At 40.6% G+C, this 72,089-nt stretch overlaps 3 protein-coding genes and 1 non-coding gene across 4 annotated transcripts; 2 read left to right on the forward strand and 2 right to left on the reverse strand.

Moving 5' to 3' along the window:
- The first annotated feature begins 902 nt into the window (after positions 1-902).
- Positions 903-2,532, forward strand: LOC142537580 (uncharacterized). The gene is made up of 3 exons (XM_075643086.1): positions 903-1,149; positions 1,221-1,585; positions 2,119-2,532. The coding sequence occupies exons 1-3, from the start codon at positions 903-905 to the stop codon at positions 2,530-2,532; spliced, it is 1,026 nt and encodes a 341-aa protein (XP_075499201.1).
- A 12,653-nt stretch (positions 2,533-15,185) lies between these two features.
- Positions 15,186-15,291, reverse strand: LOC142538115 (small nucleolar RNA R71). Its single transcript, XR_012818655.1, has one exon. It is a non-coding gene; the product is annotated as a small nucleolar RNA R71 (small nucleolar RNA).
- Positions 15,292-37,438: 22,147 nt separating this feature from the next.
- On the forward strand, positions 37,439-39,276 carry LOC142531241 (large ribosomal subunit protein uL4c). The gene is made up of 2 exons (XM_075637338.1): positions 37,439-38,330; positions 39,081-39,276. Exons 1-2 carry the CDS (start codon positions 37,514-37,516, stop codon positions 39,083-39,085), a joined length of 822 nt encoding a protein of 273 aa, XP_075493453.1. The 5' UTR covers positions 37,439-37,513; the 3' UTR covers positions 39,086-39,276.
- A 762-nt stretch (positions 39,277-40,038) lies between these two features.
- LOC142531250 (ATP-dependent zinc metalloprotease FTSH 9, chloroplastic-like) lies at positions 40,039-48,154 on the reverse strand. Its single transcript, XM_075637347.1, has 13 exons — positions 47,289-48,154; positions 45,809-45,874; positions 45,597-45,731; positions 45,410-45,475; positions 44,845-45,030; positions 44,660-44,746; positions 44,462-44,575; positions 43,327-43,451; positions 43,130-43,238; positions 42,751-42,876; positions 41,668-41,991; positions 41,447-41,570; positions 40,039-40,619 (listed from the first exon to the last, which is right to left on the reverse strand). The coding sequence occupies exons 1-13, from the start codon at positions 48,129-48,131 to the stop codon at positions 40,492-40,494; spliced, it is 2,433 nt and encodes an 810-aa protein (XP_075493462.1). The 5' UTR covers positions 48,132-48,154; the 3' UTR covers positions 40,039-40,491.
- Between the last annotated feature and the right edge of the window lie 23,935 nt (positions 48,155-72,089).

Below are 72,089 nucleotides of genomic sequence, written 5' to 3' on the forward strand. Positions count from 1 at the left end.
TTTTCTCTGAACCTTTAGTTCTTCTTTTCTAAATGTTGAAGGGAAAGGCAACTTTCATATATATATCATGCATGTCAAGGGCAAATGGCTCATCCTAAGTGCAACACGTCTCGCGCATATGCGTGACCCTCCTCGGCGGTCGCGCATATGCGCGAGACACTATGTCTCGGCGCGTCCTCATCACGGAATCTCGCGCATATGCGCCGAGCGAGTGTCTCGGTGCGTCCTCATCACGGAATCTCGCGCATATGCGCGCCCTCGCTCGGCGCATATGCGCGAGGTTCTTCACAACTCTCTGTCATTCTCGCGCACATGCACGGGGCCAGGTCGCGCATATGCGCGAAGTTCTCTGCCTGCCTCGCCCATATGCGCCCCTTCCGATCGCACATATGCAGCGAGGGGTCCAGTGCTCGCACATAATTTAGGCTTCTCCGGTCCGATCCTTTCCGTCTATAATCACATCTCAATTATCAACAAATCATATCAGATTACAATAATCAAATCTCGGTCATTACATAGCTAGATTTGAAAATATGGCCATGTTACACTGTTACACTAATCGAATCAAGTGTAAGAGGTTCTTAACAACGTTGGTGGATTCCGCTCAGAGATGGTTTGAGGGATTGGCTCCCCAAAGTATCCATTCCTTCAAGGACTTCCAGAAGGTGTTTTCACACCATTTCAGCAGCAGTAAGAAGTACAAAAAGACTGATTTTATTATTTTTGAAGTCAAACAGAGCCCGGAGGAGAGTCCGACGAGTGAGCCTGGGAGAAAGAGAGAGCCCAAGCCTGAGAGAAAGAAGAATTCACCCCCGGCTATGGGGGTAATCAAAATGATTTCTCGAGGATCCACTGATGGTGACTCTAACCGGGCGAAGAAATCCAAGAGTAGGAGGGATTGAATGGAAGTAAAGGGGATGAGGAGGAATGAGGAGGTAATCAGTTTTGGTCCGGAGGATTTGAAGGGAGTAAATCTGCCCCATAATGATGCCCTAGTCATCCAAGCCCGGGTGGCCAACTATGATTTCATGAGGGTCTTTATTGACTCGGGCAGTTCTGTGAATGTAATCTTTAAAGAGGCTCTCGTACAGATGGACTTGCAGGGTTATCATTTGGAAGCTGTGGAGACTGCACTATTTGGCTTTGCTGGTCATGTGGTTTATCCGGAAGGGGAGATTGTCTTGCCACTGACTTTGGTCTCCCAAGATCTTAAAAAACAGTGCTGACCTCTTTCACTGTGGTGGACTCCCCATCATCATATAACATCATTCTGGGGAGGCTGGCTATGAACAAGCTGAGGGCCGTGGCATCTACCTACCACCAAAAGATCAAGTTTCCTGTGGGAGCCCGTGCAAGAGATGTCCGGGGAGATCAGCCTTCTTCGAGGAAACGCTACGTGGAAGCAGTCCGGACTGATCAAAGTAAAGCCCGAAGGGAGGGAAAGAAAGCAAGGGTTGATAAAGTAGGAGGAGGAGTAATGGAAAAGGGGGAGGTACATTTTGTGGTTGAGGTAGAGCAGGAGGTTGTAGAAGTCGGACCAGGCCAGCAAATCCGGGTGGCTGGGGACCTCAGTGCATCCACCTGGGTTAGTTTTATTAATTGTTTAAAAGCTAATATGCATGCTTTTGCATGGTCCTAGCAGGAACTGATAGGGATCTCACCCCTGATATCTGAACATCATTTAAACATTCTCCCGAGATCTCACCCGGTGAAGCAAAAGAAAAGACACTTTGGTCCGGAGAAGGACAAAGTTATTGATGAACAACTGAAAAGAAAGATCTGCTGAAGGCCGGCCACATTCGGGAAATTCAATTTCCTTCATGGCTGTGGAATGTGGTGTTGGTGCCTAAGTCCACGGGGAAGTGGAGGATGTGCGTGGACTTCCGTGATCTCAACAAAGCTTGTCCCAAAGACCATTATCCCCTGCCCAGGATTGACCAACTGGTGGATTCCACCTCGGGCTTCGAACTGCTGAGTTTTATGGATGCTTACCAGGGGTATCATCAAATCCCCCTGGCCAAGAATGATCAAGATAAAGCCAGCTTCATCACCTCGGGAGGTACATTTTGTTATGTTGTAATGCCTTTCGGGTTGAAGAATGCAGGGGCCACTTACTAGCGTCTCATGAACAAAGTCTTTGAGAAGCAATTGAACCGGAGTGTGGAGGTATATGTAGACGATATTTTGGGCAAGTCTAAAGAGGTCACAGACTTCATTACTGATTTGGAGGAAACCTTTGCCACTCTGATGCATTATGGAATCAAGCTCAACCCTGCCAAATGCATCTTTGGTGTAAAGAGTGGCAAGTTCTTGGGTTTCATAGCGACAGCCCGGGGGATTGAGGAAAATCAGGAGAAAGTCAAATATGTATTATGCATGTCATCTCCCCGATCTGTCAAAGAAGTACAGAATCTGACCGGGAGGATTGCTTCTCTTTCTCGATTTATATCCCGGTCAGCACACAGAAGTTATCCTTTCTTTCAAGTCCTAAGGAAGGCCCAACAATTCGGGTGGGATGAGAAGTGTGAATAGGCCTTCCAGGATTTGAATATCCATCTTGCGGAGCTTCCTGTATTGGTAAAGCCGGAGCCCGGGGAGAAACTGTTTGTTTATCTATCAACTACGGAGTATGCTGTCAGCTCATTCCTGATAAAAAAGAAGGCTCTGATCAAAAGCCTGTCTAATATGTCAGCCATACTCTCAGAGGCCTCGAGCTTCGATACAGTGATGTAGAAAAGATTGCTTTTTCCTTGATCATGACCGCTCGGAAGCTGCGACCTTAATTTCTGTCGCATCAAATTGTTGTTCTCACCAATAGTCCTCTTGGGAGAATTATGACTCACTTAGAAGTGTCCGGGCGGATGATCAAGTGGACTGTGGAATTGGGCGAGTATGACATTGAATATAAGCCCCGGGTTGCCACCAAAGCACAGGCCTTGTCAGATTTTTTATACGAGGTGGTTCAACCCGACGAAGAGGAAGTATGGAGAGTTTTTGTTGATGGGGCGTCTAGCCTTGCTGGGTGTGGAGTAGGGGTCGTGATAATATCCTCCCCGGGAGAAAAGATTAAATTGGTCCTAAGGATTGATTCCCGGGTAACTAATAATGAGGCCGAGTATGAAGCCGTCCTTGCTGGTATCCGAGCTGCCCGGGAGATTGGAGCATCCCGGATTATTCTATACACTGATTCACAGCTAATCACTCAGCAGATTAAGGGTTCTTATGAGGCTAAAGATGACAGAATGCACAAATATCTACAGCTCATCAAGGCCCAATCAGAAGTCTTTGTGGATTGGAGTATTGAACAAATAACCGGGTAGAGAATAACGAGGCAGACGCTCTGGCAAAGATGGCTGCTTCTTTATCAGAGGCCAGTACCCGGGAAGAGCTACATGTTACTCGGCTAGTCCTTTCCGCAGAGGAAGAAGTATTGCCAGTGCCCGAGAACTCCTGGATGACGCCCCTGATCAAGTTCATTGTGAACAATGAATTACCCGAGGACAAAGCCCGAGCTCAAAAGATTAAGAGACAAGCTCCCAGGTTTGTTCTCTTAAATAATGTCTTGTACAGGAGATCATTCCAGGGACCTCTATTAAAATGCTTATCTGGGGGAGAAGTGGAGAATGTCCTCCGAGAAATTCATGAAGGGTGCTGTGCTGAGCATCTCGGAGGAATATATTTGGCCCGGAAGACAATGCTTGCCGGATTCTGGTGGCCAACTCTTAGCCAAAATTCTGCTCGAGTGTTCCAGGCTTGTGATGGTTGTCAACATCATTCAAATTTTCAACATAATCCGACCACTCTTATGAAGCCTATTTAGGCATCTTGCCCCTTTGATTAGTGGGTCCCCTTCCCTATTTCCCGGGCTCAAAAGAAGTTCTTGCTAGTGACTGTGGATTATTTCTCCAAGTGGGTAGAAGCTGAGCCTTTGGCCAAGATCACAGAGCATGAAGTTTTGAAATTTCTGTGGAAGAACATAGTATGCTGGTTTGGGGTACCCAGAAGGTTGATCTCAGTTAATGGGAGACAGTTTCAGGGCAAAGAGATTACATCCTGGTGCCGGAAAATGAAGATCACTTAGTCTTTCACCTATTGTGCCTATCCTCAAGCTAATGGCCAAACTGAGGTTGTGAACAAAATTATCGTACAAGCATTGAAAACCAGGCTGCAAGGCAAAGGAAAGGACTGGGTGGAAGAATTACCCAGTGTTCTTTGGGCCTACAGAACTACTCCCCGAGCACCTACTCAAGAAACTCCCTTCAACTTGGTATACGATTCTGAAGCAGTCCTTCCAGTTGAAATAGGACAAACTTCTTCTCGGGTAGAATCTTACCCGGATAACAATGATCAAAGCCGAGCCATTGAATTGGACTTTGTGGAAAAAAGAGAGATCGAGCGTTGATTCGAATGGAAGCATACCGGAGCCGGGTTATGAAATCTTATAACAATAAGGTCCGAATCCGAGATTTCCAAGTGGGAGATCTGGTCATTAAGAAAGTCAATCCAGCTGGGGATGTTGGTAAGCTGGAATCTCGGTGGGAATGACCTTAAAAAATCGCTCGGAGGGTCAATTAGGAATCTTTTTATCTAGAGGATGCCCAAGGACGTTCTCTCAAAAGGCCTTGGAATGTATTTAATTTAAAGACGTATTATGCTTGACAGATGTAATTATTTGAAGGAAGATATAATGAAATGATCTATTTTCTCAGAGAAAAGTGTTATATATTGTTTCTTATAACTTAACCCGGGAGGTACTAAGCCCCGGTTAGTCAAAAAGCCCAGGGTACTACACCCTGGCTTGGGGCAACATATCTCGACCATTCCCAAGTCCCAGGACATGCTCCCCGGCCCAAGGCTCCGTACCTTGGTTCTTAAAAAGCCCAAGGCACTACACCATGGCTCGGGGCAACACACCTCGACCATTCTCAAGTCCCGGGACATGCTCCCCGGCCCAAGGCTCAGTACCTTGGTTCATAAAAATCCCAGGGCACTACACCCTGACTCGGGACAACACACCTCGACCATTCCCAAGTCCCGGGACATGCTCCCCAGCCCAAGGCTCCAAACCTTGGTTCTTAAAAAGCCCACGGCACTACACACTGGCTCGGGCCAACACACCTCGACCATTCCCAAGTCTCGGGACATGCTCCCCGGCTCAAGTCTCCGTACCTTGGTTCTTAAAAAGTCCAGGGCACTACACCCTGGCTTGGGGCACCACACCTCGACCATCCCCAAGTCCCGGGACATGCTCCCCGGCCCAAGGCTCCGTACCTTGGTTCTGAAAAAGCCTAGGGCACTACACCCTGGCTCGAGTCAACACATCTCGACCATTCCCAAGTCCCGGGACATGCTCCCCGGCACAAGGCTCCGTACCTTGGTTCTTAAAAAGCCCAGGGCACTACACCCTGGCTCGGGGCAACACACCTTGACCATTCCAAAGTCCTTGGACATGCTCCCCGACCCAAGGCTCCGTACCTTGGTTCTTAAAAAGCCCAAGGCACTACACCCTGGCTCGGCCCAACAAACCTCAACCAATCTCAAGTCCCAGGACATGCTCTCCAGTCCAAGGCTCCGTACCTTGGTTCTTAAAAGTCCAGGGCACTACACCCTGGCTTGGGGCACCACACCTCGACCATTCCCAAGTCCTGGGACATGCTTCCCGGCCCAAGGCTCCGTACCTTGTTATTCATGCGAAACAAGTTTGTATCATAAGGATCTTTACTCGAGAGCATGTTTACTTATCTTGATGGCATATTAAAAATCCCGGTCAGTTCTAAACACTTGGAAAATTTTTTGATTTGGTGTATTCGAGCAGTTATATTAATCAAGTTTCTTGAATGACTTATCATGGTATTATTATAAAGAAACAATGAAAGGAAAAAGAAATTTTTCATTAATAAAGGCCCGAAGGCAATACTTAAAAGAAAGAAGCAAAGAAAAAAGACAATCCTAGTCTATATCTACAGGATCGAACCCTGGCTGTTCCTCTCGGGCCTCTTCCTTCTCCTCCTCACCCTCCTTGGGAAGCGACGCAATGGCACATCTGAAGTCCGGGAAATCTTCCTCATCCTCGGGTATGAGCCCAGGCTTCTTCAAATTGTTCCCGGCACTTCTCAAAACCGGTCTGGAAAAGGGGATAGGCCCGGTCTTCAACGGCCTTCTTGAATTCGGGAGATTGAAGGAAAGAGGCATGTCACTTGTCTTTATTGTACTCAGCCAGGGCCAGGGCGCTCTCGGCTTTCTCGGCCTGAAATAATTGTACCTCTACCTGCTCGGAAAGAGAATGATTCCTCGATTCCGAGACAGACAGGGTACCTCGCAAATTTTCCCCCCGAACAAGGCCTTCATTGATGTCATCTTGGGCCTTGTTCAGGGCCGAGCGCAAGCTGGCCACTTCTTCCTCGTAAGTGGCTCGAGCCCGGGACAATTCCTCTTGAAGTTTTGACTGAGTATCTTGGAATTGTCGGGCTCGATTAGTGGAAATGGTGGCAGCCGCAGCAACCTCCTTGAAGGCCGAGATCATCAGTTGAGCAGTCTGTTCAAAAGATAGTTAGTAAAATATAAATAATAATCGAGCAAAAAAGAAAAGCAGAAAAGTTTACCGCCAAGAGCTTGTTTGATCCTTCGAAAATTTTGGCGTCAGGCCGGAAGCTCTTCAAATGAACCTCCTCGTCAGGAGTAAGGATCTGTTTGAAGATCTTGAGCCCTGTTGCCGAGGATCCCTCTTCAAAAATGTTGACTCGGGGAGGATGCTCGGGGAGGAGGGGTTGTTGGTTGGATTGTTGAGAAGGAGGGGTGGTTGATGGAGTTGCCTGAGACGAGCCCTGCCCCCCCTCTTGGTTACCCTCGACCAAGATCAGCTCCGGGCTTATGACAGACTTTCTCTTCCTCTGGGTGAGAGGGACGTGATCTTCAGAATCCTCCCGGGATTCATCTCGGGTCTCCTCCTCCTGTTGAGCCTCGACCCGAGTCAATTCAACTTGCCGGGCCGCTTCCTCGGCCTTTTTCTTCTGCTGGCCGCGACTTTTCGGGCGGCCAGCTTCTTATCCTTTGCTGCCTTCTCCTCCGCCCGTTTCTTAGCAAAAGCCTCCTGCATTTTGTCTGCGTAGAAAAAGTAACAGATGAGTATAAAATTACAAGTGTAAGCAAAATAAGTACAAGACACGGAAAAGGAAGTTACAGGGTTGAGTGCCTGAGCCAGCTACTTCATCGATCACCCGATCTACCGGATCTTCAGCCCGGGCACTCAACCGATAGGTAACCAGGTTCTCTTGGGCAATGAAGGTAGAGAAGGAGTATTTTTTATCTTCCACCAAAGTCTGGCTTTGGTTGTAAAACTCCTCGAATTTATAAGCCCGGGGAAGGGCAGGTTGTTGGGGAAGAGAAGTGATGAAGCCGGTTTGACAGGAAAGAGGGGCTGGGAGTTGAATGAAAAAGTATCTTCCTTTCCACCCCTTCTGGGAAGAAGGGATGTCATCAAGGAACCGGACATTAAGTCGGGCAGAAAGGGAAAAGGCATAGTCACCTAATATACAAACAAAATAGTAATGAAGGATGAGGGATTTAATTGCAAGATTGTGCATTTTAAAAAGAACATAGACCGAAGCCATTACACGGAAAGAACTAGGGTGGAATTGGTTGATAGGCACACCAAAGAGCTTAGCGACCTCGATGTAAAAAAAGGGATGGGGAACCGGATACCAATTCTAACCTGATCCCAGAAGATGGTTGTATAGCCTGGGGGAGGTTGATCAGCCCTATCAGAGGGGCCGGGTATGAGGATAGAGTAGGTAGAAGTAATAGCCCCTAAAGTTCGGAGTTTCTCGTCTGCCCCCGAGCACAAACTGCTGCTCATTGAGGTAAACCAAGGAACCCCCGAGGCCTCGGTAGAAAGAGGGTCAAAAGCCCGGGCTTTGCCCTTACCCTTGTCTTTTTTCAGGACTCGGGAAGTTCCCGAAGAAGAAGTTTTGGAAGAGGAAAGATTGGTTTGGTGGGCCGCTGGTTTTTTGGAGGTTTGGGTAGGGAGGCGACGGCGAGGGGGAGATGGGGAGGAATCGGAGCGCATCGCGTTGGACTCTTCACTAGGAGAGCCTCGCGCATTCGCTCTAGAGGTTGAAGAAGTAAAATTAGACATAGTTCGAGGGAGAAAACTTACGAGTTTTTGGAGGAAAAGTCGATTTGAAGTTGCAGACGGTGGGAGATTGTCGGAGTCAAGGAATTTGCACGTCGGAGAGCTGAGAGGAAAATTTGCTAGAGCTTCCGCAAGTTTTTGAATTTGAAAGTGATTTTTGAAAAATAAGTAGGCTACGATATATAGGGGAGGGAATCAATCTCCACCGTTGATCTAAATCAAATCGGACGATCAGGATTAATCTAGGAAGTTGTGCAGACAGGTGAAAGGACGTGCACGGATATCGAGGAGACAGGTTCATTATTATCTCGGGGTGCGAAACGATTTTTTGGCGGTATAAATGCTAAAGCACGCGTCATAATGACAACCTTTTGACTGCCCGAGAATACTAAATGACAAAATATTCAAAGCCCGGGAGACATGAGGCCTTGACACATTATTCAAGTCCGGGAGACATGAGGCCCTGGCATATTATCTTAATCCTGGGTGGTATCAGACCCCGATATCTCGTCCCATCTAGGAGATATTTGAAGCCCCCGATGCTCTTACACGTTCTTAATTATTTTCCTGTGAAAGAATAAGTATAATTAGTCGGGACAGCGAGCAAGACTCTAGCCCGTCTATTTTAGGGATGGGTGGTGATACCCCCATAAAGATCCGGGTCATCATTAATCCGGCTTATTACTTGGATAGCCCAGATCAGAGCCAATATGCCGAGCACTTTCCTCAAGACCCGGGCAATTCTTCTCTTCTCGGGTGATCACCTAATAGCCCAGGCCCTCAGACAAAGACCCGGGCATCTTACCAACCGGACCACCTCGAGAATTGCACCACACTCGAGTGTGATTGATACAGGAGGTCTAATCTGTCAGAGCAACTTGGGCTTGGAGTATTTTAGAAGTCATCAGAAGCTATAGTATGGGCAGCCAACTTGCCATACTTAGTAGGTGGCATGAGAATCGAGGTACCTACTCCATTTTTTACTATAAATAGCAGTTATACTTCTCATTTAAACGATTCTGAATTTTTGAACTCTCAAGCACTCACATATACTCTCTCATATATTTGATTGTGCTTATCTTCAACCTGCTGACTTAAGCATTGGAGTGGCTATGTCGGACACTCCTCCGACGCCCATTCACGAGTTACTTTCTTGTTTGCAGGTGTTAATTCAAGCCATTAACTTCATTAAAATTCCTAAACAAAAAATTATTGATTTGATCCGGTGGTGCCCCTTACCCGGCTCATCCATTTCAGCGAGATCACATTAATATAGAAGATGTTTTAACGATGAGATCAAGAAAACAAAATTGGTTCAAAAATTATTTTTTTGAGAGCAAGGATGGCCGATTGAAGATTTTGGAGACTTTCTCCTTATTTCTTTCTACCCAAGTTTCGGTGTAAGGCCCGAAATTTTATCATTTTAATCCGAGATTATTTAATTTATGAATTTTGTAATGATGAATTAGATTCCACTGTTTTTGTAATTAATTAGGATTGAAATGGAATTAAAAAGAGTTGGGAGGGCCAAATTGCAAATAGTGAAGACTTCAGGGTCTAAAGTGCAATTATGGGATTTGAGGACACTTGTCACACCATGCATGAGAGATATATATAAATTGTAAATTCCCTTCATTTCCACCAGAGACAAGACCGAGAATTCAGAGCAAAGTTTCCTCAATTTATTCGTACCATAAGTTGTGATTTTGGCAAATCCGTTTATCTGATTTTCGATCTGGACACAATACCGTGCTCCTCTTGTTGAGAACTTTATAGATATGTAAGTTTCATTCATTTGCAACATGATTTGAAATTTATGTATTGGAGGAATTGTGATTTGATTATCATTATGTGTTTTGGTGATATCAGTAATCGTATATTCGAAGTCAGATCGAAGAATAGATTGTTTATGCAATTGTTATGATTTTTCAGAATTGATATGATTGAGATATATAGATTTGAGATTATGATCTGTTATTGTTGAGATTGTGAGTTATATGGATATCTTTTATGAGTTGTGGTATTATATCTGTGATGTTGTAATTGACGGGGTTGTCGAGATTGTACTGTTATGCCGTCAAAACATCAGTAGACTGATATTGATCAGATTGATTATTGAATTGAGGGGAATATTGATATTGTTCTTCTCGATATGTCATTTCAGATTGTATTGACTGCCTTGAATTCAGAACTTCCAGTTCTTCAGACCGAGACTACAAAAAGAAAGGTATAAGTCGATGTTAACCGGGAGATTAACTTGAGTCAGATTGGACTCTAGTTTCCCTAAAATCACATACTTTATTTTATTGCAATTGTTTGACATTGATATGATTAATCTATTGATTTATAGAAAATAGAGAATAGCCGATAGCTATTGAGCGAGAGTCATTGACAGAAGGGCCAGACAGTGTTAGAGTGGTCATTGGCCCATTGCACATTGTCATATGATAGCTTTGGCGGATATGCCAAGTCTGTGGCGGATATGCCAAGACACTGGATTATTGATTTATATCGATATTGCTTAGGGGCGGATCGACTCCTATCGCTGAGATTCGATATATGTGTTAATGTCCAGGAACCGGGATCTCTAGATTAGAGATGAGTCGAGTCGGAGATGACGAGTTAGAGAGTTTTATCTATATTCACTAATGTGTCATAAATTATGATTCATGTTCTTAATACATGGTTTATGCTTTTGTATATGATTTTATGCATCGCATGTATACATCGCTTATACTGGGATTTTATTCTCATCGGAGTTATCTGGCTGTTGTCGTGTTTGTATGTGTGCATGGCAACATGTGGGACAGGATCAGGGTCGAGGAGATGATGAGAGATCGTGATTAGAGTGGAGACTACGGACTTTGACGTTGCTGTAGATAGGATTCAGCACTTGACATTTAGTTGTTGAACCTTAGTTTAAGTTCGATGTTTGTTGTACAAGACTTGTACTTTTATATTGATATGTATATTAGATTGAATTACATTACGTTCCGCAATTTAAAAAAAAAAATTGGCCCAGATTAATTAATTGATCCATTTATCCCAATGACGATTAAGAAGATAATTAGCGTCCGGGTCCCCACATTCGGTCATCTTAAAATCAATTAAAGTAACAAGTATTTAGTTAATTATTTTAACTAATAATTTTTTCCTTAATTAACCATATTAGTTAAGTAATTAGATTTCAATAAATCTCTTGCCATTCTTTTAATTCTCGAATGCATGCCATCCAATTAGAATAAATAAAAAAATTCTAATTATATTTCTAACCTTTCTTTTTACTTAATTAATCCAATTAATTAAGTAAACTAAATATTCTAAATCCATGCCATATTAAATGCAATCTCGAATATTAATACATATATTTTGAGAATATCATGCATTAATATTATTTTTCTTTGTGTGCAAGTTTCTAAAATTATGGTATCATAAATATTTTTATATTACATAAATATATACCATATTTTATAAAAACTTAATGAGCTATATTTTAACTTATTAAAATATAATTTGATTATTAAAGCTCATTTGAACTTTAATAAGTTCGCATGATGGGCTTATACTCTTACAAGCCCATGATCCATGCTCTCATTACATTAATATCATCATAATCCCGATCGACGATCCAGCATCATCGATGTGACAATTTCAACTTATTGTTATTATGATGACACTTTAATTTCGAGATAACAAAAGTCCAAATAAGACAGGTGCACTCCCTTTGACTATTTTAGCAGTCATGCTCTCAAAATTTCTATAAGCTTTTCATAAACTTTATTTATAAGCTTATCGATTGATCATATGAAACTTATTTCTTATAAATTCAACTCATTGAATTTATTATCTCAATGGGAACAAGTAAACCAGTGCTTGTGTGACCCTCAATGGTTCAGGGATACAGCTAGTCGTGGGTTCACAACTCTTTGTGATTCAGGACATAATCGTTTATTCGGGCTTACCCTAATTTGCCACATTCCATGCACCAACATTTGATCATGAGAATGTCAGAAATCATTTTCTGATTAAACCCGTCGAATCATGGTAAGAGCGTCCAGTAGCATCGCCCCATGATTACTTAGGTATCACTGATAGTTCATGTAAGAACCAGTCGATTATGATTAATGTACAGTACGGTCCCTTCATCTCATATATCCCGATCGAATCTGCAATAATTGGTTCATCGAGGGTTGCATAATAATTCGATAACTATGTGACACATCTTTGAGAATAAATAGTGACATTGTATGTACAATTGGAGAAGTCCTTCTCTAACGTACATCTCATACTCTGGCCAAGGATTCCATGCACTATCATTCCATCAGATCACATAGGATATCCACACCCGTAGGTGAGCGGTGAATTCCCGACTACAATGCACTGGCTCCTACATGTGTCGCAACTGTACTCAATCTCGTCACCTGATGACTCTCCTGGAGTCGGTAAACGAGTCAAAGCACAGCCCTAGTATATAGAGCCTCAGTGTTGTCTCGGATATTAAGGACTAGTAGTGTACAATCATAACCATGGACTTATCCTCTCGATGAATGATAACCACTTGGAAAATCCGAGATAGGGTAGTTTGTTATAATCATCATATGACTACCCATCTGCATGTTTGGACATCTTTATGTTCTTACCAAGAAACGCGGTACACAACATCACAGATGCTAGTTTCAAGCTCAAGCGACCTTTATCCATGTTTTAGGCAGCTGAATCGACTAGGAACGAATTTAGATTATACAGTGTTTACAAATGAGTTTCAACATCGAATTACAATTCATTTGTATTAAAGTATAATCAAGGACTTTATCTATGCTGATTTCATGGGTATACAGATAAAGTAAACAAGACAATAAAAAGTTAAATTATATTAAAATAAATATTGTTTATTACATTTGAGTCAATAAATTCTCTAGCCAAGCGTTGGCTTGCAGGACATCTACTCTAACAAGAGTAACTGGGTCGCTGGCGGCTCATATGTGTGATTTTTACGTGCTTTATTACATTAGTTTGTGTGTGTTTGCATTGTGCATGCGAACATTTCGTTTACATTTTGTTCATTTTAGAGTAAACATTTGCATGTGATCGTGTCTCACTTGGATGTGACGAATTTGCAGGAAAAATGGCAGGAAAAACGGAACTCGGAGCCAAGTGCTAAGCCAACAAGATAGTATACAGAAAGGTTGGCGCCCGAGTGGTAATTTTCTACCGCTCGGGCGCGAGAAGCGAGTTGCTGAAGAGACGGAAAGAAGATGTGGCGCTCGGGCGGTGAAATTCTACCGCCCGAGCGCGAGAAGTGATCCATAAGGAAGAAATTACAGAGAGTGTGGCGCTCGAGCGGTACTTTTCTACCGCCCGAGCGCCACCTAATTTTGGCAAGATTTCTTGTCCGATCTTTTACCTTATTTTGGAGAAGGGAAGATATAGAAAGGAGGGAGGCACGAATTAGGGATTATTCAGACTCCATTATTCAGCCACCAGAAGTTTTGGAGAGCCTCTGGCGCTTGGATTGAAGATTTGAAGATTTCCGGGCATCGCTTTTCGTGTTTTTCGTCACTTCTAGTATTTCTTATTTAGTTTTTGTCACTTGAACTTAATTTTGTTGATTTCAATCATGAATTCTAGTAGCTAAACTTTATTATTTGTTGGGACTTAAGGGGATCCTACCCCAAAACTTTGATATAATTAATTTACACCTCGATTTTTGATATATTCTTGATTATACTATTGTGTTTATCGTGTTGTTAGAGCGTAGCTCACTTTAACAGCATCTTTATATTGCGAGTGACTTCGAGATAATAACTTGTGATAGGAACGAGTAGCATAATCCGTGGATCTACAATTTGCATAGATATATGAAATTGGATACGCGCCGATAGCCATAGTCCTTAGGGTCGAAAACTAGGGGATTTCACAGATCGAAATGCAATTCACTCTTGATAAATAATTAAAGACATTTAATTACTTCATTGAGTAGAATTAGTTTGGCATAGCTTGAGAGAGTGTGTTCAATTGACTAGGAAATCCTGTCGGAAGTATAAAATTAATTTCGAACGAATTAATTAATTAACGAGAGGTAGGTGAACCGAAATTCCCAACAAATTCATTTCTTATTGAATTTTACTCAACCATTTTAGATATTATATTTCATTACTCGATTTTGAATATTTTTATTTGCATGTTTATTGGATTATAGTAGTGATAAAACAATCAATCACTTTTCGTTGCTAAAGATCTAATAACTGAAAATAATAATTGTCAAACACAGTCTTCAGTGGAACGATACTCGTACTCCGGTACATTATACGATTACTTGACATCGTGCACTTGCGATTAATTTTGAGCATATAAAACATATTTTTATTAAGGATTTCACAGTGCAAGTTTTAACTTGATCAAGTTTTTGGCGCCGTTGCCGGGGACTGTTAATCTACAATTTTATTTTTAGTCAATTTCTTTAGCGTTATTTTATTTTTCTTTAGCTAACACTCCATATTTTATTCCAGATATCTTGTCTAGTGCATGCCAAAGTCACTTGACGTGGAGCTTGAGTTTGATCCTGAAATCGAAAGAACTTTCCGCAGGAGAAGACAGCAGCAGAGACTAAAAGAACTGATGGAGAGGCAGTTGAATGATCAAGAGGAGGAACGTCGTGAAGATAGACATGTGGAGATACCGCGCCGCATACCCATGCTGGAATATGCCCAACCTTCTTTGGAGGGTGCACGTCCTAGCATTGTGAGGCCTATCGTGCGGGCAAATCACTTTGAAATCAAGCCAGCCATAATCCAGATGATTCAGAACACAATCCAATTTGGAGGAACTGCAGTAGATGACCCAAACACGCACATCGCGGATTTTCTTGAAATTTGCGATACTTTTAAATTCAATGGAGTTTCTGATGATGCTGTTAGGTTGCGTTTATTTCCTTTCTCCTTACGTGATAAAGCTAAAGTGTGGTTAAATTGTTTGCCTGTAGGTTCGATCGCTACATGGGAGGACATGGCGAAAGCATTTCTCATCAAATACTTCCCTCCCTCCAAGACCATGAAGCTGCGGGCAGACATTACAACATTTGCTCAATTCGATCAGGAATCTTTATATGAGGCATGGGAACGCTTCAAGGATCTACTACGAAGATTCCCACATCACGAGTTACCACTTAGGTTAGTCGTTCAAACATTTTATTATGCTTTGCTTACTCCTAACCGTACTATGATAGATGCTGCTGCTTGTGGAAACCTGTTGAGAAAAACCGCGGAGGAAGGATATGAATTGTTAGAAGAGATGGCTGCTAGCAGCTATCACCCTCAATCTGAAAGAAACAACCAGCGGAAGAGTACAGGAGTTCACCAGGTAACTGATTTTTCTGCTATTACTGCACAACTTGATGCTTTAAACAGGAAACTAGACAGCTTGAATGTGGGTGGCACGGCGATGCGTCTTCAAGAGATATTCTGTGACAAGTGTGGAGGGGAACACTATGCGAAGGACTGTCAAGATGACAATCCATTTTAGGTGCAAGAAGGGGCACCAATAAATCAAGTAGGGGTCCAAAACCGCCCAAGGAATGACCCGTATTCGAACACATACAATCCGGGGTGGAGGCAACACCCAAACTTCTCCTGGGGTGGTCAAAACAGCCAGAATAAACCACAAGGAGGACAATCATACGGGAAACAACCGATGTACAGGTCCGATCCTCCTAGAGAAGAGAAGTCCAATTTGGAGCAGATGATGTCTAAGTTCATCTCGTCTACCGAGACTAGACTACAGAATCAGGATGCATCGATAAAGGGGCTTGAGAATCAAATTGGGCAGTTGGAAAAAATGATCAAAAACAGAGAGCCGGGCACCTTGCCAAGTAACACAGACACAAATCCAAAAGAGCAAGTGAAGGCCATCGAGTTGAGGAGTGGAAAAGTTTAAGAGTCAAGAGAAAAAGAGAGAACTTAAAAATCGGATGAACACCCTGAAACATCCAAAGGTAAGTCCTCTAATTCTACACCATCACCCACTGCACAACCTAAAATTTTTATTCCCCCACCTTTTTCCTGCAGCACTGAAAAAAGCAAGACTAGATGCACAATTCGGTAAGTTTCTTGAGATATTCAAAAAATTGCATATCAATATTCCTTTTGCCGATGCCTTGATGCAAATGCCTAGTTATGCTAAGTTTTTGAAAGATATATTAGCGAATAAGAGGAAGTTGGAGGATCATATGACAGTGAGTCTTACTGAAAATTGTTCTGCTTTGGTACAAAACAAGATCCCACCGAAACTTAAGGATCCAGAGAGTTTCTCTATTCCTTGCACGATTAGAGATTTTGTTTTTCATAAAGCATTATGTGATCTTGGTGCAAGTATTAACCTGATGCCTCTTTCTGTGTTTAGGAAACTTGGATTGGGAGAACCTAAGCCGATGCGGATGTCCTTACAACTAGCTGACAGATCCGTCAAGTACCCCCGCGGATTGATTGAGGATGTACTAGTGAAAGTGAACAAATTTATTTTCCCTGTGGATTTTGTGGTAATTGACATGGAGGAAGACATAGAAATGCCCTTGATTCTTGGGAGACCATTCCTTGCGACTGGCAAGGCCCTGATTGATGTTCAAGAAGGGAAGTTGAGATTAAGAGTGGGCGAGGAAGAGATCACTTTTGATGTTTTTAATGCACTAAAGCACACACTGCACTCTGATAGTTGTTATAGAATTGATGCTGTTGATGCTCTCATTTCTGACTATGTGCAGGATGCTCTTGGGGGCCCTTTGGAAGCCACCCTCACAACTGAATTGGAGGATGACGACTTGGATGAAGAAAAAGCTGAAATAGTAGCATACTTCAATGCCAACCCTCCATGGAGAAGGCCGATGAGGATGAAACTGGAACATCTGGGAGAGCGCAGTGATTTGACCCCTCCAAAGTCAAGCATTGAGGAACCTCCGACGCTTGAACTCAAACCCTTACCTCCACACCTGAAGTACATATTTCTAGGTAAGAATAACACTTTGTCTGTCATTATTTCTGCTGCTTTGACAGATGCTAAGGAGGAAAAATTGTTGCAAGTTCCCAAGGAGCACAAAAGAGCATTCGCCTGGAAGGTGGCAGACATAAAGGGAATCAGTCCATCGATATGCATGCATAAAATCTTGATGGAAGAAAAGTACTCACCTCTCGTGCAACCTCAAAAACGACTAAATCCAAAGATGCAAGAGGTAGTGAAGGCTGAAAACTATTAAGCTTCTCGATTCAGGTATTATCTACCCCATTTCCGATAGTGCGTGGGTAAGTCCGGTTCAATGTGTGCCTAAGAAATGAGGGATTACGGTGATCACCAATGAAAAGAATGAACTTATTCCCACAAGAACTGTTACGGGGTGGAGAGTGTGCATTGACTATAGGAAACCGAATGATGCCACCCGTAAGGACCATTTCCCCCTTCCCTTTATTGATCAAATGTTGGAGAGATTAGCGGGGCATGAATTTTATTGTTTTCTAGATGGGTATTCGGGGTATAATCAAATCACTATTGCACTTGAGGACCAAGAGAAAACCACTTTCACTTGCCCTTATGGCACTTTTGTTTTTCGCTGTATGCCTTTTGGTCTTTGTAATGCACCTGCTACATTTTAGCGCTGTATGACTGCTATATTCCATGATATGATTGAAACATTTCTTGAAATATTTATGGATGATTTTTCTATCTTTGGTGCAACGTTTGATGAGTGTTTGCAGAATTTGAGATCCGTGTTGAGAAGATGCGAGGAGACGAACTTTGTGCTCAATTGGGAAAAGTGTCATTTCATGGTACAAGAGGGAATTGTTTTAGGGCACAAGGTTTCGGAAAAAGGAATTGAGGTGGACAAAGCTAAAATTGAAGTAATAAAGAACCTACCACCACCAGCCTCAGTAAAGGGAGTTAGAAGTTTTCAAGGCCACGCCGGCTTTTATCGGCGTTTTATCAAAGATTTTTCTAAAATTGCAAAACCTCTATCTTCCCTACTTATGAAAGATGTGCCTTTTGATTTCATTCTGACTGTTTACAGGCATACGAGGATTTGAAGGAGCGCTTGGTGACAGCTCCTGTCTTGGTGGCACCAGATTGGGATCTACCTTTCGAGATCATGTACGATGCCAGTGACACTGCGGTGGGAGCTGTGCTTGGCCAGCAACAAAACAAGGTATTTCATACAATTTACTACGCAAGTAAGACCTTAGATGAGGCTCAATTGAATTATGCAACAACTGAAAAGGAATTACTTGCAGTAGTATTTGCGCTTGACAAATTTCATGCATATCTTGTTTTGTCAAAAGTCATTATTTACACAAACCACTCTGCACTAAAATATTTGTTTGCTAAAAAAGATGCAAAACCACGCTTACTTCGGTGGATCTTACTTTTACAAGAGTTTGACTTAGAAATCAAAGATAAGAAAGGTGTTGAGAATGTGGTTGCGGATCACTTGTCTAGGTTAGAATTCGTCAGTGATGATTGTGTGAATGGTGCTATTAATGATTGGTTTCATGATGAGCAACTGTTTGAGGTGAAAAATTGTCCATGGTATGCAAATTTTGCAAATTTCCTTGTTACAGGCTCACCTCCCCCAAATTTAACTTTTCACCAAAGAAAGAAATTTTTTTCGGACGTGAAATATTATTTTTGGGAGGAACCGTTTTTGTTCAAAATTTGTGCAGATGCCATGATAAGAAGGTGTGTTGCAGAGGAAGAGTTCGGTCAAATTCTCAATCACTGTCATGACCGAGAGGTAGGTGGTCATTTTGGACCAACAAGGACGGCGTCTAAGGTACTTGAATGTGGTTTTTATTGGCCATCCCTTTTTAAAGATGCTCATTCTTATGTGCTCGCATGTGATAGATGCCAATGGACAGGTAACATTTCTAACCGTCACGAAATGCCATTGAATAATATTCTTGAGTGTGAGGTTTTTGATGTATGGGGAATAGATTTCATGAGACCGTTTCCCAGTTCGTTCACGAAAAAATATATTTTGGTTGCGGTTGACTATGTGTCTAAGTGGGTAGAGGCAGAAGCATTCGCCACTAATGATGCTCAGGTGGTCTTAAAATTTTTAAAGAAAAATATTTTTAACAGATTCGGAACACCACGAGCTATCATCAGTGATGGTGGCACTCATTTTTGCAACAAACGATTTGAAAAACTCTTGAGCAAGTACGGTGTCACACATAAGATCTCTACCCCTTATCACCCCAGACAAGTGGTCAAGTTGAGGTGTCTAATCAAGAAATCAAGCGAATTCTAGAAAAAGTGGTGGGTGTCAGTAGGAAGGATTGGTCGATGAGGTTAGATGATGCTCTTTGGGCATATAGGACTGCTTTCAAAACACCTATAGGCACAACACCGTACAGATTATTGTTTGGTAAAGCATGTCACTTACCTGTAGAGTTAGAGCATCGGGCATATTGGGCAACAAAAGCACTAAACTTTAACTTTACTGATTCAGGTGAATGACATTTGCTTCAACTAGATCAGTTGGAGGAATTCTGAAATCTGGCATATGATCTCGCACTGTCCTACAAAGAAAAGACAAAGAGGGCTCATGACAGGCGAATCATCGAAAGGGAATTCCAAATAGGAGAAAATGTCCTGCTCTATAACTCCCGGTTGAGACTGTTTCCAGGAAAACTGAAGTCACGATGGTCCGGTCTATTCGTGATTTCGAAAGTATACCCATCGGGAGCTGTAGAATTGAAAGATGGAAAGGATGGGACATTTACGGTCAATGCCCAGCGCCTGAAGCACTACATGGGTGGCACCGTTGAGCCACAACTTGGAATCACCCGATTCCAAGACAATTCGAACTGAGACCGGCCGACAGTCTAGCTCTCGACTGTAAATTGAGAACTTACTTTTCTTAACCTTCTCTTGCATTTGACTTAATTTTTCTTTCGTGTCAATTTACTTATTTTCCTTTGCTGTTGTTTCAGTTTTCATTTAATTTAAAAAAAATAATAATAAAAAAATAAAATAAAAATTTTAAACGATTTTGGCCAGAAAGGCTGGCGCTCGAGCGGTAATTTTATATCCGCCCGAGCGCGAACGCTTGCCTCGGGATGAAAACTCCAGAGAGGCTGGCACTCGAGCGGTAGTTTTCTACCGCTCGAGCGCGACTGCGTTAAAAAGCGAAAACCCCTTTCCCCTCTTTCATTCTGCACGAAAATTCTTCAAATCCCTCACTCTCTCTTTCGCCCCTCTCAAATTTCTTGCAGGAAACTTCTCTTAAGATCAAGACTTGGGTACGTGGGTGCACTCCTCCTTGCAAATCAGGCAATTTTTCCCTCTACAAGCTCCGGTCACCATCTCCATCTTCAACCACCATGGCTCCCAAGAAACAAAGAGGTAACCCCGGTTCTTCCTCTTCCTCTTCTTCATTTGATAGAACACGCTTTGTAAGTGAGGCGGCTCGGAATAGATATGATCATGCAAAGATTCACAGAAACCCCATTCCTGAGAGGGGATTTCGTCGTACCTTTGAGGATAGATGCATGCCACCTCTTGTGGAGTTGGAAAGAAGAGGATGGGAAAAATTTAGCGAGCAACCTAAGGCGGCTGTGGTGTCTGTGGTTAGGGAATTCTACGCTAATGCCGTTGAACGAACTGATAGTAAGGCATTTGTTAGAGGATGGTTTGTGCCGTTTGATTCTGCCACGATTAACGCTCTCTTAGAAACGGCCGAGGTCGATGACTTTAATTTCCAGGCGTTGGTGGTTGATCCCAACTACAACTTGATTATCGAGACTCTTTGCCACCCGGGTGCGATGTGGAAACCGTTGGGCGGAGCACCAAGCTGTTTTGATGATAAATACTTGAAAGCTGAAGTTGCCCTGTGGTATTTGTTTGTGGCCTGACGGATGATGTCAGTCTCGCACAAGAGCGAGGTGCAAAAGAAACGTGCGGTGCTACTTTTCGCCTTGACCCAAGGATACGATATCAATGTGGGCAAACTAATAACTTCTCAGATCATGTTGAGTGCTCACAACAGCCACATTGGCCTGGTTCTTTCCGACGATCATATCCGAACTGTCTGCACGGGCTGGGGTACATTTCCGAGACGACGAGGAGTGGCTTCAACCGATGAAGCCAATTTGTCAGGAGGATGAACAACGAAAAAGGGCGAAGCGACGGGACAGATTTCCCCACTCGGGCGGAGGAAGCCGGTGGATCCAGCACTGTCGTCCCACGTCTACCATCACAACCCCGGAGGCGACCCCAAAATGAAAAAATCGATGAAACCCTCGCCTTCATGACGCATCAAAATCAGATCAACTCGTACCTCATTGACCATGCAGCTCAAATGGACTCCATGATGCGCACTTTGCTCATACACTGGGGGCATTGACCCAGGCACCTTCCCACCAACTATGCCACCCCCTCCCCCGTTCCATTTTCAGTACGACTACCAGCAGCAGGGGGACGCTTCCGGAGTGCCACCACCTGAGCACGACGACGACGAGTCTTGACCAGGGGAGTTTACTGTTTCCCATTCTTTGCACTTTTATTTCTTTACCGCTTTCTGTTTTCTTTCTTATCGTTGTTTCAGTCTAACATGTTTTTAGCTTTCATGTTTATGAGTCTGCATTTGTGTTTGCATTTCTGTGTTTTGAGTCTTTTGTACAATGGGGACATTGCACACGTCTAGTATGAGGGGGTCGTCGTACGTCTTCTTATTTGTTTGCGTTCGTATTTGTCTTGCATGAGTGTCAGTGATGGTGAAACTAGTAAATTGGTAGCCGATGATGATTGTGGGATGAATGAACTGCATGTTATTTAGTCTGATCACTATGTGTGAATCCCCAAGTATATTGAATTTTGGTTATGCACACATAGTGGATTTTGATAGTGGTGTCGATGACAGTTAAGTTCAAAACAATCTGTGAGGGGAACCGGAGAAACATTAGATGCGAGTTGAACTTGAATGAATGTCTGTTGACATGAGGGACTAACCAGTAGCATGAATTCGAGTAGCAAATCAAGAGTACGTATCAAACATCCTCCTTCCAATCGTGCATAAGACCTGAAAATTCATCCTTAGGCCAGATAAATAAATATATACCAAAGCCTAGGGAGTACGTATGAGAAAACTATGCACCAAAAAAAAAAATTTGGAATAATAAAGGGGATGTAAGGTGTGGAGGAGCCGAAAAGGGATGAAATTGTAAAGGGCCTAAAACTCCTTTCTTGAAAATTTGCGGAAAATTAAAAATTTTTCTTTTTAAAAGAACTTAAATGGCTTCATTCATAAAATCACTGGGGAATCAAGTTCAATGTTTAAAATAATAGCAGCGGAAGAAAATAAAGTTTTGCCAACAATAACAATTTAAAAATTATCCAACGACTGATAAAAATTGTTTGCGGAATAAAATAACAACTGCTGCACTGAGGTCCTCGGGTGCCACTACTGCCGACCCAAGCTGGCTCACTGGTCCCCGCCCTCGGCCCTGGCCTCATCAGTACCTACAACAATCAAGTCTAGTGAGCCTAAAGACTCAGCATGCATATATCGCAGGTAACGAGTAAAAATCTGAATTTAAAATATGCATGGGATAAAATATCATGTCCTGAGGCATGCTGAAAATAATCTGTACTGAGCAATTATAATACGTGCATAACTGAACTGATAATCACAGTAAAAATGTTTGCTCCTTGGAGCCTGTACTGAAATAACTGATAAAATTTTCTGTCGAGATTATGTTTTACGCCTGTGGCCACTGCACTAAGCTGAACTGATCGGTAACTGGCTACCGGGGAGGCTGAAACTGAACTGAGCTGGCCGGTCACTGGCGACCGGGTGGTACCATACTGAACTGATCGGTCACTGGCGACCGTATAAAATAACACTCCCACATAGTGAATGAACCACAAGCCATATCGCATAAATCTCAAAAATAATCATTTTCTATTTAATGCACGTAAAATAATTAACTGGCGTAATGAAAATTCTTGTAATTTTACCAACTGGATTGGATTGGATCGTCCCCAGGCTCGCTGCAACCTAACTGTGCCATGAAAGATATGCAATAGCTTAAACTTGACCAACTATGCAAGTTACATTCAAAAGATGCGACTATGACGCCTAATGGCTTCGCATTTAATCATGACTCCGAGCCAACCTGAACCGACACCGAACCGACGTATAGTCATGATTAAAATACGCTGAAAAATCATAAAATAATGCTCCTAAAATGATAGGGTCGAAATCTAGGTGGAATGGAGGCCAAAACACGAAACGCTCTTTCGAGAGTCAATTTGGCACATTGCACCGTAAATTCTCGTACGACCTCGAAAATGATCCGAATGACAAACGGTCAAAAACATGACCTTCCCAACTCAATGAGGCACTGTCCAGTCCAAGGCCATGGGCTAAAAGCCAACCAAGAACTCAAACGAGCCTTCTAAACGACACAGCAACTTGCTGTAATTTCCAGCAGCAGCGCAACTACAAGACTTGCGTTGGTTTCGAGACTATCGGCCATTAGGGGCATGAACCACCAACCAGAGACTCTTACCAACATCCCAAGGAACGATTTGAACCATGGCTAAGGGCCCTAGGCCAGCCACAATCCGCATCATACCAAAACTCAACCGAAGGGTCTAACCGAGAGCCAACGTGCATGCGTGTGTAGTGCTTTTCTTAGATCGATGTCTTGCATCATTCCAGTGGCCATTTGATTGACCATGACACGATCTAGACATCTAGGAGCATGATATGAACCGTGGCTAAGGGCCATAGGCTAACTAAGATCCACACCAAGCAAACACAAACCGAAACCATATGCTGAACAAAGGAAGAAGCCGAATGGGGAAAGGGGCTGTTTTGATGTTTTGATTAAAAACCGAGGGGCCATGGACCAAGCCACCAAAATGGCAACTTAGTCACGTCTTAGACTTGCTAGGGGAGTGATCCAACCATGGCTATAGGCCCTTGGGGCAGCCAAGATCAGATCCACAACCCTTGACACAAAACTGAAATTTCGAAACACAAATCTGCGCCTATGGGAACTTGCTGTCATTTTGAATTTCCAGCAAGCATGGGGCTGGTTTGAATGGACCAACATGGTCCAATGCATCCTACTACATGTATATAAGCCGCCTTGGGAGCCTGGAGTCGAACCAATCACCTGAAACTCACAAACCAAGAAAAACGTGAAGCTTGCCAAGAAATATCAAAAATTCTGCATGTGTTGTTTTCAAAAGTTTTGACATGGATCTCGATTTTTGCTTGAATAAACATGATCATGTACTGAAAAATAAATGATAATATGACTTGATTGAGGTTTAGAAAGAATCTAGACATGCCTGGTTTCGTTTCGAAAGAAAACGAACGAAACGACGACGACGCGGCACGGAGGAGATGGAGCGCTTCTTGTCTACCTTTCTTGCTCTCGATTTTTCTTGCCTTCCCTCTAGCTAAGACTCACGATTTTTCTACACTGAAAATGGATCTGAATGATGAGGTATTTCGGTGGTGAGGGAGGGGGAGTGATGGTTATGAAGGTGAGGAGAAGGGTGCACAATAATAGGATCATATCAAGACCAAGTCTTCCCAAATTTGAATTTTGAATTATGGTTTGATATCAAATGAGTTGGTGGATGCTTCTAGGAGGTAGTGGCCGATTTTTAGCTTGTTTTCTAGTCTAGGATATGTCCATTAATTAATTAAATTTTGCTCCCAAAAATCCTTGAATTATCCTACAACTTACAAGCAAAGAAATGGTCAAAAGGTTGATGAGTTGGCAATTGAGTTGCCTAGCAACTAAGGGGCCGAAATTATGCTAATAAAATGAGTGGGAAGTGATGGTTATCTAGTCAACTAATAATCCTTGAAAGCCTTACTAATCCTTTAAATAATTTAGTGAGCTAACCCCTTAATTAAATAACTTAAATGAGCTCATTTCTTAATCACCTCAAATAATTAAATTAAATCCTCAAACCTCCCTTACTAGCTTAAATGAACTTACTTGCTAGCTAAATTAACTTCTGGAATTATTTCTCGAATCTTAAATTCTACCTCAAAACTCCGACTCCGGTCCGGCCTCACTGAAATAACAGAAATGCTAAAAATCAAACTACTGAACTGAAATAATGAATAATTAACTTCAAATAAATGGATTTAAAATAATTATGCAATGAAGTCAATTAAATTTAGAAATCTAGAATTATGCATGGCTTAAACGTCACTGATTTACGGGTGCTACAATCCTTCCCCCCTTAAAATAAATTTCGTCCTCGAAACTAGAACTCACCGAATAACTCAGGGTATCGACTTCTCATCTCCGGCTCAGACTCCCACGTAGCTTCCTCCTCTGAATGGTTGAGCCATTTGACTTTGACTCGCTTAACGAGCTTGTTCCGAAGTTTCTTCTCCTGTCTGTCTAGGATCTGCACGGGTCTCTCCTCATAAGATAAGTTCGGAGTAAGCTGCAACGGCTCGAAATTCAGCACATGCGAAGGATTTGCCATATACTTCCTCAGCATGGAGACGTGAAAGACATTGTGTACTCTGGCCAGATTCGGCGAAAGAGCCACACGATAAGCAAGCGTCCCAACTCTGTCAAGGATCTCAAACGGTCCAATGAATCTCGGACTGAGCTTCCCTTTCTTGCCAAATCTCATGACACCCTTCATAGGTGCCACTTTCACGAAGACATGATCGCCCACTGCAAACTCTAAGTCTCTCCTCCGCTGATCGGCATAACTCTTCTGTCGGCTCTGAGCAGTCCTCATCCTATCACGGATCTTGACTACTACATCTGCTGCCTGCTGAACAATCTCTGGACCCAACTCTGCTCTCTCTCCTACTTCATCCCAATGAACAGGAGATCTACACTTGCGGCCATACAGTGCTTCATACGGAGCCATACCTATAGACGACTGGAAACTGTTGTTATAGGTGAACTCTACCAATGGTAAGTTCGACTCCCAACTCCCAGTGAAATCAATGACGCAAGCGCGAAGAAGATCCTCCAAAATCTGAATAACTCGCTCTGACTGCCCATCCGTCTGCGGATGGAAAGCTGTGCTAAACAACAACTTCGTACCCAAAATCGAATGCAAACTCTTCCAAAATGAGGAAGTGAATCTGGGATCTCTGTCGGATACGATCGAAACTGGAATACCATGGAGTCGTACTATCTCTCGGATATACAGCTCTGCATACTGAATCATGGTGAAAGTTGTCTTAATAGGCAAGAAGTGCGCTGATTTGGTAAGACGATCTACAATCACCCAAATAGCATTCGATCCTCTGGCTGACCTCGGCAATCCGGTCACAAAGTCCATGGTAATGTTCTCCCACTTCCACTCGGGAATAGGAAGAGGCTTGAGCAAACCTGCTGGTCTCTGATGCTCGGCCTTCACTAACTGGCAAGTCAGGCACTCGGATACAAAACGCCTGATGTCCTTCTTCATCCCTGGCCACCAATACAATAGCTGCAGATCTTTGTACATCTTCGTACTCCCAGGGTGAATGGAGTACGGGGACGTATGGGCCTCTGATAAGATGTCTGCTCGGATAGAATCACTGCTAGGAACCCAAATCCTATCTCGGTATCTCACAATACCGTCGCTGACTGTATACAAAACACTGCCCTTGGCTTCATCTCTCTTCTTCCACTGTGCCAATTGCTCATCTGTGGCCTGACCACTGCGAATACGGTCAATAAGAGAGGACTGGATAGTCAAGGTAGATAAACGAGGAACTCTACCTCGCGGATAAGTCTCAAGATCGAACTTCTGCATCTCAATCTGAAGAGGTTTCTGAATCGTCAAGTGAGCCATCACTGCGACTTTCCTGCTCAAAGCATCCGCAACTACATTAGCTTTACCCGGGTGGTAGCTAATGTCACAATCGTAGTCTTTCACAAGCTCCAACCAACGCCTCTGACGCATGTTCAGCTCCTTCTGCGTAAAGAAATACTTGAGGCTTTTGTGGTCGGTAAAGATCTGACACTTCTCTCCATACAGATAGTGCCTCCAAATCTTCAAAGCAAAACGCTAACTCCAGATCATGGGTAGGGTAATTCTTCTCGTGGATTTTCAGCTGTCGAGAAGCATACGCTATCACTCTCCCATGCTGCATCAAAACTGCACCTAAACCAAGCTTCGAAGCATCGGTATACAGAACAAACTCACCGGATCCTGACGGCACGGCCAAAACTGGTGCTGAGATAAGAGCTTGCTTCAAAGTATCGAAGCTCTTCTGACACTCCTCGCTCCACACAAACTTCACATTTTTCTTGGTCAGTGCTGTGAGTGGAACGGCAATGGATGAGAATCCCTGAATGAACTTCCTGTAATATCCTGCTAGCCCAAGAAAACTGCGGATCTCTGATGCATTCTGAGGCACAACCCAATCTCTGACTGCTGCAACTTTCGCCGAGTCTACCTCAATGCCACTGCTAGAAACAATGTGGCCCAAGAACGCCACCTTCTCTAACCAGAATTCGCACTTACTGAACTTTGCGAATAGTTTATGTTTCTGCAATGTCTGCAACACTGTGGTCAGATGCCTGCTGTGCTCCTCCCGACTCTTGGAGTAGACGAGAATGTCATCTATGAACACTATCACAAACTGGTCGAGGTACGGCTGAATACGCGATTCATTAGATCCATGAAGATCGCTGGCGCATTCGTCAGACCGAACGGCATCACTAGGAACTCGTAGTGGCCATAACGAGTCCTGAAAGCTGTCTTCGAGACATCAGCATCTCTCACTCTCAACTGGTGATAACCGGAACGCAGATCTATCTTGGAGAAAATCGAAGCTCCCTGCAACTGGTCAAACAGATCCTCAATCCTCGGCAGTGGGTATTTATTCTTCACTGTAACCCTGTTCAACTCCCTGTATTCAATGCAAAGCCTCATCGAGCCATCCTTCTTTTTCACAAATAAGACCGGCGCGCCCCATGGAGAAAAGCTCGGGCGAATGAACTCCTTGTCGAGAAGTTCCTGAATCTGCTTCTTAAGCTCTGCCATCTCTGTCGGTGCTAGTCGGTATGGCGCTTTGGATATCGGAGCCGTACCTGGCATAAGCTCAATGGAAAACTCCACCTCTCTCTCGGGTGGCATACCAGAGACGTCTTCGGGAAAAACGTCTAAGAAATCTCTGACAATCGGAACATCTGAGGCTGACTGGCTGGGTTCCTCGGGGACAGATAAAAAAGTCGCTAGAAATGCCCGACACCCTCTATGCATGAGTTTCCTAGCCTGAACATAAGGAATAATGCGCGGTAAAGGAAAGTACATGTCCGGCTCAAATAAGAACTGCTCCATTCCAGGCGGTCGGACAAGAACAGATCTCCTTTGGAAGTCTATCAACACTCTGTTCTTCAATAGCCAGTCCATCCCTAGGATGATGTCAAATTCCGGCATCGGTAGCACAATCAGATCAGCATAAACAAGATTACCGTGCAGCTCAAGGTCTATATCTCGGATAACATTGGTGGCTGCCATCTCCTCGCCTGACGGCAACACTACTGAAAAGGCTGTATCTAGCCCAATGGTCTGGATCTTGAGAAAGTTTGCAAAGACCTCCGAAATAAACGAGTGAGTGGCCCCTGAATCTATCAAGGCCTTGGTAGCGGAACCAGATATAAAAATTCTCCCTGAAAGAGCGGAGCTCTAAGTTGAATCCCACTACAAGATCTAAACTTATAGACATGCAAAGGTCAAGGTTCCTCTAGCTTAATTCCTCTGAAATAAATCTGAGTAGAGCATGCAATCCTATAACAGTTCTAAGTTCAAAAATCTAAATCCCGATTCCCAAAATGCTGAAATTCGAAGAATAACTTAAAGTTTAAAGGTACCTGTCAACAACATAGTCTCCGGGTTGGTTTCCGCGGCATGGAGAGCAAAAACTCTGCCTTGGGTAGGCAGATTCCTCTGAGGGCACTGCAGCAACATGTGGTCTGGACTGCCACACTTAAAACACTTTCCTGAGCCAGCCATACATGCTCCAGGATGGCGACGTGAGCACCTAGGACAAACTGGGTGCTCCTGAGTCCTCGGGGCTGGGCGTCCCCGCTGCTGCTGCTGCTGCTGCTGGCCTCGGTTCCTGGGCGGTCCATGAAAAGGCCTCTTATTCTGCTGCTGATGCTGATGAGGAGGAGGGCGGTGCGGTGCCTGGACTGGGCGCTTGCCCTGGCGATCCCTCTCGATATCCCGCAGATCCTGCTCTGCGGCTAAGGCCTTGGAGACGGCAATCTCATAAGTAGCAGGGTCAGATACCCTAACATCCCGGCGCAAGATCGGCCGTAAACCCACCAGGAAGTGCATCAGCTTGGCTCTGGCATCATTCGCGATCAGGGGCACAAAGTGACAGCCCCTCTCGAACTTACGGATAAACTCCGTAACCGTCATATCCCCCTGTCTCAGACTCATGAACTCGGTGGTCAGCCTGGTGCGAACCTCCTCAGCAAAATACTTGGAGTAGAAAACCTCCGTAAAGCGGGTCCAAGAAAGTGTAGCCAAGGTCAGGGCTACCGAAGCTCCTTCCCACCATAAGCGAGCGTCTCCAGTGAACAGGTAGATGGCACACCGGACTCGGTCTGCGTCTCCCAGCTCCATGAACTCGAAGATAACCTCGAGGGATTTGATCCATCCCTCGGCAACCATGGGGTCAGATGTCCCAGAGAATTCCTTCGGGCGCATCTTCATGAATCGCTCATAAACAGCCTCGGGCCCTGTCGGCCTGGCTGCGGCTGCGGCTACGGCTGCGGCATTGCCCCCCGCAAACTGTGCGAAGAACTGTGCCATCCCAGCTAACATCTGGGCACTCATGTCCGGTGGGGGCGGTGGAGGAGGTGGTAGGTCTCCCTCCGGTCTACGTTCCTCCCTGTCCTCTCGGCGAGGCTCCTCCTCTCTGTTGCGCTCTAAAATGCGTCTAGAGGGCATACTGTTCCAACATAACCCATACGTAACTAACATGCATAATTCCATAATTTATTTTAAATGAACACTGAAGTACTGAAAATCTGGAAGCATGCTGACAAAATAATTCATGCTTTAACTGAAATGCTGAACAAAATGCTGAACTGAAAAACTTACAGACCGAAGACGTGGCTTCGTGAGCTTCTCGCGGTCAGTAGTAGTGAAACCCTATACAGAACCACCGCTCTGATACCAACTGTAAAGGGCCTAAAACTCCTTTCTTGAAAATTTGCGGAAAATTAAAAATTTTTCTTTTTAAAAGAACTTAAATGGCCTCATTCATAAAATCACTGGGGAATCAAGTTCAATGTTTAAAATAATAGCAGCGGAAGAAAATAAAGTTTTGCCAACAATAACAATTTAAAAATTATCCAACGACTGATAAAAATTGTTTGCGGAATAAAATAACAACTGCTGCACTGAGGTCCTCGGGTGCCACTACTGCCGACCCAAGCTGGCTCACTGGTCCCCGCCCTCGGCCCTGGCCTCATCAGTACCTACAACAATCAAGTCTAGTGAGCCTAAAGACTCAGCATGCATATATCGCAGGTAACGAGTAAAAATCTGAATTTAAAATATGCATGGGATAAAATATCATGTCCTGAGGCATGCTGAAAATAATCTGTACTGAGCAATTATAATACGTGCATAACTGAACTGATAATCACAGTAAAATTGTTTGCTCCTTGGAGCCTGTACTGAAATAACTGATAAAATTTTCTGTCGAGATTATGTTTTACGCCTGTGGCCACTGCACTAAGCTGAACTGATCGGTAACTGGCTACCGGGGAGGCTGAAACTGAACTGAGCTGGCCGGTCACTGGCGACCGGGTGGTACCATACTGAACTGATCGGTCACTGGCGACCGTATAAAATAACACTCCCACATAGTGAATGAACCACAAGCCATATCGCATAAATCTCAAAAATAATCATTTTCTATTTAATGCACGTAAAATAATTAACTGGCGTAATGAAAATTCTTGTAATTTTACCAACTGGATTGGATTGGATCGTCCCCAGGCTCGCTGCAACCTAACTGTGCCATGAAAGATATGCAATAGCTTAAACTTGACCAACTATGCAAGTTACATTCAAAAGATGCGACTATGACGCCTAATGGCTTCGCATTTAATCATGACTCCGAGCCAACCTGAACCGACACCAAACCGACGTATAGTCATGATTAAAATACGCTGAAAAATCATAGAATAATGCTCCTAAAATGATAGGGTCGAAATCTAGGTGGAATGGAGGCCAAAACACGAAACGCTCTTTCGAGAGTCAATTTGGCACATTGCACCGTAAATTCTCGTACGACCTCGAAAATGATCCGAATGACAAACGGTCAAAAACATGACCTTCCCAACTCAATGAGGCACTGTCCAGTCCAAGGCCATGGGCTAAAAGCCAACCAAGAACTCAAACGAGCCTTCTAAACGACACAGCAACTTGCTGTAATTTCCAGCAGCTGCGCAACTACAAGACTTGCGTTGGTTTCGAGACTATCGGCCATTAGGGGCGTGAACCACCGACCAGAGACTCTTACCAACATCCCAAGGAATGATTTGAACCATGGCTAAGGGCCCTAGGCCAGCCACAATCCGCATCATACCAAAACTCAACCGAAGGGTCTAACCGAGAGCCAACGTGCATGCGTGTGTAGTGTTTTGCTTAGATCGATGTCTTGCGTCATTCCAGTGGCCATTTGATTGACCATGGCACGATCTAGACATCTAGGAGCATGATATGAACCGTGGCTAAGGGCCATAGGCCAACCAAGATCCACACCAAGCAAACACAAACCGAAACCATATGCTGAACAAAGGAAGAAGCCGAATGGGGAAAGGGGCTGTTTTGATGTTTTGATTAAAAACCGAGGGGCCATGGACCAAGCCACCAAAAGGGCAACTTAGTCATGTCTTAGACTTGCTAGGGGAGTGATCCAACCATGGCTATAGGCGTTTGGGGCAGCCAAGATCAGATCCACAACCCTTGACACAAAACTGAAATTTCGAAACACAAATCTGCGCCTATGGGAACTTGCTGTCATTCTGAATTTTCAGCAAGCATGGGGCTGGTTTGAATGGACCAACATGGTCCCAATGCATCCTACTACATGTATATAAGCCGCCTTGGGAGCCTGGAGTCGAACCAATTACCTGAAACTCACAAACCAAGAAAAACGTGAAGCTTGCCAAGAAATATCAAAAATTCTGCATGTGTTGTTTTCAAAAGTTTTGACATGGATCTCGATTTTTGCTTGAATAAACATGATCATGTACTGAAAAATAAATGATAATATGACTTGATTGAGGTTTAGAAAGAATCTAGACATGCCTGGTTTCGTTTCGAAAGAAAACGAACGAAACGACGACGACGCGGCACGGAGGAGATGGAGCGCTTCTTGTCTACCTTTCTTGCTCTCGATTTTTCTTGCCTTCCCTCTAGCTAAGACTCACGATTTTTCTACACTGAAAATGGATCTGAATGATGAGGTATTTCGGTGGTGAGGGAGGGGGAGTGATGGTTATGAAGGTGAGGAGAAGGGTGCACAATAATAGGATCATATCAAGACCAAGTCTTCCCAAATTTGAATTTTGAATTATGGTTTGATATCAAATGAGTTGGTGGATGCTTCTAGGAGGTAGTGGCCGATTTTTAGCTTGTTTTCTAGTCTAGGATATGTCCATTAATTAATTAAATTTTGCTCCCAAAAATCCTTGAATTATCCTACAACTTACATGCAAAGAAATGGTCAAAAGGTTGATGAGTTGGCAATTGAGTTGCCTAGCAACTAAGGGGCCGAAATTATGCTAATAAAATGAGTGGGAAGTGATGGTTATCTAGTCAACTAATAATCCTTGAAAGCCTTACTAATCCTTTAAATAATTTAGTGAGCTAACCCCTTAATTAAATAACTTAAATGAGCTCATTTCTTAATCACCTCAAATAATTAAATTAAATCCTCAAACCTCTCTTACTAGCTTAAATGAACTTACTTGCTAGCTAAATTAACTTCTGGAATTATTTCTCGAATCTTAAATTCTATCCTCAAAACTCCGACTCCGGTCCGGCCTCACTGAAATAACATGAAATGCTAAAAATCAAACTACTGAACTGAAATAATGAATAATTAACTTCAAATAAATGGATTTAAAATAATTATGCAATGAAGTCAATTAAATTTAGAAATCTAGAATTATGCACGGCTTAAACGTCTACTGATTTACGGGTGCTACAGAAATCCTATCCAAAAGGCTAAAAAGAAGGAGATGTAAGGCGTTGAGGAATGTCAGAGAAAATTTCTGACAAGGGCATAGTGAAAATGATCTACGTACTCCCAATCTCCCTAAGCCAGTTGAACAGTTATAACTATTGACCCCATGCCTTCTGATGTTTGACCATGAAATTCTACCACTTTATGTGTTTACTGGTCGGTCCCAAATAGAAACAGAACTCAGTAGAGCGAAACTTGCGTTGACTTGTCTATTTGGCAACCCACATGATTTGCGAATAAAACTGTCTGAAACACAAGCTAGAAAAATCCACGACACACACAACCACACTCTGTTGGAAAAGAACAAATGATGTGCAATGTTTTGAAGGGGCAGTAATATATGTTGTGATTTGACTAACTGGATGTGGTTCAAACACCCGCTGAGGCAGGAGATACCGGTTCGCTACTTCACCATCATTTTAGTTGTTTCAGTACCCTCCCTTTTGTGTTTGTTTCGTGTTTTGATTGTGGTCTATAACCTATTTTACTTGAGGGCAAGCAAAAGGTTAGTATGAGGGGGTTGATATGTGTGATTTTTACGTGCTTTATTACATTAGTTTGTGTGTGTTTGCATTGTGCATGCGTACATTTCGTTTACATTTTGTTCATTTTATAGTAAACATTTGCATGTGATCGTGTCTCACTTGGATGTGACGAATTTGAAGGAAAAATGGCCGGAAAAACGGAACTCGGAGCCAAGTGCTAAGCCACAAGATTGTATACAGAAAGGTTGGCGCCCGAGCGGTAATTTTCTACCGCTCGGGCGCGAGAAGCGAGTTGCTGAAGAGACAGACAGAAGATGTGGCGCTCGGGCGGTGAAATTCTACCGCTCGAGCGCGAGAAGTGATCCACAAGGAAGAAATTACAGAGAGTGTGGCGCTCGAGCGGTACTTTTCTACCGCCCGAGCGCCACCTAATTTTGGCAAGATTTCTTGTCCGATCTTTTACCTTATTTTGGAGAAGGAAAGATATAGAAAGGAGGGAGGCACGAATTAGGGATTATTCAGACTCCATTATTCAGCCACCAGAAGTTTTGGAGAGCCTCTGGCGCTTGGATTGAAGATTTGAAGATTTCCGGGCATCACTTTTCGTGTTTTTCGTCACTTCTAGTATTTCTTATTTAGTTTTTGTCACTTGAACTTAATTTTGTTGATTTCAATCATGAATTCTAGTAGCTAAACTTTATTATTTGTTGGGACTTAAGGGGATCCTACCCCAAAACTTTGATATAATTAATTTACACCTCGATTTCTGATTTATTCTTGATTATACTATTGTGTTTACCGTGTTGTTAGAGCGTAGCTCACTTTAACAGCATCTTTATATTGCGAGTGAGTTCGAGAGAATAACTTGTGATAGAACGAGTAGTATAATCCGTGGATCTACAATTTGCATAGATATATGAAATTGGATACGCGCCGATAGTCATAGTCCTTAGGGTCGAAAACTAGGGGATTTCACAGATCGAAATGCAATTCACTCTTGATAAATAATTAAAGACATTTAATTACTTCATTGAGTAGAATTAGTTTGGCATAGCTTGAGAGAGTGTGTTCAATTGACTAGGAAATCATGTCGGAAGTATAAAATTAATTTCGAACGAATTAATTAATTAACGAGGGGTAGGTGAACGTAAATTCCCAACAAATTCATTTCTTACTGAATTTTACTCAACCATTTTAGATATTATATTTCATTACTCGATTTTGAATATTTTTATTTGCATGTTTATTGGATTATAGTAGTAATAAAACAATCAATCACTTTTCGTTGCTAAAGATCTAATAACTGAAAATAATAATTGTCAAACATAGTCTTCAGTTAAACGATACTCGTACTCCGGTACATTATACTATTTCTTGACATCGTGCACTTGCGATTAATTTTGAGCATATAAAACATATTTTTATTAAGGATTTCACGTAACGTGGATGACGGCGTGTTGTGGTGGTTGCCTACAGGGAATGAGAACTAGGAGGATGAGCAAAATGCTAGAGAAGATTCTGAAATTTGAGCTTTAAAGTTAGGAATTTGGGATTTGGAAATAGTAGGATTCTGTCATGATATTTTGTAGGAAAAGAATTAGGTGAGGAAAGCGGAAGTAAAGAAACTTTTAAATTGAGGATTACTTGTAGGAGAAAGGAACTTTTTAATTTCCTGTGAAGAGAGTTGACTGTGAAAAATGAGAATGGGTCAGAGAAGAATGGATACGCATGGGCATTTTGATCCAATGAGTCAATGTCTGCAAGACCATTTATTTGTTCTTAAAATGAGAATGGGTTAGAGAAGAATGGATATGTAAAGCCGTAGAGGCATTTTGATCCAATGAGTCAATGCGAGATCATTTGTTTGTTCTTAAATTATGTATGACCCAATAGTTAGCTTATGAATATAACAAACCCACTAAATAGGTCCATTTAATAATATGAAAGTCGCTTATTGAATTTGAATTGGGTGTCGATCAAGTTAAGCTAAGGCTCAACGTCTCAGTCGGATAAGAGAAGGAAAAACGAATCAATAGGACGCAACTTAACACATGTTGCACAAACAAATTTCAAACGCTCTGCAAAATTTCGGTTTCAAGCTTATTTCACATTTTCTTTCTAGATTCTTGCAATTTTCATCATGTTATTCTAGTTTTAGCGTTTTCATCAACTTTTATATATTTTCATGTTTTATAGATTTTTGTAATTTATTGTCAAGACAAAAAATATGTTGAGTGTTTATTTTTAAATTTTCGAACTAATTTTAGCATAATATTTTTTAAAAGATTATAATTTACAATCAACAGTTCTACGTCTTTTGAATTCCTATAAATTAGATTTATAATATTTTCACTAAAGTTTTCATCAAATTTTTTTTCTTTTCACACGCCTTTTTTTTTATAAAAAAAATAGTTTTTTACTTTTAGAAAATACCTCTATCACAACTCACAAATATATGTGATTCGTCACCACCTTTGACATACCATGTTCTCATCAAGGTTCTAAAAAGCGTGAAACACATTGAAGCACGGATGTCGAGCTCCAAATTTTTCAAGCTTAAGCGAGATTAGAACATGCTTAAGCGTGAAAAAGCGTTTTTTATTTTTATTGTAATTGTAATTATCTCAAACCAATAAATAGATAAATTAATACATAAATATGATAAATTTAAGTCTGATTCATTAATTCTCATATTTATAAAAGCATAAAAATCTCAAAATTGTCATCTATATTTGTTTTTTCAACTAGACCACGTTAGAAAATGCTAAATATTTGACAAATCATTATCAGACATGTTTAATCATAATTAAACTTTAAAAATAAACATCTAAATTATAAACCTGATTTATTATTTTAAAATAAAAAAACATACCTTTAAAATAAAAAAATTTAAAATTAAATATATGCGATTAATTGTGCTTAATAACACTTAAATAAACGCATTAATTACGCTTAATTCGGTCAAACTTCAGTTTAACTACTTTTCTCCGAAATTGAGCGTTTTTGTCAAATTTCAAGCTTAAACACGCTTAAGCAAAGCTTAAGTGCGTTTTTTAGAACACTGGTTCTCGTGCTACCGTTGGGATCTTTCTGCCGCATTTGCCTTCTTTGTTTCCTATTTTCATTTACGAGTGACAAAAAATCTTGAATTGGGTTTCTTTTGTTTTATAGGCAAACAAAAAAATGATGAAAATTTATTTTTCTTCTCTGATTTGTCAATATGGTTCTAACACCAGTACTCTTAGAGTTTATTGTGTAAAAATATTAAATTGTGTGCATTTTTTAGTAGAAATAAAAGATAAACAAGATATCTGATTCTCTATCTACAACTCACGAACAAAGCGCATGAACAATGTTTTTGTTATTATTAAAATATTTCCAATATGTGTATATTTTAAACTCTAAAAAATAACTACCGATTCTTTAAAAATTATCAGAAAGAGAATTTTTTTTATATATTTAATGTGTTGTATACAGTGTATTTTGTGTTATTATGTCAACTAAAGGTTACTCATATTTATATATAAAATACTTTACAAAAAGTTAAAAATTTATTTGCCAGACAAATACTTCCGCTGGTAAAAAAATTTGGGTTTGTGACAGTATACCTGTGATCCCCTTCCAAAGGATAAGATACCGAAGCAGATGAAAATGGCAGCATCACCTTCACCAATCTCCTTCTTCTCTTCCTCAATTTTCTTGCACACTTCCAACACCTGTTCCACGAAGCTCCATTTCCTCAAAGCCGAATCCAGCCTCAGACTCCGGGCGACCGCCGCCCGTGCTCAGCTGGCCACTCTTCCTGTCCTCTCTTTCGAAGGATCCCAGGTCGGCTTAGCCAGCCTCAACTTGAAATCCGCCCCTCCAGATACGGCTCGTGCAGTCGTCCACCGTGGCCTCACCACTGACCTCACCAACAGCCGTCGAGGAACCGCCTCCACCCTCACTCGAGCCGAGGTTCGAGGTGGCGGCGTTAAACCTTATCCTCAGAAGAAAACTGGCCGCGCTCGCCGTGGGTCTATCCGCACTCCCCTCCGCCCTGGTGGTGGTGTTATTTTTGGTCCTAAACCCAAAGACTGGTCCGTCAAGATCAACAAGAAGGAAAAGAGATTGGCCATCTCCACAGCCATTTCCAGCGCATGTGAAAGTACCGTCGTAGTTGAGGATTTTGACGATAAATTCGAGAAGCCCCAAACGAAGGCGTTTGTCGAAATGCTGAAGAGACTGGGTCTTGACCCCAAGAAGAAGTCTTTGTTTTTAATGATGCAACTTTCGGACAATGTGAAATTGTCGAGTAGAAATATTGGGACCTTGAAAATACTGACGCCTAGGACCCTGAATTTGTTCGACATTTTGGATGCTGAGACTCTGGTTCTTACTAAAGGGGCTGTCGAGTTCTTGAACGAGAGGTATGGATTCAGTGATGGTGAGGAGGAAGATGAGTTTGAAGATGCCGGTGAAGGTAACTTGTCTTTTGTTTTCTGAGTTTTCTGATATAAAAATCCAAATTTTGATTTCAAATTTGACTCATTGAAGACATATTATTTGATTCAAAATATGGTTAGAAGTTAGAACTAGCAGACTATGGTAATGACTCCAGGATTATTCAGCTTGATATTTCTTCCTTTTTTTGGCTTTATATTTCATTTCGAGTCTATGTAAGAGCCAGAGGGTTGAGCGTTTGTGTAAGCAGTTTCTGCACACTGTAATTTTGTTAAAGTTTACATTTCAATGGAGTAGCGAATGCGGAGCTCAAGATGGCACAATATCGAATTACTTGAGCTTGGGCTCGACGAGCTCAAAATTCAAGCCGAGTTCAATCTTATGTAGTATTAATAAAACAAGAAATTGGACAAGACAAATACCACATCGCCCCACATTTTACAATAAAACAAGCTGTCCAATACGTAAATTTTGGAAGCAAGGATAACATGCCAACTGAAATATGTAGCCCGATCATTACTGGAGCGAGAGTAAAATGTAAGCAAGCTTTTCTCTAACAAATGTCCCAGCTACTTTTGTTCAAAATCTAGCACGAGCCAAAGCTTTAACTGATTGGCCGGCAAGCAACCCAGCTCTAATCTGTGTGAGCACATCTGTTGTTATGCCCTTGTCTCTAAATTTGGCTAAATTCTAATATTTGTAATGTTTCAGTATGACAAAGTTTGGGACCAAATATTTTTGCGTCTAACTTTTTTATTTTTGTGTTCAGCATGAACCAGACTGGAAGGGGAGTTCTTATTCAACAGAGTAATGTTGCTACCTACATGTGTTTTGTAGTCTGAGTAATTTTTTACTTGATACCTCAAAATTCTTTAGGTGTTGATTGTTGACACTGCTGTACTATGATATGCTTATAATACTCTTTACTGGTAATGTATGGTAATCGATATAGAGTTTATGTATCACCTTCTGACCTTTTCTTTCTTCTTTCCCACTTGAAATACATTTTATGTTTTTCACTTTGTTATGCATCCAATTAATTAACATAGCTCTTGGAGGCAAGTTTGTGCTATTTAGATTAAGAAATTTAAGGGCTTAGATTTGTGGACGAACAAAATGAAAAATTCCCCCATTTTATACAGTCGTTACTAGCTGAATATTTGGATGAGTTCAATAATATTTAGTTTTTGAGGCAATTTGTTCTCCCGCGCGTGTGCGTAGACACAACTATAAACCACTAATGCACTTGTTTCAACTTTGCAAAGTTGGTAGATATTGTCGTCTTGCATTGACAGCAACATATGCATGGCAAAATCTTGAATCGAAAATGAGATGTTCGTACAGGAGATTGCAAATATCTCCAATCACGTTGTCGCAACAAATTAGTTCGATTCAGTTACCACCCATATTGCACTTTACAAATGTGTTCGCTACGTGTTCCACGTCTCTGGATCAATTGGTCAGAGCACCAGTCCACACGCTCAAGACTAGTTTTTATAGTGTGAGATTCAAATACAAATATGAGAGATCTCGACTATGATCACTGGTAGTTGGGTTGATTAACATTCTCCAGAATGCTTAATTAATTATTGTCCGTTCACAGGAGCAGATTTAACAGGGCCATGCATTATGATCATATATATATATATATATATATATATATAATTAATTCTGTTGGCTCCAAGTATAAACATGTGAAGTACAATGTGGAAAAAGAAACAAGACCAGACAACAATGGGGCGCGTGGGATCTTTCTATAAATAATGACTGGCATATACAACAATATTATACTGACAGTTTAGTGTAGTGTAACTTAACCACTACAGCAAGACACACCCTACCAGTAGCTGCGACCACGTGCTGATTTACCCCCCTTAAAAACATCTAGAGCTTTCTTCCTATAGACAATATTACTAGGTAAACACACTTTCTTTCCAAACATAATGTCCAAGAACTCGACTTCCCAGCATCTTGCCACGTGATATTGTTGTGGAACAATAATAGTCTTATTAGAGGTGTATGTATTATGGAAAATGATCGCGTAAGTAATCCATCCACGCCCAGTTTTTGCCAATGGTGTCCTCGGTGGCATGTGCTGCGATCATGACAATTTACCAAAGACAAGAGTTCAACTTAATCTCTCGTTTCAGGGTTATGGAATTTTCAGTGAGCAACCTTTGCTATCTAGACTGTGTTTGCAGTGGGAGAAGAGAACCTTGTTTTCCTCTGATGAAGAATGTCAGCTCTGCTGGAGCAACCACTAATTTCAAACGTTCTTGAAGTTCTTCACCTTCAACTTTCTCTTTTTCTAGAATAAATGCAGTCAGATCACTATCACAATACATTTAGCCTTTTTCTTCTCTTCACATTCAAAAACCCAATTCTAAAAGATTGCATGCCAACAAAGCTCGACTTGAATAGTCGCTGACGTGAATGGGGGAGATATGATTCAGGGGTCCAAATAACGGTAAAGCCAGGTAGAAGTAATGGAAAAAATAAAACACTCTAGAAGAAAACAATTCATGTCCATTGGGAATCAGTTGTACTTGACTCCCAAGCTGCACATTCTATAAATCACCCAGGAACATTAAACTTGAAGCCATACAAACGGTGAACTTATTGCAATAAAAAAATAGCATTCATTTTTTTAAAATTATAATACAAGATTATGCTTTGTATAGGTACTTTCGTTAGAGATTAGTTGAGATGATCAAGAGAAGTTCGAGCCCTTTTTTTTTTTGCGGGCACTATCTAGTTTCTTTGTTTAGACTTCACGGGTCAGAAAATTTTAAGTACCACATGCTTAAACAAAAAATTAAATAACACATGTTTTTTAATCACAAAACGTGCTTGGCGGAAGTCTTCTTTCTAACGAAGAGAAAAGGTTGCCCGATTATAACCCAAGTGCTCTTCCCAGAAGATATTTTTCTATTAATTTTTACTTGCTCACACATGTAAAGTATAAACTGATCTGCTTGGCGATATTTCATTATTCCATCGAAAACTGAAATCAACGGCAAGGTTATCATTCCAATTTCATCAAGACAAAGATTTCCAAGGTTCTAAGGCTTGCAGGACTTTATTCAAATACATCTCACCAAGGGACAGGAAACTAATAAAATGAAAGAGTATTACCTTCCAGGTGCGCCCCAAGTCCCTCCAAGACAGTAGGATTAGCGCGAACAACCGAGAGTGCAACATCCAATGCAGATTGCAGTAAGGCTTTAACCTCTCTTTGAACAAGATCAACAAGGTGCCCCTATCAATTTAATACTTACAGTCAATATGGGTGCCATGGAACATGCATACAATTGAATAGTTAAATCAAGAAGAGACATGAGAATGTGTCATAGTACTTGATCTCTCCCCCAAGGTGGTGATCCCCCAGCCTCTTCCATTCCACCAGCAGAAAGAGTTGCCAATGAAATTGGGCCTATAGTTTCGTTAAGACCATATTCAGCAACCGCTTTGTACGCCATATCTGTTGCTCGCCGAATATCATCGAGTGCACCTGTTGATACACGCCCAGAGTAGATAAGCTCTTCCGCTGCACGACCACCAAGAAGAGTAACAAGGCGCCCACGCAACTCATCAACGAAGAGCAAATACCTATCTTCATTTGTTGGAGGTGTATAGGTAAACCCTAATGCTCCTCCAGATCTAGGTAATATGCTCAGCTTCTAATGACAACAAAATGATACATAGATCCTTAAGATATCACAGCTGCTTGATTAATCATCATTTTTGCATTGAAATGACTGATAAAAAAAAATTCAGGAAAATAAACTGTAACAGTACTACATGTGTTCAATATTGAATTAAAATATGAAAGATAAAATATCTTTTATAAAGCTAGATGAGGAACACTTCCAAACTATTAAAATGTGAAAGATAAAATATCTTTTATAAAGCTAGATAAAATATCTTTTATAAAGCTAGATGAGGAACACTTCCAAAGCACTTCCTTCAATGGAAATATCTCGGAGTTCAGGAAGGACATCATGACCTTTGTCTCTCTACCTCCAAGATCATAAGTTAATTCAGAATTTCAATCCAATGACAACAATTAAACTAGATGTGTTAAAAATCAGAATTATGTTTGGTAGTAATCATATCTTTTTAATGTGGATACCATAAAATGCATAGGATTTACGCTTCGACTCAAAATTACAAGTACTCTTTGTTAAGTTCAGGACTGAATATAAAAATTTTAAATATTTATGGGTAATTATACAGGTATGATATGCGTTTTTACCAACTAGAAAACTTATAACATCAATGCTCCTCCCGGAAAGGTAATATCGTCATTTTAGTATTTCTGTAATATACAATTTTTTTAAAATGTTCTACCCCACACCAGGGCCTCGGGCAAACATAGGGGATGACAGGATAAAACATAAACCAAACGAAATATAGAGGCAGCAGCTTAGTGTTGCTACCTCGACCCGTGGTTGACCAGGAAGGAGATTTGCGACTGCAGTTCCAACAACAGCATGGCCAGCTTCATGCCGAGCAACAACAGCTTTCTCACAGCCCTGCAACTTTGCTGTCTTCTTTTCAATCCCCTGTCACATAGAAACACTTCCTCCTTAAGACTCGAGGAAACTACAAAAACCAAGCCAGCAATGCTAATAAAGCCAATATGGCAAAAATATGGTATCATGGCTACAAGATCCATTTTTTCCTTTTTCTTTATATATACACAATGTCCTTGTAATATATTTGGTTTGGCAGTTGGGAAGTTTTAATCAGAGTGACAAGGAGTTCAGCTGTTGGAAAGTCTCCATTCAAAATAAACAGTGGAGAGAGTAACTTTACCGCTATCGACCTCTCTACTGCTTGAATGAAATCAATTTTCTCCACCACAATTTTATTGCTCCTTCCAGCCAATAAAGCAGCTTCATTCACCAAATTTGCCAGGTCAGCCCTGCACGATATACAAAATAAAGAAAAAATTATTTCAAATAGTCTATAAAAACCAATAGAACATTACGCATCAAAATGCCTATGGGTACCCTGTAAAACCGGTTGTCATGGAAGCAATATCACCCAAATTAACATCCTTGCCAAGAGGAAGTTCTTTCTTGGAAACATGTACTTCCAAAATGGTTTCTCTTCCACTCCGATCAGGTGTTTCCACCTAAGGGCCAAAAAAAACGAACTAATTGTTAAAAAGATTAGCCAAATAAACTCCTGTTCACCAAGAAATATTCCAACAACAGATGAGAACAATAGAGTGATAAAGCAACTTAGCCTGAAGGCTAAACTCTGGGACCATAACGAAAACATAACTTTTTGGTAAAAATGTACGTTCTTCGAAAATAGTATTCAATCTCTTAGTTTCAGCAATTAAGAAAGTTTTGATTAGAGATTTAAAGACAACTTGTTGAGTTTGTAGAAATTATGTCAGTTGCTATCTGACTTTATTTGCAACTGTGAGACATTAAGGGTTTTCCAGAGCATAAATTAATCAATGGTTTCCAGAGAGACTCATGGATCTTATTTCAACAGAACGAAATATTTTGACATGCCTTCCAAGAAATATTTGCCGGGAATACCTGAAACATATACAAACACTATTGGTGCCATGCTCTTACTCCATCAAGATCAAGGTCCACGGCAAAGTCTAAATGAAGTGTAACCTAAAGGACTTGTTACGTACAACAAAAAAAGATGTGATTGTGTCCTTAAGTGAGCATAGAGTATCTCCTTAAGTTTCTTTCCATTTCAAGAATTGATTGTAGATTGGGATATACACAAATTATTACAATGTGTGTTTGCGTGTCTCCTTCTGTTTCTTTTAAGCAGTATTGTTTATATCGAATTTTAGCAAAGAACAAAAGTAGCTTGAGTCTTAACTAATGGTTTTACTCGGTCATCTAGGTTCAGCATAACGAATCAGTTTAGTGGTCTATACCCTTAATCCAATAGAGCGAGACATTTAAGTGTATGTCACCTACTTTATAATGTTTTAAAATTCATACTATTCCCATATACAATGATTGTGTAATACTACCTTAATGAAGCTAATAAATTCATACCCCCACCATACAAATAAACCTGAACTGGCAAGTTAAAACTTATCGAACTGGACCTGAAATAGCAACAGGGAAGTTGCACATCAGAAGACATCCAGAGTAACCTGCTTACCATAACCACTCGGTCAAATCTACCAGGTCTGCGCAGCGCGGGATCTAAAACATCTGCTCTGTTGGTTGCTCCAAGAACAATCACTGCAGAGTTACTATCAAATCCATCCATTTCCTGCATGGAACTTCTAGCATGCTTATTGAATTTGGACAACGCAAAGAAGTCCTTAAACTAAAACTCTACTTTTTAAAAACTTACAGTTAGCAGCTGATTTAAGGTCTGTTCACGCTCATCATTGCTGACCATGCGGAATCTACCATCTCGACTCTTGGCAACAGCATCTATCTACAAATTGTGGAAATTATAGGTATCTGAGTGAAAATATCAGGATGATTTACGTGTTGGAATATTAATACCAAGAAAAAAGAAGTGGTAGTGGATACCTCATCTATGAATATTATGGACGGAGCCTCCTTCTTTGCTCTAGCAAAGAGGTCTCTGACACGAGAAGCACCCATACCAACATACAATTCTACAAACTCACTAGCTGAACAGCTTATAAAGGGCACATCAGCTTCCCCAGCAACTGCTTTCGCTAAAAGTGTCTTACCTGTTCCCGGGAGACCAACCTGTTAGATAACCAGAGCTGTATTTAGTATTTAGAATTTTATCCATGTTTGCATAGTTCAAAGAGTAACAGACACAAGTGAACCTTGACTATTATAAATAAAAAGGAATAGGAAATAACTCAGATCAGGATTAAATCCATTTATCTACTAATAAAATTAAGAATGTTGGAGAAGTGACAGCAAATAACTAGGCTAATGTGTTCTATATCCTAAATAACAAAGTATACGTGTTTGTGTATGGAGATGCTCTCTGTGAAGAAAATGAAGAAAAAGTTCTTAAAGAGCGACCACCATGATTTTCAATAAATATATAAATATAAACACAAAACGCAGGAAAAAATTAATTATTTGCAGCATACATTAGTAAAACACAACTCACCAAGAGGACACCTCTCGGAGGGCGTGCACCAAGTCTTACATACCTGTCTGGATTCCTAAGAAATTCCTGTCAAGTGAGCAGATGAAAAAAATGAAATATATACCTCCAAATTAAGATGATACAATACGCAATATTTTTTATTATTAAATAAGCAATTAATACAAAATATTCAGCACGATTTACATACCACGATCTCTTCTAGCTCCTCCTTCGCCTCGTCAACACCAGCAACATCCGCAAATGTAACAGTTTCCCCTTGTTCAGACACTTTGGAGCCCCTTGAATTAGCAGACTTGCGGTTTCTAAGTTGTCCTGGAGTATTCTGTACATTTGCGATTCACACAGAGAGAATGTTCATAACCTCGTTTTCAGAAAAATATAAAAGCATGACGGTTATACCTGAAAAAAGCTCATAGGTAACCGATGAAGAAGACCAGCAAGCACTGCGGCGTAAAATAAAGCTATCTATTATATAACACAGAAGACAATGGAGTGAGATTCATCGGTATACTGTCCGAGATGCTTCAGCAATGCCATAACGAAAATATAAAACTAGAAGCAGACAGCAGCAGCAATGAAATCTGCAGGAGGCCCTCTGGCCTGTTGCATGTATAAATTCCCTAGGTTGCATTTGCATTGATGAATTTAGAGCTAAGGATTTCAAATCCATGATAACAAATTCATCCCACTTGCTTGAGTGCTCTTAAAATCTATGGATTTGAATTACATCCCTGTACATTTTCACTTGTTAATTAACTAATCCAATCGATTTCAAATTTACACAAATGGAGTCATTTGTAATCATTCATTCATTCTCTCACATCCTTTACTCAAATCCAAATCCTTCGGTCCAAATGCAACCTTAATATTTTTGGGAATAAAAAAATCCTTACAGAAAAGGCAATAAAATACGTTGTAGGAGAAACAAAACTATTTTTTCCTCGTCTTCTTTATAATATTTCTTCATATCCTCGTCTTGTTTTTAATTTCCTCTATATTGAAATTAATTATAATACGGTGGAATTTCTCAAATATAACACAAATTTGCTAACCACCAAGAAATTTTAATATTTTATAATCATAAGACCCAATATCAAAAGCTTTTCTGCATTCCATGCAAAACTGATAAAAAAAAACCATTACATCTACAACGAATTAAATTTGAATTTATAAGCTGCTGATATAATTTGATGCAATTACTTAGAATTCGAAGATATTTAGCAAGAATTAGCTGCAAAGGTACTGTGTAATATGACATTTAGGGAATTCAAAGAAAATGATATTTCTTCACGAAAATTTCAGAAAATTAGTCTTATTTTCCTTCAAATGCTGAATGTCTACTGAATTCAATTCACTTTTTCTGTGCTCGAAGAGCAAAATAATCACCTTGTTGTGCTGAGTACTAAATCACAACTTTCAAAGCTTCAAATAGAGTGATTACAGCACGGGGATCTATCCTCAAATACTTCTGATATTCCTTAAAACTATGCAATTTTTTACCTATCCCATACAAGCTAGTGCCTCTACGTGCCTAGCTCCTAAGCCCAATGAATTTTCGTACCCAGTTGCACCACCTTGGGCCTTTGACCATGACACAGATGTGTGATAAAAACACAGTTCACACTTCACAGCAGCTAGCAATTATATAATTAGTACAAAATCACTCTAAACATCATTCCTTGGTCAAGATAACTCATCATGAATTCATTGCTACAGAGACACAAAATCAATGAACTTTACAATCAAAAGCACTTGCAGAGAAATATGACACCAAGTATCTCACGTTCATGGTCCTGATTATTCAACAAATAAATTACAGTAAATACAAAACAAAGGGAAGTTTTGGCAACAGTGGAAAATAAAACTAATGACAACTCACCAAAGCCGAACTCAAGAATCCACCAGACCTCTTATCAGGAGACCCAAACTCAACATCATTCTCCACCATCTTCTCATAGGGCGTTTTGATATCGCTCGGTCTTGTGGTCGTGTAAACTATTCTTTTTGTGGGATTCACACTCCGTAACAAAGAATCCGACTCCTGAAGCTTACTATTCAGATCACCAACTACACTCTCCACTCCCCCAATAGCCGTGGCTTCGGTCTTCAACTTAAACATCACATGCACACCATCAACCTCCACCTTCTGCACCTGGTTACTGTTGATCTTACTAAGAAACTCGCTATAAGGGACGCTGACAAGAGTGGTAGGAGGCCGAGGCTCGGATCCCGGAAGCGGAATCCCCGGCCGGAGCAACCTCATCACAAACATGACAATACCTAATTGAACGAGTAAAACGCCAATCTCTTGAGCTTGAATAATAGGTTTCCAACTCCACTTGCTATGGTTTCTCTTGGACTTCCACCACCAATTGTTTTTGTCCCGTCCTGGCCGGGGGGCTTTCTGCGGTTCAGGCCTATTAGCTTCAGTCTGATCTGTGGAATCCGTGTCGTGCTCACGAGAACTATGGACGTCTATGTTGGTGCATCTATTACGGTTCTTGAGGAAACAATCTCTCCAGAGGTGAAGCTTGGAAACCCTAGATTGCAGCCGGAAGGACACCGTGTCGTAAATCAGACGAGTTGGAATTCCGTGAAAAGCTCCGTATCGATATCGATTGGAGACGAAGGTGTAATTGTGGTGTAAATTGTTGGGAAATTTGTTAGAAAACATGGATAATCGGCTGTGGATTGATGGAGTCGAGGGTTCCATCGTTGCCATTAATATTAATTATGTTATATATGTGTATATTGCAACGACTATACATATACATATGTCCAAACAGCGAATAAATGTGGGAACTTCACACACACACACACACATATATATATATTGCTATTTATTAAAATTAGACATGTTATAATAACTAAATAGTATCTTAATCATTTTCTGAAACTACTTAAAATACCCTCGTTTCATTTCTCCACGTTTTTCTAAGTTCTAACCAAATCAGATCATCTTTTTCACTCGCAACTTAGAGAGACTAAAGTTCATTCTCTTCTCTTCTCGATTAAATCTCTTTCTCAAGCATAAAAATTCTACTAATATTTCTGAAACGATACAAACAAGTGTCGTGCAAAGAACAACAAAAACACCAACCTTCGGAAGACATCAAAAATCCGATCAATTTCTAGTAAATTTGGAACACATTTTTTTTTCATTCATTTTTTATGCCAATTTGCCATAAAAACACATATATCTGTCATCAAAAAATCATCTCAAGTGTTGATGTGATGCGTCGATATGTTGGTTTGACCTACTGATAAACACGAATTATATAGCATTTTAGGGACTTTATTTTGTCGTATTCGTGCTTATCTGGCGTTTTTATTCCGAGTTTCGCGCTTATTTCGTCTCATTATGGCTATTTGCAGGTTTGACCAAAAGATGATAAAAGCCAAAGAAATGGAAAGAAGTCAAATTTCACAATGCCACGTCCGAAATACTCGGAAAAATAGGAAAAAAAAACACGAGAGGCCAAACACAGACCCTTACACGGACCCCGTGTAAGGGTCCGTGTACATCAATCTCCACAGAAGAGAAAATCAGAGACTACACGGACCCCTTGACGGACTTGTATCCGGGGTCCGTGTCATTACTGCCGAAGGGAGACTTTTCCAGAGAATACACGGACCCCGAGACGGACCTCTGCACGGGGTCCGTGTCCAATGTTCTGGAAGAAAGTTGGACCGAGTCTACACGGACCCCTTTCCTGATGCATGCACGGGGTCCGTGCCCTTAAGATCAGAATCAGATTTTGGCGAAGATTTGTTCGTGATTTTGGAGAGGAATAAAAGGGGAAAACCTAGAAAAGAAGATGGGGGGTTGAATTTTTGAGGGAGCCGACTTTTGAGAGAGAAAAAAAGGTGAGAGTTTTGAAACTCTGGAAGACGGCGACAGTTTGGGAGATTTGAGAGATAAACCGTGCAGTTTACACGCAAGATCCTACACACCATCGCTGAGATTTTCTCCTCTCTTGTTTTCTTATTTTTATTCATGAATTCAATTAATAGATTTGTTTCTAGCTTTGAATTTATGGAGTAGTTTTCTCTTGTGATCGGGACCACTATAGGGACAAACGGTTGATTTTTGTTTATTCATTGGGTTGTTTGATTTATGAAATTATTTCTTGTTATTGATTAATGTTTGCGTAATTTTCTTGCTTTTAATTTGATCAATTAATTGCATGTTTGTTGATCGATCTTGACTCGAAAGAGAATAGATTGAGTTTAGCTTCAGAAATATTAATCAACACACGGTTAAATCGACTAGAAATAGTATTCGATTTCATTGTGCGATTTTAGGCGAAAGCTGTGATTCCATCGTTGATACATGCGTTTTCGTTTAATTAAATCTAATTAGAAATAATTAGACTGTTAAATAAAAATATGATTATAAATTCTAGAAATAGATTTATAATCAAATTAGGGAATTGCATCGTGACATCGAATAATTTGTGGTTAAATAATTCCAGGGCGTGATATTAATCAAAGTTTGTTACCGTCGTGTGTTCCCGGTCATTTTATTTAAATTTGAAAATCCCTAAATTCCAAGCTTTTCTGCCAATTTGATTTTAGTCATTAAATTAACATAAATTAGTTTAATTTAATTAGCTTAAATAATCATCAAATCACTTATCATCGTCTGCCTATATTAAGCCGAATAATTTAAATCTTAGTACTTGAAAAATAGTCTCTGTGTGATCGATACTTGGACTTGTCGTCCAATTACTATAACTTGACCTAGTCCGCTTGCTAGAATTTTTCCCAACCGAAATTGTCGGTCAAGTTTTTGGCGCCGTTGCCGGGGACTATTTATTTAATATTAGGATAAATTATTTGTTTGAGACTAGGCTTTTATTCTTAGTTTTAAATCTTTCCTTTATTTTTAAATCTTTAGTATTTTAATTAGTTAATTTTACTTCAGAACTTTTACACTCTTTTGGAGCTTAAATTGTGCATTTAAATTTTTGATTTCAGGGGTTAGCTCGTGTTATATGAGCCGTGCTCAAGACGTCAGGAATCTAGTGCCACTTGATCTTGAGATTGAAAGCACTCTTCGCAGTATCCGTAGAGCTCGAAGGACCAACAACTTGGCTCTTGAATCCGAATCTGAAGCAGAATCTGAAATAGACCGTAAACCAGAATTTGAAGACATGGCTGGGGAAGAGGATAATCGCACTCTAATGGAGCTTCATAGGCCAGCATTTGGAGGTTATGGTTCTTGTAGTGCCCAAGAATCAATACACGTAAAACCCATACATCTATTTAATTAATTTTAAATTAGTTTTAGCCATGCATAATTTATGAAAATGCATTATTTTAAATTATTCATGTTTATGGTGATGCACGTTAAAACATTCTTCGAGTTTCCTATTTCAGGCCATTATTCGAGGCGGGATTGAGGAAAAGACCCGGTGACGATTTTTGGCAATTTAAAATGTGGTATTTTATTTTAAGTTATGGATGGGGCATTTTAAATAAATTTATTTAGCTTAGCATTTTAAAGACTAAATTATGTATTTAGTGGTTTAAGAGCTTAAAACTTTTTAAAATTAGCCTTTTGGTGTGTGTTATTTTAAATTAGGAGTTTGTTTCAAATTTAGTGTGTTTTTATTCTAATTAGGGGATTATATTTAAAAAGGTTGTAGAGATAGTATTCTATTTAATTTGTTAATTAAGTAACACTTTAACTAGCATTTTATTAGTATGTTAATTATTTAATTAAGCCAAATTTTAATCCCCTAATCTAGCCACACACACACACCGATACACACACACTTACACACATTCAGAATTTTATTATTTTGAAAAGAAGCAAACCCTAGGGTTCTCCTTCCCCAAGAGCAGCCGCCCCCTTCCCCTTTATTTTCCAGCAAGTTTTCGGCAACTTTATTGCCAGAAAAATCGAGCCAAGTCGTCCCGGATCGAGCCTCGCACCGTCTCCGCTTCGATATCGTCGTTTCGATAACGTTTGATATCATAAAGCACGTATAATCTCTCCTTTGCTGCGTCGATCATGTCATATTATGTGTTGCGTTGTTTTTATGCGTAAAATCATGTGTATGATGTTCGTAGTTTGAGCGATTAATTGATTGGATCGGCTTTGAAGAAAAAATTTTAGATCTAAACCACGTTTTTACTGTTCTGGTTAAAATAGCGAATTTTCAGTCGAGATTTTGAGAAAACTTTCAACACGAAAAATGTAGAACTTTTTGATGCTTTCGATTTGATATAAAATTCGAGATTTTTGGATGAAAATTGAGTGAGTTATAGCGTTTTTCGTGTGACTGCTCAAACTGCGACTTTTACGTAAATTGTGTTCTTGAAGTTTAATTGTTGCAGGCTTCGTTGGGAATCGACGGGTGATCGTTGCTGCGTCTAGGTATGTTTAGTTCGATGTTGGGATGATTTTTGGTGTCTCTTTTCGTGTCGTTAGGCACCAAGTGGAATCAAGAGTCGAGGAGGAAAATGGTGTCGAACTTCAAGTTGTGTCATTAGTTGTGGATTGTCACACTTGGGAACAATTATAATGGCTTACTTGGGTTTGGTACAATGTCGTGACGCTCTAGGACGGGTCTCGAGGTGTCGAGTCACGGTTGGGTGATCGAAATAGGAAGAGGAAGCCACAAGCACTTGAATTCTCGTAGGTACGCGTTCACAGTAGCTACACGGACCCCTACACGGATGAGGGCACGAGGTCCGTGCCTTTGGGTTTCACTTAGTGTACTTTTCCAGTGCCTACACGGATGTCTACCCGGACCCTGACACGGGGTCCGTGCCTTTGTTTTCTCCTTAGTGCCAAGAAACCGAGAGTACACGGACCTTGACACGGACCCGGGGTCCGTGCCATTCCTTTTCTTCACGACACATTTTACAGTATGTATACGGACCTGTACACGGACCAGGCACGGGGTCCGTGCCTTCCCTTTTTCCTTCGCACACATTTTACCGAACCTACCCGGACCCTTACACGGACCCAGGCACGGGGTCCGTGTACTGCTTATTTTGGGAAAAATATTGATGTATGCTTTGAGGTTTGATGTCTTGGTTTAGTGCACTGATTTACATGGTCGAGTCATGGGAATTTTAGCATGTCCTAAGTAAGCGATTGAGCTTAGGTATAGGCATGATGATTACGTTTAAGTCACGCAAATTAAACTTTTGAGCTCATGTTAGCATGTTGCAGCAACGGCCCCAAACGAGATCCAACGAATCCCTCAACGCCAAGTAAGTATGATGACGTGCAAAAGAAAACATTTTAAAGTTTTGAGGTATGCTAATTGCTTTGTGACCAAATGTATGAATGGGTTTGGAAGTCGGTGAACGTGGCCGAGGACCTCTCCGCCCCGTTAAACTTATGAACGGGTTCAAATCGGGATTGGAAAGCGTTAAACTTATGAACAGGGACCAATCCACCCGTTAAACTTATGAACGGGGATCTTATGTATGCGGCAGTGGATACGTCCCTGTCAGCCCAGTACTGTGGTGTGTCTGATCAGGCCTTATTATGTTATGGGTCACTTACTTTGAAACATGCCTCTACGCAAAATTATGCTTTATACGCTCAAGTTTATGTTACGAGAATGTTTAAGAAAAGCTCATGTTGATGGCACGTCTAAGTTAAGCTCACGATGTTCAAGTTTCAAGCATGTTAAATTCAAGTTCAAGTATGTATGTTCTATTTTTAAAGTTGCATGCGGTTTTATTATGTAGTACTCGCTATTTCCCAGTTTATACGTGTTGAGTCTTTAGACTCACTAGACTTGATCGATGCAGGTGAGTATGTTGATGAGGAGACAGGAGGTGGCGACCAAGGGGCAGGCTTGGACTGAGCGGGAGGCTAACCCGAGGACCGCAATGTTAATGTTTTTATGCAAATGTTAATTTACTCTGATTTCATGTTTTGAGGGAAACACTTTGAGCAAACCTTTTGTGGGCAAATTTTATTGAAGTTATTTTGAGCAACCATGTCTTATGGGGGACTTGGTTGAGATATTTTATGGCAAACTTTGAAGGTTATGTTATATTTAAGAAAATTTTAAATTTTTCCGCAAATTTTGAACGGTAAATGTACGGTACGTTACAGTTCTAGTATCGTCCGCCCTACAATTCAGGCAAATACATTCGAACTTAAGCCCACCATCATCCAAATGATTCAAATGCAAGTTAAATTCAAGGGATCACCATCTGAAGATCCCAATGCACATCTGGAGAACTTTCTGTCGATCTATGATACGATTAAGTGCAATGGGTTGAGTACTGATGCCATTCGACTCAGATTATTTCCATTCTCCCTGCAAGGAGAAGCTATGGAGTGGCTTCGAGACCTTCCAGCTGGTTCTATTAGTACATGGGATGGGCTAGTTGAGGTCTTCATGCACAGGTATTTTCCCCCAACTAAGATTACACAGTTGAGAAACGAAATCACATCATTTAGACAGAGAGATGGAGAATCACTGAATTCAACATGGGCTAGGTTTAAGAAGATGTTGAGGATGTGCCCGAGACATGGTTTTCAATAGGCCAGCAGGTTGAGACATTCTATTATGGGGTGGATCCTTCTGTGAGATCTATGCTCGATGCGGCAGCAAACGGAAGCTTATACAGGAAAACGCCAACCGCAGCACTTGAAATCATCTCGAATATGGCAGAAAGCAATGAGGGTTGGCAAGATAACCGAAGGGAGAAGAAGGTCAGATTCCTTGAGATGGATGCTTTGACAGCGATTACAGCGAAACTTGATGGATTGACACATCAGATGGCACAGTTACAAGCACAGAAGTCAATACCAGTCAAGTCAGTGAATCAGATTCAAGGAAGTGCTGAAATGGTTGGTGGTTCATCTAGTGACATGCCATTCATGCCAGATATGTCTTGTGAGGGAATACAGTGCTTTGGAGGGGATTCAGTAAATTATGTGGGAAACCAGGGTCGTCAGCAATATAATCCATACAGTTTCTCATATAATCCAGGCTGGAGGAATCATCCGAATTTTGGGTGGAGACCGTCAGAAAATTCTGTTGAGCCACTACATTTTAATCCTCCACAACATCCTACACAGCAAAAGCCTCCTCAGCAAACACCTAAACCTCCGCAAGGTGCTGGACCTTCTATGCCACCCGGTTTCAAGCCACAGGATAGCAAGTCAAACCTTGAGGACTTGCTTGCAAAGTACATAGCCGGGAATGAGATGAGATGGCAAAACCATGATGCCATGATGCAAAGAGTGGAGACGCAACTAGGGCAATTAACGACACAAATGGCTACACGAGCTCCGGGTACACTACCTAGTGACACGGAAAAGAATCCAAAAGGTGTCAATGCAGTCACGGTGACGTCTCCCATAAAGCAGGAAGTGATCGATGTTGAAGGCGATGTGAAGGAGAAGGAATTATCCAAGCAAAGGTCAGAGGACGCAAGGGAGAAAGGCAAGTCTCTAAACTCAAACTCCAATATTGATATTAATTCACTCCCTTTTCCCCAAAGAGCTAAGCAACTGCAATTGGATACTCAATTTTCAAAATTTCTTGAGATTTTCAAAAAGCTGCATATAATTATCCCATTTGCAGAAGCTTTAGCTCAAATGCCCTCATATGCAAAATTTCTTAAAGAGATTTTATCAAACAAGAGGAAATTGGTTGACTTTGAGACAGTTAAGCTTTCGGAGGAATGTTCTGCAATTTTACAAAATAAACTCCCTCCGAAGCTTAAGGATCCAGGTAGTTTCTCTATCCCTTGTACTATTGAAACTTCGAATTTTAGTAAAGCTTTGTGTGACTTAGGTGCAAGCATTAACTTGATGCCATATTCATGTTTAGAGAAGCTGAAAATAGGTGAATTGAAACCAACTACAATTTCCCTATAGTTAGCTGATAGATCAATTAAATATCCTAGGGGAGTTGTAGAGGATGTGTTAGTAAAGGTTGACAAGTTCATTTTTCCGGTTGATTTTGTTGTGTTGGATATGGAAGAGGATCGTGAGATTCTTTTTATTTTAGGAAGACCGTTTTTAGCCACTGGGAAAGCTCTGATAGATGTACAAAAGGGTGAGTTGGTGTTGAGACTGACTGATGAGAGTGTGGTGTTTAATGTTTTTCCGTCCATCAAATATCCTAATGATACATCTGATTGTTTTAGAATTGATGCTACTGACGAGCTTGTTGAGTGTGGGTTGCAGGAATTGATAGGTGAAGATCCTTTGGAGATTTGTTTGACTGATTCATGCCCAGGAGAGTTGGAAAATGAGGATATTAAGGAATACATGCAGTATCTAGAAGCAGGCAGACCAATTTCCAAGACGGTAAATTCTAGGATTGGGGAGCTTGGGCATATCCCAAAACCTTTAAAGTCATCCATCGAAGAATCCCCAATCCTAGAGATGAAACCTCTTCCTTCGCACTTAAAATATCTGTTTTTGCTTGATAATAATAAATTGCCAGTAATTGTTTCATCTAATTTGACAGGTATGGAGGAAGAAAAGCTGCTGCGAGTCTTGAGAGATAACATCAAAGCCATAGGTTGGAGTATTGCAGACATAAAGGGGATCAGCTCCTCCATGTGCATGCACAAAATTCTGATGGAGGCCGACCACAAGACATCTACCCAACCTCAAAGACGTCTAAACCCGGCTATGCAAGAGGTGGTGAAGAAAGAGGTGATAAAGCTACTGGACGCAGGTATTATTTACCCGATTTCTGATAGTAGGTGGGTTAGTCCAGTGCAATTTGTTCCGAAAAAAGGTGGGATCACTGTTGTGAAGAATGAAAATAATGAATTAATTCCTACCAGAACTATTACAAGGTGGCTTGTTTGCATTGCTTATAGAAAACTTAATGACGCCACCCGTAAAGACCACTTCCCCCTCCCATTTATTGATCAAATGTTGGAAAGGTTGGCTGGACATTCTTTCTACTGTTTCCTGGATGGTTATTCCAGTTATATGCAAATTCCCATTAACCCTGAAGATCAGGAGAAAACCACTTTTACTTGTCCTTATGGGACATTTGCATATAAACGAATGTCATTCGGTCTATGTAATGCACCAGCGACTTTCCAACGATGCATGATGGCAATTTTTCACGATATGATTGAGGACTTTATTGAAATATTCATGGACGATTTTTCTGTCTTTGGCTCTTCGTTTGATACATGTTTGTTTAATCTGTCTAAAGTCTTGGAGAGATGTGAAGAGTCAAATTTGGTTTTGAACTGGGAAAAATCCATTTCATGGTGAGAGAAGGAATAGTGTTGGGGCACAAAATTTCGGAAAATGGGATCGAAGTTGATAAGGCAAAGATTGAAGTAATTGAAAAACTCCCAGCCCCAACAAACATCAGAGGAGTGCGTAGTTTTCTAGGACATGCAGGGTTTTATAGACGCTTTATCAAAGATTTTTCCTGCATTGCTAAGCCTCTGACCAACTTACTGATAAAAGATGTGCACTTTGATTTTTCTGATGAGTGTGTGCAGGCATTTCAGATTTTGAAGGAGAAATTGATCACCGCACCTGTGATGATAGCACCTGATTGGGGGTCGCCATTTGAGGTGATGTGTGACGCAAGTGACACAGCTCTAGGAGCAGTGTTGGGCCAAAAGAGGGATAAATGCATTCATGTCATCTACTATGCTAGCATGACACTGTCCACTGCCCAACTGAACTATGCTACTACAGAGAAGGAGCTTCTTGCTGTGGTTTTTGCTCTGGATAAGTTTAGATCGTATTTGATAGGGAGCAAAGTTGTAGTGCATACCGATCATTCAGCCTTGAAATATTTGATGGCTAAGAAAGATGCAAAACCAAGGCTAATTCGTTGGATTCTTCTTTTGCAGGAATTCGACCTGGAGATAATCGATAGGAAGGGGACAGAGAATCAAGTTACAGACCATCTTTCGTGTCTGGAGAATCCTATAAAAGGTAATGACTTTATTCGCGATGACTTCCCGGATGAACAACTCTTTGAAATCAACAGTTTGCTATGGTATGCCGATTTTGTTAATTATCTAAGTTCATTCCTCCCCATTTCACCTATCAGCAAAAGAAGAAGTTTTTCTCAGATTTGAAATATTATTTGTAGGAGGACCCTTATTTGTTCAGAATATGTGCAGATGTTATAATCCGGAGATGTATCCCCCAAGAAAAGGTAAGCGAAATTTTGTTTCATTGTCATGCTGGTGCGGCTGGAGGCCATTTTGGGGCAACTAGAACTGCGTCCAAAGTCCTCAAGTCTTGTTTTTATTGGCCTACTTTGTTTAAGGATGCGCATGAATATGTCACAAAATGTCCAGATTGTCAGCGCACAGGTAATATCTCTAGGAGACATGAATTACCTCTCAATAATATTCTTGTGTGTGAATTATTTGATGTGTGGGGTATCGATTTCATGGGTCCATTCCCAGTTTCTTTTGGGAACAAGTATATTTTGGTGGCTGTAGATTACGTGTCAAAATGGGTGGAGGCATTTGCATGCAAAACGAATGATTCTAGGGTTGTCGTTCAATTTCTCATGAAAATATTTTCTTACGTTTTGGCACACCTAGAGCCATTATTAGCGATGGGGGTACTCACTTTTGCAATCGTCAGTTTGACAGTCTGTTGGCCAAGTATGGGGTCCGACATAAGGTGGCCACACCTTATCACCCTCAAACTAGTGGCCAAGTCGAGGTATCGAACAGAGAACTTAAACGCATTCTCGAGAAGACTGTCGGTGCTTCAAGGAAAGAATGGTCTAGAAAACTCGACGATGCACTTTGGGCTTACCGCACTGCTTTTAAAACCCCCATTGGCATGTCTCCTTTTAAATTGTTGTATGAGAAGTCGTGTCACCTACCTGTTGAACTTGAACATAAGGCTTACTGGGCTACTAAATTCTTGAATTTTGATGCTAAAGCCACAGGTGACGAGAGAGTGCTGCAGCTGAATGAATTAGACGAGTTTAGGTTGGAGGCTTATGAGAATGCCAAGCTTTACAAAGAGAAAACCAAACGCTGGCATGATCAGAACATCGTCCATCGAGAATTTGTGGTGGGACAACTGGTACTGCTATATAATTCCCGACTGAAGCTGATGCCAGGTAAGTTGCGTTCACGATGGTCAGGACCATACACCATCACGCAAGTTTTTCCCTACGGGACAGTGGAGATCACTAGCGAAGCAACTGGAGCTTTCAAAGTAAATGGGCATAGACTGAAGGTTTATCATGGTGGTGCCATACCCGATGAGCCGACCACCGTGGATCTGCAGGATCCAAACTAAATAAAGGGAGTACAGTCAGGCTATCGACTCTAAATTTAGCGCTTGCTGGGAGGCAACCCAGTGTTTAATTTTATTTTTCTTCTTTTATTTTAAGTTTTTCTGTCTTTTTGTTTTATGCATTGTTCGTGAGTTAATCTCAGTAAATGGTGGTGCAGGTAATTTATTTACAAGCGGTGGGATTTCTAAAGTGTGGGGATCTATTGGGATAAGCGGTTTCAGAACGTCAAATAGTCCAAGGAAGTTTCTGTAAAATTCCTTGATGTGTAAATTTATAAGAATTGTACATATCTGGTTTTGCATTGCGTATATGATTCATAGTCCGTTTCTAATTCGTTCAAACTTTTCGATTTTACGTGCCGAGCCACCCCGGACCTCCACCCGGACCCCTACACGGGGTCCGTATCGATTTATTCCCCGACTTTTGAAATTGCCGAGCTAACACAGACCACGATCCGGACCCCTACACGGGGTCCGTGTCCATCCTTTTCAAAATTGCCAGCCTCCAGAGTGTACACGGACCTAGCCCCGGACCCCTACTCAGGGTCCGTGTATTTCACCTTCAAAACTTCCACTTCCCGAGTGTAGCCGGACCCCTACACGGACCCCTACACGGGGTCCGTGCCTTCTAGTTTTTCAAACCATATCAGAATAAAATCGCGCAGACGTCCCCAAAATCCCTAAAGCCCCAAATCGATTTTTCCCGTTCCCTCTCACACAACCTATTCGAGTCGCCGTCTCTCACACCGCCGCCTACCGCCGCCTACTCCCATCGCCGGTCACCTAACATCAGTGCACACTCAAATCTCATTTTCTTTTTGGTAAGCGTGGCTGCATCTTCCCCTCCATATCCGATTATCCACATTGAGATTTTGTGCCACATATGAGTTTATTTCAATTTGTTTCCGATTAGCGACCTGGGTGTTGGTTGTTCAGTTATTGGATTGTATGGGCGTTGATTGTTATTGGATTTAGTTGTTACCGCCTTTAGTGATTTCTTCGGGATAATCTATTGTTGAGTCTATTCATTGTGGATTGCTTCGCGATTGGGTGTTGGACTATTACCGGTACGTTTGGATAAGACTGATATTGCTAGGTTGCTGTGCTTGAATTGTTGTTGGTGCTTATTGGCCGCCGTCGAAGTGTTTTAATCTGGTTGTTGAGTTATTATCATTGAATTAGCCTAAGTTGGTGATTATTTTGTTGGAATACTGGCATCTAGCCTCTTGAATCGCCATGCCTCCTCGTAGATTAACCAGCAAGCGTGCACGAAGCGGTGCTTCCTCCTCTTCCAGGTCCGCAAGTTTGTCTTTCGATGCGGCTAAGTTCACAAGCCGAGTTAATTTCGAATGGTACTCGGCCCTCCACGGGAACTCCGTAATTTTTGAGCGATCTATTCATCCGAGGATTGACGCCGAGGTGCCACTGAGGGCTGAATTTGATAAGTTTTGTTGGGGGTCCCTCCTGGACATCTCCGGCCCATATTATCCAGATTTGGTGTGGCAATTCTACGCCAATGTTGAGGAGAGAGATAAGACCGGGTTGCCACATCTACGTACTTTCGTCAAGGGGATGCCTATCGAGTTATCTAGCGAGCATTTTGCCACAATTTTGAACGTCCCCAATGATGGCCCCTGGGTAGTCTTCAACCAGTTAGATCTCTTCTTATCTGACATCACATTCCGGCTCCCTCAGGCTCGGAACCGCCTTCAGTACCATACATCTTCTACCGGCTCCCGCTCTAGTGTCCTTCCAACATCCCTCCCGTTACTTGATCGCCTGATTTGTTATTTCACGGGAGCGAACATTATCCCGAGGAAGACCGGTAACAACGAGGTGCGTCATATGGACCTTTACATCATAGATAAGATGCTGAATGGTTTAGGGGACATTCCTTCCATCCCAGTGGCATCCATCATCATTTCTCATATGCGCTCCGTCGCCCATGTGGATCCCACGAAAAATAAGACACCATATGCCCCTTTCCCGATCATCATTTCTCGCATTTTGGCGGCCCATGGAGTCGATTTTACGGGTGAGACCTCTTTCCTCCCGACCTCCACTCAGATACTGTCACCCCAAGCCATGCAGGGGATGTATTTCATTTTCAGACAAGGTGCTTGGTATCGGAACCTCGGGAGTCGCCATATCAGTCCTCATCCCCGTGACCCGCCGGTGCCTCCACCTACACTCGATGAGCAGGTATGGGATGATCGAGTGGCCGAAGACGCAGCATTAGATGCCAGGGCCGGACCTCAGGTTCATGTGCCACCACGACAGCGCGCGCCGAGAGGTACCCGTCAGGTTTTCTCCGCCATATTCGATTGCATGGACGACATACGCACACGACTGGCTCGCATCGAGCACCAATCTCGGACGCAGACGTTTTCAGACGATATCTATGCGCCGCCTTGCGACAGATCAGCACTGGATGGCTTGGAGGACTTGGAGCTGGGTTCAGACGACGAGTCGTAGCTTTATTTTTTTAGGATGTGTGGCGAACTTTATTTATTTTTCTGGATTTTGCCATTTCTTTCTTATATTGGTATTGATGTGGTGGGACTTGCTCTTCATGTTTATTATCATTTGGACTTTATTTGAGTGCTTGCGTGTTTTGTCTATTCCGTTTTACGGTTCTTGGTGCTTTCGATGTCATTCATTTCAGGATTTGCTGATTTCTACCTCATTTCCACCACGTATTCGACATTCTACCAGGGAAGTGTTTTTGCCTTAACATTCTTCATAGTTCATTTTATATCGTTTTACACTGCGGACAGTGTCGATTTCAAAGTGTGGGGGTGAGTCAGTTTTGTTACACATCGTTGCACAACACTTAACAACACTTTTCACGTAGGATGGAACTATTTTCAGACTAAGAACTCTTGTTTCACTTAATAATCGGATTAATTTGTTAGATTTTGGATCACCCGGGAAATAGTTTCATGCCTAGTATTGAATGAGAGGAGCCGTAGTTTCAAGGAGAGGGTCAGACATGAACCAGTTCTGTATCAACTTTCATTCAATGCACTTGGTCAAACTTTTACTCATTGATAGTGAATTAGTGAATTGTGAACTTAAAAAAAAAAAATAAAAATCGAACAACGATCCCTAGAACTCGTCTGATTAGCCCTCGAAGCGAAAATACGAACGGTGATGACTTAGGGATGATTTAGGCGATCTTTGGACCGTTTGAGCCTTTCAAGCCTAACCGATACATCATTTATTGTCTCTAGTAACCCTTTTTGAGCTTTTAAAAATCGAATGGTGTGTGTCAATGACACACAATTAGCCCCCATTCGTAATTTATTCAATGTCCCACATCAACTACCTGAATCTTAGCCTATACACTTTCTCCTACCTACATGTGAGAGAAATAAACCTCCTGTGCACATTGAAATGCTTGAATTACTCTAATGGGTTGAAGAAATATGTGTGAAGGAATCGATGAATTTTTATTCGTGAAAAAAAAAAACAAAGAAGAAAAAGAAAAAGGAGGAAAGTGTATAGTATTGAAAACACCCGAAAAATCTGTGGGTGAAAGTTGTAGGACAAGGAGAAGAAAGGAGACTAGAGAGCTCAAAGGATGATGAAAATACAGTGATTGTTGACGAGTCAAAAGTTGGATGAATGTGCTGCAGGATTAATTTTTATTTCCTCTCACTTTTGATTCCCATACCTTCTATTGTAACCGTGAACCTTGGCCTTACGTTATAAGCTTGAAAAGACCTATTAACCAAGCCATCGTCGTTCACCATTTAGTAGAGAGGGGTATGAAAGTCAAGCATATGGGGCGTCTCGATAACAAATGAAAATAAGTGATCATGAAACCAAGTAGCTGGTGATGAGTACGAGTCCAACCTGCACACTACACACATCTTGTTCTGTTGATCCTTACTGGGTAAATGTTTGAATCTTAAATTGCGACGAAAACAAATCTTGTGATATGCGAAGCGTGACCTTTTGACTGGGGGTGAAAGAGTTTGACAATTTGAGAAGTTTTGATTGTGGTACTTGAGTTCTGAATCTGAGATATTTCTCATCTTTATTTTTGTCTGATTTGTTCGAGGACGAACAAAGGTTAAGTGTGGGGGAGTTGATAAGCACGAATTATATAGCATTTTAGGGACGTTATTTTGTCGTATTCGTGCTTATCTGGTGTTTTTATTCCGAGTTTCGCGCTTATTTCGTCTCATTATGGCTATTTGCAGGTTTGACCAAAGGAAGATAAAAGCCAAAGAAATGAAAAGAAGTCAAATTTCACAATGCCACATCAGAAATACCCGGAAAAATAGGAAAAAAAAACACGAGAGGCCAAACACAGACCCTTACACGGACCCCGTGTAAGGGTCCATGTACATCAATCTCCACAGAAGAGAAAATCAGAGACTACACGAACCCCTTGCCGGACCTGTATCCAGGGTCCGTGTCATTACTGCCGAAGGGAGACTTTTCCAGAGAGTACACGGACCCCGAGAAGGACCTCTGCACGGGGTCCGTGCCCTTAAGATCAGAATCAGATTTTGGCGAAGATTTGTTCGTGATTTTGGAGAGGAATAAAAGGGGAAAACCTAGAAAAGAAGAGGGGGGGTTGAATTTTTGAGGGAGCCGACTTTTGAGAGAGAAAAAAAAGGTGAGAGCTTTGAAACTCTGGAAGACGGCGACAGTTTGGGAGATTTGAGAGGAAAACCGTGCAGTTCACACGCAAGATCCGCACACCATCGCTGAGATTTTCTCCTCTCTTGTTTTCTTATTTTTATTCATGAATTCAATTAATAGATTTGTTTCTAGCTTTGAATTTATGGAGTAGTTTTCTCTTGTGATCGGGACCACTAGAGGGACAAACGGTTGATTTTTGTTTATTCATTGGGTTGTTTGATTTATGAAATTATTTCTTGTTATTGATTAATGTTTGCGTAATTTTCTTGCTTTTAATTTGGTCAATTAATTGCATGTTTGTTGATCGATCTTGACTCGAAAGAGAATAGATTGAGTTTAGCTTCAGAAATATTAATCAACACATGGTTAAATCGACTAGAAATAGTATTCGGTTTCAGTGTGCGATTTTAGGCGAAAGCTGTGATTCCATCGTTGATACATGCGTTTTCGTTTAATTAAATCTAATTAGAAATAATTAGACTGTTAAATAAAAATAGGATTATAAATTCTAGAAATAGATTTATAATCAAATTAGGGAATTGCATCGTGACATCGAATAATTTGTGGTTAAATAATTCCAGGGCGTGATATTAATCAAAGTTTGTTACCGTCGTGTGTTCCCGGTCATTTTATTTAAATTTGAAAATCCCTAAATTCCAAGCTTTTCTGCCAATTTGATTTTAGTCATTAAATTAACATAAATTAGTTTAATTTAATTAGCTTAAATAATCATCAAATCACTTATCATCGTCTGCCTAGATTAAACCGAATAATTTAAATCTTAGTACTTGAAAAATTGTCTCTGTGTGATCGATAATTGGACTTGTCGTCCAATTACTATAACTTGACCTAATCCGCTTGTTAGAATTTTACAAACCGAAATCGTCGGTCACCTACCTAGATAAACTCGACCCAGCTAAATTTATTTTGGATAAACTTACAAATATTTCGATCTTGACTTTTTTACTTCTTATATTGATCTTCAACGAGATGAAGATGGGGCGACGTTAGAAATGCATAAATAATGCTTTTGGATGCTATATTGATGTGTAAACGAATTTTTTTGAAGCTTTAGAAGCTCTTAGACATCACGAAATTTGTATGATGAAAAACATTGCCCACGCTTGGTTTCTTTTCAGTACCTGTGGATATATTATTTTAAAATTTTAAACTATAAGGCTGTGTGTTGGAATATGAGAAAGAGTTTTTTGGATATGATGATCATGTTGGCTTGAGGTAAAAGTGAAATGGAAATGAGTTTTTAGGAAAGAAAGTTAAAGCGAGATGGTAATAGTTTTCATTTGTGGAGATATAATAAGATGTTTTAGAAATTGGAACAGAACATAGCCTTAATTTTTAGAGCTTCTCCTTCTCTTGAAGAAGAAATTTAAAAATGACATCTCTGAACTATCGTATCCAAACAAAATCTATTTCTTCTTCTTTTAAAATAACACTTGGACAGCCATGCAGATATTTACTTTTTTAACCTTTATGTTTTGTATGTAAACATACCAAATTTGGTCATTTGGACTTTTGCAGCTCCGAAACATAATTTTCCAACGGACTTCCATTGATTTTGAATTTCCTTCCATTCTCCTACAGTAATTCCTCGGTCGTATCTGTTAGAGTAGATGCCATGCAAGCCAACGGTTGGCTAAGGAATTTATTGACTCAAGTGTAATAAACAATCTTTATTTTAATATAATTTAACTTTTTATGATCTTGTTATACTTTATCTGTATACCCATGCAAACAGCATAGATAAAGTCCTTGATTATGCTTTAATACAAATGAATCGTAATTCGATGTTGAAACTCATTTGTAAACACTGCATATTCTAAATTCGTTCCTAGTCGATTCAGCCGCCTAAAATAGGGATAATGGTCGCTTGAGCTCGAGACTAGCATCTGTGATGTTGTGTACTGCGTTTCTTGGTAAGGGCATAGAGATGTCCAAACATGCAGATGGGTAGTCATATGATGATTATATCAAACAACCCTCCCTCGGACTTTCCAAGTGGTTATCATTCATCGAGAGGATAAGTCCGTGGTTATGATTGTACACCATTAGTCCTTACGACCCGGGACAACAATGAGGCTCTATATACTAGGGCTGTGCTTTGACTCGTTTACCGGCTCCAGGAGAGTCATCAAGTGGCGAGGTTGGGTACAGTTGCGACACATATAGGAGCCAGTGCATTGTAGTCGGGGATTCACCGCTCACCTGCGGGTGTTGATATCCTATGTGATCTGATGTAATAATAGTGCATGGAATCTCTGACCAGAGTATGAGATGTACGTTAGAGAAGGAGTTCTCAAATAGTACACGCGATGCCACTATTATAGTTATCACATAGTTATCGAATTAATATGCAACCCTCGATGAACCAATGGTTGCAGATTCGATCGGGATATATGAGATGAAGGGACCATACTGTACGTTAATCATAATCGACTGGTTCTTGCAAGCATTATCAGTGATACCCAGGGGATCATGGGGCGATGCTACTAGACGCTCTTACCATGATCCGATGGGTGCAACCAGAAATGAGTTCTGACATTCTTGATCATGGTGTTGATGAAAAGAATGGGGCTAATTAGGGTAAGCCCGAATAAAGGATTATGTCCTGAATCAAAAGAGTTGTGAACCCACGGCTAGCTGTATCCCTGAACCATTGAGGGTCACACAAGCACTAGATCGTTTGTTCCCGTTGAGAGAATAAATTCAAGAAGTTGAATTTATATTATATAGTAAATTCAAGGAGTTGAATTTATGATAATTAAATTTTGAGAGAATAAATTCAAGGAGTTGAATTTGTAAAATTTGAGAATTTAATTTATTAAACTCAAATGTTGGGTTTATTAAATATTAAATTTTGGAGGTGATAAAAAATTCAAGGAGTTGAATTTACAATTTAAATAATAAATTCAAATGTTGAATTTATAATGTATTTAATTTATTAAGTTCAATAGTTGAGTTGATTAATTAATAAATTAAATATGGTGTGTAATATGTTTATTGGGCTTGTAGGAGTACAAGTCCAACATATTAAATAATTAAAGTTATTAATGGGCCTTGATTAATGGATTAAACTAGTGTGACTAGCCCAATTAATTAATCAAGCCCATTAATGTTAATTGAAGGGCCCAATTATTATACTATGATAATTAGGTCAAGGGTTAATTATAAATAAGAGTTGTGAAGAAAAACTCTAGCCACCACCATAAGCTATTTCGAAAATCAGCCTCTTCCTCTTCCAAATATTTTCGGCCTCCTTGATCTTTCTTTTCAAGGGTTTGAGTCGTCTCTCAATTAATTTCTCTCCTATGCAAAATATCTTCCATATTTTCTAGTGCAAATTGGAAGAGGAATAGATCATCCAGTCGTGGACCTAATTAGAAGGAAAGAAAGGAGTCTCTTGAAGAACGTACGTGTGATTTACAATAAGAGCTACGTTCGCTTATACCGACGTAGTTGGAGCCAAGTGAAATTGTTCACCAAAGATAAAAGATTTAAACATCCTATGTATGTTTAATTTGTAAAACCATACGAGTGCTCAAACAAATATTTTGATTATCAAAATAAAACAAAAATTTTAAAACTTCCGCTGCGTTTGGGCGCGTAGAAAACAAGATCCAACAGTATCATATTGTCATTGTTTTCGTCCGTGAAATCTAAGATCAATTTTCAAATTAAATATCCAAATCTTTATTCTTTACTGTAAAATGGAATAAATAGTCTTGGATGTGGCTATTACATGGTTTTAATGGACTTCACTAATGGGTGGGTGAATTTTTTGATCAGGTGATGTCGAATGCACACATTTGGTGAAGGGGTTGGATTATGTTTTACTTCATAAAGTGCGAAGTGAAATAGACAAGAAGCCTGATGTTGGAGAAGAGACCGATGTGAAATACAAGCAAGTGTCTTTGTTTTGCTTCCAAGCACATTGAAATTTTGTGTGCTTGAAAAAATATATAACCAAAATTTCTTATTGATTTGGTCATTTGTTTTCATCTTGAGGCTTTCATAGCAAATTTGGGATCTTCACAGGTATGACATGTTGAATTTTTTGTCGTTTCATTTTCTTTTTGATGTGTAGTTATATAAAGGTAATTTATTTATATGTTTTGAAGGCTGTTCACTAATTTAACCGATCTTTGACCCCGCTTCTAACCCATCGAATTTATGAAGGTTTGATTTTTATCCCTTTATTCTTTTAGTAATGTTTTTACCCCTTATGATTTTTTCCAAATTTTTTATTTATCGTTTGAATTCTAGAATCTCGAAAAATGACCCACATTTTGAAGGTTAATTTCGATTTTCTCCTTATGAATATTTTTCAATTTTTAATTCTAAATCAAGGTTATATATTTAATCCAAATCTTTATTTTCTTGGTTTTTTTTATTTTCATTATTTGGTGTTCTTAGATTAATTTATGATAAGTGCTGTCAATTTACTCTCATGAGCAAATACATGCACTTTATAAAAATCAAATCGAGCATTGCATTTTATATTTACACTTCAGGTGCCAAGTTGGGTGCAGTACCATAGCAACTATGTTTCACATAATGAATGTAACATAAAAGTTTATATGGTAAAGTTGTTTTTTTGACAACTGCCTTAGGAGACGTCACCTTAACAGATACGTTCAAACGTGAACCAGAACTCGAGATCATTTTTTAATATTTGAACTCGAATTTTGGGCCATTTTTTTCATGATTCTGCCTTGCATACGACTTTTACATCTTTTTTTTAAAAAAAATATTTGGACTTTAATCTTCTGATTCTCTTACTATTTCTCTACTACTACTTCTTTACAACTTGCAATAAATTTATCATATTTTGTGTCAAAATGTTCAAATTTCTTTAAATAATTTAGCCAATGGGTTCTTAATTCAGTATGTTAGGTTTTATGTTTTAGGTTGACTTTGGTGGAATGAGAATATATTTCTCTTGCAGATATCCAAACATTGAAAAATGGAAGCCACGAGTTCGGGAGAATATAGACCAAACAACAATGTCAATAACATGTTTTATATAAAAAATGACATCGCAAATCAACAACAAATGTGGGGACCCGGACGCTAACTCATTCTTTTCAATCATCATTAGGATTAAATGGATCCATTAAATAAACTGGGTCGCAAATTTTTATTTTTTTTAATGTTGAACACCTTATAAACAAGTGTACAAATTTCTACGACAAGTTAGGTCCCATCTTATTTAATTACAAAATCAAGTGCAATATCTACAACATGATCAAAAGTACAAGTCTTGTACAAAAGAAAGTCATAACAAACTAATGTTTATCAACTACATGTCAAGTGTTGAACAACAGCTCTACTTCTAAGCCCGGATCACTCTAATCTCGATCTATCAAGCTCTTCTCGACCCTGCTCCTGTCCCACCTATTGTCATGCACACATACAAACACAACAACAGCCGGATAACTTCGGTGAGAAACATATTTTCCAGTACAAACAACGTATACATGCATTTCATATAAACATATACAAAAGCATATAACATTTGTAAAACAATACGCACCGTAGTCTACGAAAACATAAATTGATTCAAAGCCATAAATCAAACTCATTAACTCTTCGACTCGACTCTTATCTAGGGATCCCGGTTTGAATAAGAACGTAACAAGTCTCCCACCTACTCTTCCCAGCTAAGTGGTGGTACGTTCTTATTCCCAGACTTTGGCCCACTATATCGAATCTCTACAATAGGAGTCGATCTTCTCCTAAGCACATCGATATAAGCCAAGCGTCCAGTGACTTGGCACCTCCGCCAAAGACTCAAATGCATTCTTTGCTATAACTCAATAGACTAAGCATATCAATCTCAAGAATTGCAAATACATCAAGCAATAACAATATAATATGTGGTTTTGAAAAACTCAAGCTATCTCTTACTCGAGTTATCTCTCCCGGTTCTTTTCGTAGTTCTTGGTTGATAATATCAATCTGGCTTTGTTCGTTCTTCAAAGCCTTCAATACCAAATCTAGAATGACATTTCGAGAAGTACAATATCAACATACACCTCAAAGCAAGACATGATTTGATCAATTTCAATCTAATTTTGTTTCGACGGCATAACAACGCAATCTCGATATATCCGGCAACTCAGACATCAACAGATACAAATCACAACTCATAATCAAAAGCAATTTCAACCTACAATTCAAGATCTGTACAAACTCATTCAATATAGCTGAAAATTGATAACAATTGCATACACTGTCCGTTCTCCGATCTGGTTTCGATTATATGATTGCCATAATATCAAGAACACATAATATCAGTCAAATTATGATTTCTTCAAAACCTAATTTTCAAACCATACAGGAAAGTAATAAAACTTACATCTCTTTGAAGCTCTTGACGAGAGAAGCACAGAACTAAACACGGATTGAAAATCAGACGGCCGGATCTTGCACCACAAAAATTCAAGAATCTAAGAGAAAGCTTAAGACTTTCCATGGAGTTCTCGGTTCCTTAGCTGCAACTTCAGAAGTTGAGGTGAAAATTGAAGTTTATACATGTTCCATTGCATGGCAAGACAAGTGGCAACTTCTTATAGATCACTGCGCGCTCGGTCTTCGCGCATATGCGCGAGACCTACCGTCTCGGCACATGACAAATCCATCTGCTCGCTCATATGCGCGCCTCTTCTCGCGCATATGCGCGAGACTTATTGTCTCGGCAATATTGAAATGCACCAGCTCGCGCATATGCGCGCCCCGTCTCGCGCATATGCGCGAGGTCTTCTGCCTCGACATTTGCTGTTCGCGCATATGCGCGCCTCATCTCCGCGCATGTGCGCGAGGTTTGCTGGACTCCTCACACACAATATCACATATTCTCCCAAATCTTTCTCGGAGTTGTCCTTCTATAATCATATCAATTCATAAATCAATAATCTCAGATTAAAATGATATAATCTCGGGCATTACAATTCTCCCCCTCTGAGACATGATTTCGTCCTCGAAATCGCAGGCAATCAAATCGCATAAAATAAGAATATATAACAGAAATTGAATAAAAAACTCACATGAGTGAAATAACTCTGGAAATTTCTGTCTCATGTCTGATTCAGTTTCTCAGGTAGCTTCTTCAATGCCATGATGACTCCACTGAACTTTCACAAGTGGAATAGTCTTCGTTCTGAGTTGATTTTCTTTACGATGTAGAATCTGAATCGATTTTTTCAAAATAACTCAGAGTTTCATCGAGTTCTGCCTCGTCAGGCTGAAGAACATGAGAAGCGTCAGGAAGATATTTCCTTAGCATAGACACATGAAAGATGTCATGTATCCCGGATAGAGAAGGAGGAATAGCGAGTCGATAGGCACGATCACCTATCTTCTCCAAAATTTCATACGGACCAATATAACGAGGAGACAACTTCCCTCGCTTGCCAAATCTGACAACGCCTCTGAAAGGAGAAATCTTCAGAAATACTTTGTCTCCTTGTTCAAATTCTAACGGTCGACGTCGAATATTTGCATATTTGACCTGTCTATCCTGAGCTGTTTTCATTCTCTATTGAATCAGCTTTACTTTCTCAGTCATATCTCGAATCATATCAGGCCCAAGTTCGGGTACCTCAGATATCACATCCCAGTAAAGAGGGGATATGCACTTCTTGCCGTACAAAGCTTCAAACAGAGCCATCTCTATACTCGTCTGATAGCTGTTGTCGTACGAGAATTCACAAAGTGGTAAAGAATCTTGCCAACTAGTGCCAAAGTCTAGCACTACAGCTCTCAGCATATCTTCCAATGTCTGGATAGTCCTCTCTGACTGTCCGTTTGTCTGAGGATGATATGCAGTACTCAAATGTAATTTCATACCTAGAGCTTGTTGTAAACTGTGCCAAAAGTGCGAAGTAAATCGACGATCACGATCTGATACAATAGACTTTGGCACGCCATGCAATCTGACCACTTCTCTGACACAAATCTCTGCCATCTGGTCATGTCTGTACGTCATTCTGTAAAGAATAAAACATGCTGATTTGGTAAATCTGTCAATAACGACCCAAATCGCATCACAACCTCGGGAGGATCGTGGTAGCTTCGTAACAAAATCCATGGAAATGTGATCTCATTTCCATTCTGGAATAGATAATGTCACGCCCCGAGTCCGAAGCATCGGTGACATCCTGCATTGTTTAACAATTAAATGAAAAACAATAAAGCCTCGTATCAAATCAAACCAGTCTTTTTCATAAATAAAATATTTTCTTACAATGACAATGGAATAAAATACATCAGAGTTTCAAATAGCGGAAACGAAAGAAAAGTAAAATCTTGAGTTCCGATCTTGATCTCTGGTTCACCAACCCCAGAAAGCATCTTGCTCTTCCTCATCCAATTGCTCCTCATTTTTATCTGAAATTTGTAAGGGGTGAGTGTTTTGGGAAACACTCAGCAAGTGAGGGTCGATCGATTCCAAAGATACATATAGAACTTAGTTTTCTTAAAACGTTCTTTTAACAGATTTTCAAATCTTAATATTCTTAACTTATCAGGACAGAGACAAATCGAATAACTGACAGAATTCATCAGATGATTCAGAACAATTCAGAAACAGATTAACTCAATTCAGAACGGAGCATATCAGAACAGACAGAACACTGTTACTCATCTCATTTTCATGGTCAAATTGTCCCCAATATGTTAGTCCTCTAAGGGGTGAGGCCAGAACATGGTTTTATACCCACCAATGGGGGCCAGAACAGAACATGGTTTTATACC

This window comes from Primulina tabacum, chromosome 2 (assembly GCF_025594145.1).
Source record: "Primulina tabacum isolate GXHZ01 chromosome 2, ASM2559414v2, whole genome shotgun sequence".
NCBI lineage: Eukaryota > Viridiplantae > Streptophyta > Magnoliopsida > Lamiales > Gesneriaceae > Primulina > Primulina tabacum.

Bases quoted from the DNA above. Each gene is read 5' to 3' on its own strand.
- LOC142531250 (XM_075637347.1), bottom strand. From the start codon at position 48,131: ATGGCAACGATGGAACCCTCGACTCCATCAATCCACAGCCGATTATCC. The intron at 44,747-44,844 runs GTATCCACTACC...CACAATTTGTAG, and splicing joins CCATAATATTCATAGATGAG to ATAGATGCTGTTGCCAAGAG. The intron at 41,992-42,750 runs GTAGCAACACTA...TGTTGTCATTAG, and splicing joins CTGGTCAACCACGGGTCGAG to AAGCTGAGCATATTACCTAG.
- LOC142537580 (XM_075643086.1), top strand. From the start codon at position 903: ATGGAAGTAAAGGGGATGAGGAGGAATGAGGAGGTAATCAGTTTTGGT. The intron at 1,150-1,220 runs GTCATGTGGTTT...CTTAAAAAACAG, and splicing joins TGCACTATTTGGCTTTGCTG to TGCTGACCTCTTTCACTGTG. The intron at 1,586-2,118 runs GTTAGTTTTATT...GCCACTTACTAG, and splicing joins ACCTCAGTGCATCCACCTGG to CGTCTCATGAACAAAGTCTT.
- LOC142531241 (XM_075637338.1), top strand. From the start codon at position 37,514: ATGAAAATGGCAGCATCACCTTCACCAATCTCCTTCTTCTCTTCCTCA.